General features: G+C 43.4%; 1 long non-coding RNA gene across 1 annotated transcript; it reads right to left on the bottom strand.

Moving 5' to 3' along the window:
• Positions 1-19,686: 19,686 nt before the first annotated feature.
• On the bottom strand, positions 19,687-33,587 carry LOC138931142 (uncharacterized). Its single transcript, XR_011446416.1, has 2 exons — positions 33,366-33,587; positions 19,687-21,072 (listed from the first exon to the last, which is right to left on the bottom strand). It is a non-coding gene; the product is annotated as an uncharacterized lncRNA (long non-coding RNA).
• Between the last annotated feature and the right edge of the window lie 38,502 nt (positions 33,588-72,089).

Genomic DNA, 72,089 nt, shown 5'->3' with positions numbered 1-72,089 from the left:
TTGCACAATGGGATTTCTAGCATGCTGTCTTGGATGTTGTGAGAATCAAGTGTGATAACCTTTAGTAAGTACTTAGGGTACAGTTGGTGCTCAAGGAATATTGTCCCCCACTTTGTGAATCCACCTATTGGAGCAGAAAGGGATGATATTTGGTTCAACTCCTTTTCTTGCCACTGTTTCCTTTTCCTGCCCCAGCTCTTTACACTTTGGCATCATTTCATTTACACACTTGTTTCTTTTCTCCAGTCCATCGAGTTACCTCAGGAGTTACTGAAGCATCTTATTGGAAACCACAAGTCTTTAGTCCTGCTGTGAAGCAAGAGGCAGCCCTGGACTCTGGGCTTTTCCTTACTGGGAGTGACTTTCTGCGCTAGTCAACTTAGACACCTCACGTGGCGGCTGACATGGCTTCGCACCTGCACCTGTGAAGAGTTTCCAGGGTGTGAACCCTCTGCTGGCCAGAGGGTGACTGTTACCTGGCAGTGACAGAAAGGTCTCTACTTTTCCTCTTTGTATTTTAAGTTATTTCTTTTCTCTGTGTTGATTAATTTATCAACGTTCAGGTGAGTTCATTTGCTCAACTGAAGTGGGAGGAGAAAATGTTCAGTAGAAATGCACTCAAAGAGCCTTCTGACCTTCAGTCTCAACAGACAGCTCTGGTTCCTCTGGTTTATTAGTGGTACAAGTTTGAGTCAGAAGCTGGCATCACAGGTCCTGAATTTCACCCACTGATGTTCCAATTACACATTTCCTTTTTGATGGGAAACTAGAGTGTGTGGCTTTTTCCCAGCACATTGACACTCATCTTCTTTTGTTTTACACTTCTAATGGGTTAAATTACTTTAAATCTTTGGATGATGGGTGTCATTGTGGATTCCTCATGAGGTGACAGAATGAAATGTATAATACTGAGAGAAAGGTTTTTCCTAACCTGTGTTCAGTCACCATGAGACATAATGGTGACCAAGCCTGGCTCATCTGCTAGACAAAAGAGTTGTGAAACTTAACACTAACCATGGCCCCTTCTCTCCTTTCCATACAGGCTTGTACTGGCTGTCCATTGCATCCCAGTCATCCCGAATCTCTTCTTTGGAGAGGGCTGTGGGCAGGGCTTCAGTGAATTTTTTCATGCGTACTTCTGCTGACTATTGTCTTCTTAGGAAGCAATCACAAGGCAGAGCATTCGCAAAGAGTGTTTTGCCCATTGGCAGCAGTCTCGAGAACTGACAGTCTTGAGCAAGAGAAGTGGACAGTACTCAGTAGAGGTCAGATGTGACCTGGCTCCTCTGTGCTGTCCCTGGTGCTGTTCCAGGTGCTGTTCCCTAGCCCTGCGTAGTCACTTAGCCTCCTAAGGCATATATTTGATGAATGTTTTCTCTCAGGTGGGAATGGTAATGTCTTCAATCTAAGTTATATTTATCAAGCTCAATCGATGAATGTATCAAGTTATCTGTGTCAAGTTATCTGTATCAACCTGAATGAATCTATCAAGTTACCTGTATCAGGTTCAAATAATGAATGCTTTCTCTCGGGTGGGAATGGTAATGTCTTCAATCTAAGGTCTTCAATCTAAGGTATCCGTGTCAAGCTCATGCTTGCCCCTGATTTCTGTGGGTGACAGAGAAATGGGAAATATTTGGCACTTGAAGGTGATTATTTTGCAATGGGGTATCTTTTTTTTTATATACTGCTTTCCTGTTATGTGCAGAAACTAGGTTCATCAGGATACCAGCAGTCATTTGGAGTGGCATGTTAGCCTACTGGAAATGATGATGATGTTGGTGGCCATGATAGTGCTTTTGCTGGTGCTGATGCTAATAAGAAATCTACCACAACCACCACTGATACGAAGGCTAATAGAAGCAAGAACTATCCTCAGTTCCTTTCATTGGTTTATTTCTTAATCTTCTCAGATCCTGTGATTTGAGTACTCTTTGTGATAGATAAAGCTCTATTTTGCAGGGGACATTCGTTGTACAGAATGGATCATTACATTGCCATGGTAACAGAGCTCCTGGCCCCCCACATATGGTGTAGATGGGTGTTAGAGCTGGGTTTAGCTGGCCCCATATCTTGTGATGTTATTTATGAAGCTGTGAGAAGCCTTCTTAAGTAACATTTTCTTGCTTCAAAAGTCAGTGGTTACCCACACCTCCATCTCCACTTCATTACCAGTCAATATGGTTATCTGGGGGGGTGACACAGTGTGTTTTTACAGTAGTAGAAATAACTGGTAAGGTAAATGCTCCCCAAATTGGGGAGAATACATGTTGAAATAAATGGATTTCATGGCTGATTGGCCAGCCAGTTTGATTGTCTCTTCTTTTACAGAGAGGCTTATAGAGGTTACAGGGTCACACGAGGGCAGGAGTCTCTCTGATCAGGAAAGATGGAATGGCATACAGACCATGGTCCCTCCTTCTGAGGCCTGCGGGTGGCAGGTGGGCAGAGGGTAGGGAAGAGCAGCACTATATGCAGCTGCTCATAATGATTAAGGACAAAGGACTGTGGTGGGAAAAATACGAGAAGCTTCCTTATTCAAAAAGTGTTTTCTTCCCCTTCCACATCTTCGCCCCTGCCTGGGATCAGCAAAGCATGAGGACTGATGATAGAAATGCACATCTTTGAGTGAGACATGAGAATGGATTGACTTCAGGCACAGGTGAGACTTTTATAACGGGGGCTTTACCCTACTTTACAGCATTCCTCAGACTATTGGATGTCACTGTTAGAGAAGTTCTTGTGTTCCTGCTTCAGTCTGGGCACTGCCTTAGGCTGTTAAAAACAGCTCAGGAAACGTGGCCCCTGCCCCTCCTATACTGTGGCCTAGAAGAGTAATCTGAGGGTCTCCTGGGAGGTGACCATTGAGGTTGACTGTACTTGGTTGAGCTCAGCTCTCCTGTTGAGATGTCCCTGTTTGCCATAAAGAGACAGCTGAAAGTCAGCAGCTATTCTTGGTATGTTCTACTGAGATACCTGCCAGACTCTACTTCCTTCAAAGCTCGCACAACCCAAGTGCCTTGTGAAAGTCCTAAAGAAGGCCCAGGGTGGCATTAGTAGCTTGTGGACATGGTGATTGTTGGCTCCAGAGGAGAAATTGGCTGTGGCTTGTTGTCAGAATTCTGTGTACTATGGTGCTGGGAGGTGTGGGTGATAAGATGGTTCTGGCCTACATCAGACTTCTGTGTCACAGGAAGGTCATGGTAAATATTGGGTCTGGGGAAAAAGTTTGCTCTAGCCCGAGTCAGACATTTGTGTCACACAGGGCCATGGGAAATGTTGGATCCTGAATGTCAAATGGCTCTAATTTGAGTCAGACTTCCCTTTTCCCACCGGAATGGGAAATGTTGGGTCTGGGTGGTAAGTTTGCCCTGGCATGTGTCAGACTTCTGTATCACGAACTGCATAGGAAATGTGGGGTTCCAGGCCTAAGGTAGCTCTGGCCTGAGTCAGACTTCTCTAAAGCAAGGGTCATGGGAAATGTTGGGTCTGGGTAGTAAGGATTCTCCGGCCTGATTCAAACATCTGTGCCACATAGCAGATCACAAATGTTAGGTTGGGGTAGTAAGTCAGCTCTGGCCTGAGTCATACTTCACTAAAGCAAGAATCATGGGAAATGTTGGGTCCAGGTGTTAAATAGGCTCTTTCCCAAGTCAGACTTCTCTGCAAGGAGCATGCAAAATGTTGGGTCAGGAGCATAAGTTACTTCTGTCCTGAATCAAAATTCTGTGCTACAAGGACCATGGAAAATGTTGAGTCTGGGTGTTAAATTAGCTCTGGCCTGAGTCATACTTTCTGTCTCAAATGACATAGGAAATGTGTGTTTCAGGGAATAAATTGATTCTGGCCCAAGTCAGAGTTTTCTAAAGCATGGTTCATGGGATATATTGGGTCCAGGTCATAAGGTAGCACTTGCCTGTGTCAGACCTGTGTACCGCAAGGAGAAATGTTGTTGTTGAGCATGGAAAGAATCAGGGATTCTTGGCCTCCAGTGGAGAGGAATTCAATTCTGCGCCAGTGATGAGGCCTGATCACTCAGAGCGTTTGTGTAATACAGTTTTATAACAGTATGAAGTAGATAGTGTAAGCTTCCGATGTAGACATCAGAAAGGGGCAGAAAGAGTGTCCCCATGCTAGTCTTTATCAGGCAGTTATATTGCTACCAGCATGCTGTTAACTAGAGAAAGGAAATGTCTCAAAACTTAGAGACTGGCACCAGGCTCCACACTCACACCATGCATTCTGAGAGAGCACTGGCACAAGGTGAGTTGTCCTCAGTCACAAATCCACTGACATGAATCTTGAAGAAAGGCAGGTTTCCAAGAAAGACAGCATCTCCTTGGAACATAGCTTAACAGAACATGTGCATGAGTAAAACATCCTGGCTTTCACGGTCCTTCTGAGTCTTGGGCAGAACCAAGATGAAGGAAGAGAGTCTAGGGTGAACACATAGTTCATTAAAATAGCTTAAGAAAATTATTCCATAAGAAAAACACATTGCTTAGCTCAGGGTTTGAGAAATGTTAAGTTCAGGTGGAACCAGCTGTTGTCAGGGCAAAACAAAATTTTAAAAGAAACCCCCTTTTGAATTTGTTTAGAAATGGGAAAAATATCTGAGGCTTGTAGTTTGTTCCCTCCTACCACTTAAGTGAGAGAGAGTACAATGTCTAATGCTTGCAGCCTATCTCCTCCATTTGGAGACTCCTTGCCTTTCTCCTTGTTACCCTTTCAAAGGGACATAACAGGGTGGGTTCAGGGTGTAAGTTGGCATTGGCCTGAATCAGAATTCTCTCAAACAAGGATCAAGAGAAGTGGTTGGTCGGGGTGTAAGTTACATCTGGCCTGAGTCAAACTTCTGTGCCACAAGGAAATTGGAAAATGTTGGGTCTGGATGGTAAATTAGCTCTGGCCTGATTCATAATTTGTGTCGCAAATAGCATAGGAAATGTGGGGTTCAGGGCATCTACTGATTCTGCCCCAAATCAGAGTTTTCTAAAGCATGGGTCATGGGAACTATTGGGTCGAAGCAGTCAGTTAGCACTGGCCTGTGTCAGAGTTGTGAGCCCCAAGGTGAAAGGTTGTTGACCGTGAAAGATGGCAGGGTTCTTGGCCTCCGGAGGAGAGGAATTCAATTTGTGGCCAGTGATGAGGCCTGGTCACTCAGAGCGTTTATGTAATAAGGTGTTATTAACGTATGAGAGAGATAGTGCAGGCTTGGGATGTAGACAAAAAAGGGCGCAGAAAGAGTGTCCCCATGCTAGTCTTTAGCAGGAAGTTATATCGCTACCAGCATGCTGCTAACTAGAGAAAGGAAATGTCTCAAACTCAGAGACTGGCACCAGGCTCCTCACTCACACCATGCATTCTGAGAGAGCACTGGCACAAGGTGAGTTGTCCTCTGTCATAAATCCACTGACATGAATCTTGAAGAAAGGCAGGTTTCCAAGAAAGACAGCATCTCCTTGGAACATAGCTTAACAGAACATGTGCATGAGTAAAACATCCTGGCTTTCACGGTCCTTCTGAGTCTTGGGCAGACCCAAGATGAAGGAAGAGAGTCTAGGGTAAACACATAATTCATTAAAATAGCTTAAGAAAACCTTGCCATTAAAAAAAAAAAAAACATTGCTTAGCTCAGGGTTTGACAAAAGTTAAGTTTAGGTGGAACCAGCTCTTGTCAGGGCAACAGAGAATTTTAAAAGAAACACCCTTTTGATATTGTTTAGAAATGAGAAAGATATCTGAGACTTTGTAGTTTGTTTCCTCCTACCGATTAAGGGAGAGAGAGAAAAAAATGTCTGACGCTTGCAGCCTATCTCTTCCATTTGGAGACCCCTGCCTTCCTGCTTGTTACCCTCTAAAAGGGACATAGGAAATATGGGGTTCAGGTTGTAAGCTGGCACTGGCCTGAGTCAGAATTCTCTCAAGCAAGCATCGTGGGTAATGTTGGCTCCAGGTGTTAAGCATCCTTTGGCCTGTGTCCGATTTTTGTGATACAGAATACGTAGGAAAAGTGAGGCTCAGGTCATCAGTTGGCTGTGGCCTGAGTCTGACTTCTCTAAAGTAAGGGTGATGGGAAATGTATCCACGGTAAGGTGAGTCAGACTTAAATGATGCAAAGGGGGTTCAAAAGGAGGGGTTTCAGGTGTAAGTTGTCTCTGGCGTGAGTCAGACTGCTCTAAAGCAAGGATTATGAGAAACATTGGGTCTGGATGGTAAAGTACCTCTGGCCTTAATCAGGCATCTGTGCCGCATGGGCCATGGTTGTAGGCTCTGGGGCAGAAGTTGTGAGTCATCTTTTGTCAGAATTTCGTGCCATTGTGCAGAGCAAGGGGATATTGTCAACCGTGAGGTGTCTCATCTCCATGTTTAGGTATATTTTTAGAACTTTCCACATTTCCTTTCAGCACTCTTCTGTTGAGCACACTCAGCACTTCAGTTGGAAAAATGAGGTCAGGTGGGTATTGTCAATGAGCCGTACTTAATACAGGCCTTTCTTATACATGCGCCAATGAGCCTAGATGTCCACAAAACTACCGAGTGAGGTGTAAGGACTGGAGGATGAAAATCTTGTTTTCCTCTTTATGGAGAGTGCTACGACTCCAGGCTGTATCTGTTTCTCCCTTTGTGTGTCTGCTAGATAGCCTTTTCTGCTAGGTGGCTGCTTCACTTCCATATGGGTCTTCCTGTTGGTGGGGTTATCATTGCCTCAAGGGGATCTTCTCTGCACCCTCAAGGAAGAAAGTGTTGTTAGTCCCACAGTGGAGGGGCAGTTCTGCATTGTTTGTAGTATTGCGCTACAGGAGTGGGTGAGATGAAAGGGGAGCTCGTTTTGGGTAGGTAAAGGGTCCAGTGGTTTCCCCATTTAAGGTTTTGCTTCCTCTTGATGAGGGTAATTTGGGCCCAGCAGGGGTATGAGGAAGAGGCTCTGAGATTATAAGGAAAGACAGACATTGGAGGGGACAAGGATCTTTGGTGTGAAACATATGGGAGACATTTTGGTTCAGGGCTCTTTCTCCTGTTTCCTGGCCCTGTTCCCTCACACTACCATTGGGTGACCATATCTCTGATATAGAAGATAGTAAAGTACATGGATAGGTGTGAAGTGAGTTAATTTGGACCTCTATTGAAGGTTAGCCATCAATACTGGGATCAGGTCTTCACTTTTCATTTTCCTAGTGAATTGTGGGCCTCTCTGCCGGGAGATGATTTTCCTACCGCTGTTCTTTTCTGTGCACTGTTTAATGTGGTTTACAATGTTTTCTCCTCTTGCATGATAACATAACCTAAGGAAGTTCTGAGAAGGAACACCTCTTGCTTCTGAGGATGCTGTAATCCTCCTGAGATGCTACCTTCCCTCACCTTTTCATGATCTTCTCCTGCAGCTTTACTGACTCTTGTGAACTGCTTTGAGGGCCATTTCTTTCTCTGAGTGTCCAGAAGCTCTAGCAGTTTCTGATTTCAACTGCTTAAGTTGTTCTCTCCTTACCTAGCACCCTGCTTTGCAAGGATTTTCCTGCCAGGTCCTTAAAGGACCATTCCTGGATTGTGAAATTGGCAACAGGCTTATTGAGCTTTTAAATGATTTTCACACATATGAAGTGGCAGAGGAAGAACTGACATGCTTTCCAAAGTTAACCCTCTAAAGCAAAGGGAGGAGTGAAGGCCTGCTGTCAGTTTTTAATGGGAAAAATTAAACTTTTGTTTCTTATGTAACTTTGTATTTGCCCTGCAATACCCTAACATGAGAAACCAGGTCCCCACAGTGTGTGTCCCCTACGAATTCTGATTGCCGCACCTTGGGCCAAACTCAGGCCACAGGGAACATCCTTCACTGGAACTTGTGCCAATGGTACTTCAAGCGAGGGGAATATGTAAGAACCATTGTTCACCCTCCACTTTGCTGATATTTTACCAAAACCTGTGTCCTTAAGGCGAGTTTTTTGTGGTCCTTTGCAGTAGGGAATATAATCACAGGCCTTGTTTAGAGATGGTTCTATTTGCTATGCTGATCTCACCAGTCTTGGCAAATGGAAGATGTACTGTACCAGTCATGTCAGAGAGGAACAGATGACTGTATGAAATATTTTCAAATTGTAAAATGTTGTTTTTCAATAAAATATATATGATGGAAAAGCTCCCCTTGTAGAAGTTATTCTTTGTGATGAATCCAGGCACCATCAATGAAGAGGTGACTTTGCATGTGCATCACACCAGGTACCGAGTGGGACTCTGGGCTCAGTATTCTGGGCATTGATGAGAGGTGGTGGGTGGCAGAGGGGAGGGGTCTCCAGGCCAGAACTGAAGTTCTGCCCTTTTTAAGGTAAGAAGGATGGTAGGTAATCTTACATCATCCTAGGAGAAGTGATCCTTCTCACCTATTCATGAGGATGATAGAAACATACCTGGATATTGTGTTTGTGGGGGAGGTTTATCACCTATTCCTGCTAAGGGTGAGGATAGGGGTGGTCCAGCATGGTTCTGGAGAACATCTTCTGATGTTTTGTTCTGATGGGAACAAAAACCTGGAAGCACACAATAAACTGCTGGTCCAATTTGAATTAGAATCCAGTCCTTTGAATATTAGGAAATTATTCACTACATGTCACTCATTATCAGAATATGAATGAACAGAATTGAAAAGGTAGCTGACTGGCTGAAGTTTTTGCCTCTGACTAGTCATTAAAGACAGAGAAGGCAATGGCAACCCACTCCAGTGTTCTTGCCTGGAGAATCCCAGGGACAGGGGAGCCTGGTGGGCTGCCATCTATGGGGTCGCACAGAGTCGGACATGACTGAAGCGACTTAGCAGCAGCAGCAGTAGCAGCAGTCATTAAAGAAAACTCAAACTCTACACTCATTACCTAAAACATCTAATAGTAAATTTATAAACCCTTTGTAGAGCTGAGAATGCTGACAACTTTTTCTGAAACAGTCATTCAAGTGGCAACGTGGTGCAGGAATAATAATTCTAGGGAATTTTAAGATAACTCTCTAATCTGCCTACTAAACGTAGGCAGAGTGTGGAGTATTCAGGAGTTGGGCAGGCAGGCAAGTTAGGTGGGTCACAGGTGCACACCTGGTCCCAGATGGGAATGCCAGGTGGTGGGATTATTCCAGGCAGGTGAAGGGAAGTACCAGAAAGAGGGCTTAGGCAGGCAGATCCCCCAGGACATCTGCAGTCCAGCCCCAAGTCAGGTCGTGAGGGCTCAGGCTAGAGCCTGACTCAGGGACACAGTGTTGAGGCCTGGCTCCAGGACCTTGGATGGCTCTACTATGGACTTCCAATTGCTTCGGGCTTCCCTGAGCAGGTAATGGAACTCAAGGTGTGTCTACTAGTTTGATTCAAACACTCTGGGAGGCGGCCAGGGAGGTGTTCATTTCTCTCCCCTGGGTGGTCCAGACAGGTGTTGACCTTATCCAACATGGGATGAGTGGCTGCCATACTGCTCCTCAGGCGAAGCAATGGTCCTTGCCTTCTGTGTGCACATCCACAGGCACTCCTTCTTCCACACAGCAGCCAGACATGACAGGCTCATGCTTGCACAGGTTCATGTGGCTTTGGAGTGAGGGGGCGCAACTTGGGTGCATGGATGGCCTAAGGCAGGGAGGGCTAGGGAAGTCATTAAAACCTTGTGCTCACTGAAATCATCCTCCTGGGGAAAAGAAAGCAAGACTTTCACAGTCTGTCCTGATTGAAGATGTGCCCACTGGGTGGGTGGGCTCGGGTCTCTCTCCGATTATTCAAAAAGTTCTTAAGACTGCGGGTGTCAGCAACTCATATCTTGCCATCACAGTCTAGGGTCCCCAAAGCTGCAATGTGTGACCTCCTGCCCGAGGGGTTCCTCAGTACGTGGAGGTCGAACAAGGTCGTCTATACAGTCATTACAGCTGAAATTACTTTCTTTATCTCAGTATTATGACCTACTGGTGTTAAAGAATGACTTATGCATTAAGATATGAGCTACCGGACTTAGCTATGCAAGTCCGAGTCAGCAGGCAGGAGAGAAACATGCTGAGATTTGGATGATGGATAGGATGGGACTACTTCTCATCTGTACTCCAAATACAGGATCTGAGGGTATCAATTACATAATTAATCAATGGATGTGTTTCCTGTTTTTATAGGAGACTAAGGCATTTTGAACCTGGAGAAGACTTGAGAGGAGTGTGTATAATTTTTCCCATTTATTGAGGGCTTTCTATGGGCCAGGCGTATGTGTCTCCGTCATAAATATTGATATGCGGAAAAACGTGATGATGCAAGGGCATCTATGTGAAACACAGGATATCCTGGCACTCAGAAGGAGGGTCTTAGTGCACAGGCACATTCATGAAGCAATACATATAACTCCTGGATGTGGTGTGCACTTATAGAACTCTGTTATTCTGGTGGAGGTCAAGGATCTCGTAAATTGCTAAGGCTCACCTGCCCATTCCACACACACACACATTCAGAAAGCAGGGGATCCCTGCCTCCTACTCTTCTTTTTCCTTGAATGTGGTATCACCTTGGAGATAAATGAACGGGTGACAGGAAGCTTATAGGCAAAGAGGATCAGTAGGGACCTGACCATTCTGGGTTCCTTTTCTGCTTTTTGTTCTGATTCATTTCCCCATCCCAGGAATGCCAAGAAGTGAAAGGCTTGAAGCACCTTTCTGCCAAGATTTTGGGACTGACTGGTGGACTGACTGATGATATTTGGGATGGATCTCCAGGCATGGAGGTATTCTGGTAAGGCTTGTAGGAAGGGTGTAGTCAGACTGGAAAGGCTGTGAGTATCTTGGAAGACCCTAGGGCACAAGTCTTCTCCAGACAGAGGCAAATGCAGGCTAGTCTGTACCTTGCTTCCAGCACTGGTGTCTTCTCAGCCTTCCTCCCACTTCCACATTGTTGTTTCTGTCTCTATATTCCTCTAGTGATCTTTGCATCTCACTGTATCCCAGAGACACAGGCTACAATTTCCTCCTGGTCTCCAGCCACAGTGGCACAGACATGAAGGTCCAGTTCCTGCTATGTGTGGTCTGAGTTTCTCTGCTGATTGTGACAAGTGATGTGGGTCTATTGAGGCAGCCATTACTCTTCCAGATGTAGATCTACTCTGGGTGACTGAACCAAGTCCCAGAAGACGATGGACGAAAATTTGTATACCCTGGTCCAGCCCTATGTTGTGGCAGCATGGAGCCCATCTCATGAGGGGAAAGGCGAGGGTGGCAACTCTGACACTAAGGATTCCCAGTTCCACTGAACTTCACTGGTTAATGTCACTGTCCTAAGCCAGAATGCCATCACTACAGAAACCAGACACAAGTCTGGGTTTACCAGGGACACCCTCACACTGACCAACTGATCGATGGGCCAAGTTCTCGATCAGGCAATTCACAGAGAATAGTTCCAGAAGTCCAGTGAATATCTGGTATACTTTTCATTCGAATGCTTTTTGTCTGCCCCCAAGTATTATTTAAACACATGCAAACTAAAGAACTTAAGACTCGCCTTTTCCCTATAAGATGTACAATGTTGGTTGGAAAATCTAACATTACGAAAGCAGGGAAACAGGTACTTTCACTCCATTCATGAGTGGATTGAATTTGGGAGACATCTTTTGTAGGAGGTTTGCACATATAATATAAAGTTGATAATGTGAATGACCTTTTGTCAGTGTGTGTGTGCGTTTACCTACACGTGTGGAAACCCTGGTGAACACTACTTCAGTGTGGACACGCAATGCTTTGACAGAAGGAGGGGCATCAAAGATTTGGACAGGCAGGCAAGTAGTGTCAGTAACAGGCCCACACCTGATCCCAGGAAGGGATGCCAGGAGATGTGGTCATGCCAGGCCCCCAAAGGGAGGTACCAGAAGCATGGCTTAGGCAGGCAGATCCTCTAGGACATCTGGAGGCCAGCTTTCAGCCAGGTGGTGAGGGCTAAGTCTAGAGTGTGCCTCAGGGAGGCAGGGTAGAGATCTGGCTCACGGGCTCTTGGAGGGATCCACTAAGGGCTGCCAATCCTTGGGGTCTCCATGCATGGCTGCTGAAACTCAAAATGCATCTGACACTCGCATTCAAGCACTACTGCAGGCGGCCACGGAGGTGGTCCTTCCTCTTCTCAAGATGGTCCTGACAGGCTTGACCTGGTTTACCATGTGGTTAATGGTTGCCTTTATGGCTTCTCTGGTGATACCATGGTCCTTGCCTTCCACGCTTGCGTCCACAGCCACGCCCCATTCCACGGGGCAGCAGACATGTGCTCGTGCATGTGAAAGGCTCAAGTGATGTTGGAGTAAGGTGACCATGGGTGCTCAATCTCCCTCTTCTTCTGAAACTCTCTTTTGATCTGTTCTGTGCACTGACACCCAAATGGTAGATCTGAAAAGAAATTGGACCTCAATGGAGTTTACCACATCCAATTCATGTTTCTTTGTCTTGGGCCACTTATCTTTTTTCCCTACATCATTTGCAGGTTATATCATTAACTCTCTTCTTCCATGAGGCCAGAAGATGTGTTCTTCCCTGAGAAGGCCATGTTCTTTCACATTCATGCTCCTCTGCACTCAGTTCAGTTCAGTCACTCAGTTGTGTCCGACTCTGTGATCCCATGAATCGCAGCACGCCAGGCCTCCCTGTCCATCACCAACTCCCGGAGTTTACCCAAACTCATGTCCATCGAGTCGGTGATGCCATCCAGCCATCTCATCCTCTGTCGTCCCCTTCTCCTCCTGCCCACAATCCCTCCCAGCATCAGTGTCTTTTCCAATGAGTCAACTCTTCACATCAGGTGGCCAAAGTATTGGAGTTTCAGCTTCAGCATCAGTCCTTCCAATGAACACCCAGGACTGATTTCCTTTAGGATGGACTGGTTGGATCTCCTTGCAGTCCAAGGGACTCTCAAGAGTCTTCTCCAACACCACAGTTCAAAAGCATCAATTCTTTGGCGCTCAGCTTTCTTCACAGTCCAACTCTCACATCCATACATGACTACTGCAAAACCCATAGCCTTGACTAGACGGACCTTTTTTGGTAAAGTAATGTCTCTGATTTTTAATATACTATCTAGGTTGGTCATAACTTTCCTTCTAAGGAGTAAGCGTCTTTTAATTTCATGGCTGCAATCACCATCTGCAGTGATTTTGGAGCCCCCCAAAATAAAGTCTGACACTGTTTCCCCTGTTTCCCCATCTATTTCCCATGAAGTGATGGGACCAGATGCCATGATCTTCGTTTTCTGAATGTTGAGCTTTAAGCCAACTTTTTCACTCTCCTCTTTCACTTTCATCAAGAGACTCTTTAGTTCTTCTTCACTTTCTGCCATAAGGGTGGTGTCATCTGCATATCTGAGGTTATTGATATTTCTTCCATCAATCTTGATTCCAGCTTGTGCTTCTTCCAGCCCAGCATTTCTCATGATGTACTCTGCATAGAAGTTAAATAAGCAGGGTGACAATATACAGCCTTGACATACTCCTTTTCCTATTTGGAACCAGTCTGTTGTTCCATGTCCAGTTCTAACTCTTGCTTCCTGACCTGCATATAGGTTTCTCAGGAGGCAGATCAGGTGGTCTGGTATTACCATCTCTTTCAGAATGTTCCACAGTTTATTGTGATCCACACAGTCAAAGGCTTTGGCATAGTCAATAAAGCAGAAATAGATGTTTTTCTGGAACTCTCTTGCTTTTTCAATGATCCAGCAGATGTTGGCAATTTGATCTCTGGTTCCTCTGCCTTTTCTAAAACCAGCTTGAACATCTGGAAGTTCACAGTTCACATATTGCTGAAGCCTGGCTTGGAGAATTTTGAGCATTACTTTACTAGTGTGTGAGATGAGTGCAATTGTGCAGTAGTTTGCGCATTCTTTTGCATTGCCTTTCTTTGGGATTGGAATGAAAACTGACCTTTTCCAGTCCTATGGCCACTGCTGAGTTTTCCAAATTTGCTGGCATATTGAGTGCAGCACTTTCACAGCATCATCTTTCAGGATTTGAAATAGCTCAACTGGAATTCCATCAGTTGTAGTAGTGATGCTTTCTAAGGCCCACTTGACTTTACATTCCAGGATGTCTGGCTCTAGGTGAGTGATCACATCATCGTGATTATCTGGGTTGTAAAGATCTTTTTTGTATAGTTCTTCTGTGTATTCTTGCCACCTCTTCTTAATATCTTCTGCTTCTGTTAGGTCCATACCATTTCTGTCCTTTATTGAGCCTATCTTTGCATGAAATGTTCCCTTGGTATCTCTAATTTTCTTGACGAGATCTCTAGTCTTTTCCATTCTGTTGTTTCCTCTATTTCTTTGCATTGATTGCTGAGGAAGACTTTCTTATTTCTCCCTGCTCTTCTTTGGAACTCTGCATTCAGATGCTTATATATTTCCTTTTCTCCTTTGCTTCTCACTTCTCTTCTTTGCACTTAAATCCTTTAAACCAACTCCTCTCTCTCCCACATTCTCCATCAACTCTCATGCAACACACATTTCAGCCTGTTGCATCTTTTCTTGACAGACGAGCCTGATATGGTCAACCAAATCTTCAGTACATTTTTGCCAATTCTTCTATCAGATACCACCCACATTGTGCTTTCGGGCAAAGCAGTGAGTAGACAATAGGGTTTATGACATTCTCAGTGTGGAATTTCACTGGGGATCTCTTAAGGAAAAGTATGAGTTCAGCATCTCCTTATGTGCTATTGAATCTTCATATGTATTGTGCTCTATATAGCTATATTACATCAGGAAAAATGAGCTACTAAGCTGATGAATTGGAAACTCGTGGTAAAATTTTAAAGAACAAAACATATACATGAAGACATCTGCAAGAGTTAATAAGTCAACGGAGACATTCACATAGGTGAAAATAATACTTGGGTAACAATACAGCTGGCAAACTGGCCAATATGTTTCTAAGATGTTGATTATGTTACACAAATTGTAAATAGGGAAAGAATCAGAGAAAGTAGACTCTTGTTGGTGGAGCTAGCATGATAAAGTCTCCAGAAAGGAGGGTTTATTTGACAAGAGACATGCATGGTGATAAAGACACAGTCCTAGTTAACTTTACATGAAAGCTTAGTGTGTGTTAATTCAGTTTGATTCAGTGGCTCAGTCGTGTCCTACTCTTCGCAACCCCAGGGACTGCAGCAAGCCAGACTTGTCCATCACCAACTCCAGAAGCTTACCCAAACTCATGTCCTTCGAGTCAGTGATGCCATCCAACTATCTCATCCTCTGTCAGCCCCTTCTCCTCCCACCTTCAATCTTTCCCAGCATCAAGATCTTTTCTAGTGAGTCAGTTCTTCACATCAGGTGGTCAAATTATTGGTGTTACAGCTTCAGCATCAGTCCTTTCAATGAATATTCAGGACTGTTAGGCACTACTGTAAATGTTTTGCATGAACTCAGTAAGGGTCATGGCAGCTTGATGACATAGTGCTTATTAGTATCCTCACTCTACTTATGAGGAAACTGAGGCACAAAAACAATGAAGGATATTCAGCTCATAGGATTAGTAATTGTGGTTTGAATCCAATCTGCATACCTCAAGCCCTTGTGCTGTACACAGTAGATGAGAAGACATTATTTTCTGCAGACAGATCATGAATGTGGAAAGAAATATAAATGAGAGAAGAATGAACGGCAGGACTTTTCTGGTGGTCCAGTGGCTAAAACTCAGTGCTTTTATTGCTGTGGGCCCAGGTTTGATCCCTGGTTGGGGAACTTAGAGCCCACAAGCTGCACAGTTAAACCAGACGGAATGAATTTTGAAGAGCTCACTGTAGTCTTTCTCTGGGCTTTCCAAGGAGCATCAAATCTCTGCTGCTGCTGCTAAGTCACTTCAGTCATGTCCGACTCTGTGGGACCCCATAGACGGCAGCCCATAAGGCTCTGCTGTCCCTGGGATTCTCCAGGCAAGAACATTGGAGTCGGTTGCTATTTCCTTCTCCAATGCATGAAAGTGAAAAGTGAAAGTGAAGTTGCTCAGTCGTGTCTGACTCTTTGTGACCCCATGGACTGCAGCCTACCAGGTTCCTCCATCCATGGGATTTTCCAGGCGAGAGTACTGGAGTGGGGTGCCATTGCCTTCTCCATCAAATCTCTAGTGGAAAAGAAATCCCTCTGGGCCAATATCTGGCTGTCTGTTTCTGGTATCTTAGTATCCTAACAGATAGCTTGGAATTAATTTTCATGTATTTAATTTTGCTGTTTCTTCCAAGTTCTATTTGAGGACTATGAAGCCAAGTCTAACACAGAATCTGTCTGTGATTTTCCAGGTTTATCAGTCAGAGTTATTCAAAGAAACAGAACCAATCAGAGAAATTTTATATCTACATTTATGTGTGTGTGTGTGTGTGTGTGTGTGTATGTATGTAGGTAGGTATTTCTACATACATATATATTTATGTATATATTTATAGGTATTTCTACATATATACACATATATGAAGAAATTTTATCTTGAAGAATTTAGTTCCTTGTTCTTAGAGTCTTAGACATTCCACAGTCTCCTGTAAAGACAGGAAAGGCAATAATATAATTTAGGCCCAGTCTGTAAGCCTGTGAACAAGGGGGCCTGGTGGTGTGAATCTTAGTTGAAGAGAAGGAGAAAGTGAGGAGAAATGTTCTATCTCAAGCAATGATATAGGAAAAAGGGAAAGAATTCTGCCATTCTCTGCCTTTTCTTCCATTTGGGCCCTCAACAGGATTGGACAAAATGGCACCCTACTCCAGTACTCTTGCCTGGAAAATCTCATGGGCGGGGAGCCTGGAAGGCTGCAGTCCATGGGGTCGCTGAGGGTTGGACACTACTAAGTGACTTCACTTTCACTTTTCACTTTCATGCATTGGAGAAGGAAATGGCAACCCATTCCAGTGTTCTTGCCTGGAGAATCCCAGGGACGGGGGAGCCTGGTGGGCTGCCGTCTATGGGGTCGCACAAAGTCGGACACGACTGAAGTGATTTAGCAGCAGCAGCAGCAGCAGGATTGGACAATGCCCACACACATTGGGGAAGGTCTTCTATTTTACCAGGTTACCGGTTCAAATGCTCATCTCATCCAGAAACACCCTCACAGATACAACCAGAAATAATGTTTAATTTGGACATTCCATGATCAGCCAAGTTTTCACATAAAATTAGCCATCATAGTGGGTAGGGCAACATCATGGACTGCTGCATAATACTCCTCACTCCATGAGATCTCAAACACCCTCCTAAATGATCTTTCCCATGGGAAGGAAAGTGCTACCATTAGATCATCTTTCCTAGTGGCACTGCAACTTATGACAATGCAGTCCAGCTAAGGGACCCAGGGTTTATGTGGTCCACACACCCTGTAGACGTTAGATGAGTTAAACACTTAAGGTAGTTAAGCCTAGGGGAGCTGCACCTTCTTGTCTGTACAACTCACAAGTGGAGAGCAGGTTCTGAAATCTCTTAGGAGGCCTCCAGGGAAAGCAGTGGGCTTCCAGTCTCACTCTGAATATCTGTGAAGTTCCACAAGGTTTGCAGCAGAGATATGAAGTCCTCTATATTTCTCCCTATAGCAACAGGAGAAACAACGTTTCTTGTGGTTGGGGTGGGAACATGAATTCAGGAAAATTGGTAGAGAAGTGATTTATGCCTGGGCCTTGCAGGGAGGAATAGATTTTCACAGATAGAAAAGCAGGAAAGTATATGAAAATCTTGAGAAGTATGCTACCAATCCTAGCAGGCTTCTATGTGCTAGCTGTTGTCAGTGTTCCCTGGTCTTCCCAAAATGTCTGCAATCTGAACTACTTGCCAAATTTCCAAGTGCAAACCTTGGTTCCTTCACACTGTGCCCAGTCCCCTACTATCTGATCCCAGAGCTCATAAACAATTCCCCTGCATCTCTGGTATATCTCCAAGTCCATATCTAATATGAAGAACTCACATTATGCCTGGAAGGAGTAAAGCTTGGATGGCTTCCTTGAGGGAAAGGTAATTGCCCTAGGCATGGGTAAACTGAATGTGCACGGTTTCCAAAGTCTAAGATGACAAAAAACAAAGTGAAAGATCTGGGTAAAGCTCCAAGAAGTAGAGCTAGGCATTGAGGGAGAAACATATAGAAACACATAGAAGCAGGAGCAGAGATTTCATGACTTCAGCTGGGCCTTGGGAAATGGACAGTTTCCCATCAGTAGACCTACGTGCTTGGAATGGCCAATCACCCTGTCAATCATTGCAGGCCCACCAGTAACAACATTGGGAGGCGGGACAGTGGAAATGTGGAAGAAGCCCTAGGGTGTGAGTAAGCACCAGACTAAGCTTCCAACTGTCTGGATTGTCCTCTGGGGTTTCCGTCCACCGTTCTCCTTGGTTAAGATTTGACATGGTGGCTCCCTTTCCCGAGATCTCAAAAGCGTATGTTTTACTTTCTTCCTATGTGGTTTGCGGTGTCATTTGGAGAGTCGGGTAGATGGTGTGTCCTAATGGACACTTTTTCAGACGTGTCCGTCGGCTTCTGGGTGGATAGCAGAGAAGGTCTCTCAGGCACTTGCGGGTTTGGTGTTAGGCGTTAGGCAGTATTGTAACAGCCTGATGAAACCTGGAGAAAATTTTCTTTGTTTAATTGTGGGCTGCCGTCTATGGGGTCGCACAGAGTCGGACACGACTGAAGCGACTTAGCAGCTTCAGTCTAAGCTGCTAGAAAGTTGGAGACCTCTTTCCCATTCATGGTGTTAGTGTTTTGTGGTGTTTGTAGCTTACTGACTGGAAAGGGTGGTTGTGGTTGGCTGAGTGGTGTGGGGATGCCAGACAGTCAAGTGACCTTTGGTCGCCATGGAGCTGATTGAGCCCCTTATTGTTACACATTTGGGGTGGATATATCGCTGCCGGGTTGATTCAAATGTTGATGTTGGCCATTTTTGTGACCTTTCTTAACCATTGAGGGTGTTTTTGTTATTTTCCACGTGAAACGAGAAAGTAAGTCTCTGAGCGAGGGTGTGCCATGTTACGTTAGCTGACAGCCCTTGGCTGCCTTGGTGTTTTGTGTTTTATTTTACAAAATGGTTTTACGTTTAATATCATTTGTTTGTTTGTTAACTTTTGAAATGGTCTTCTTCACGTGTTTCCTTAGAACACAAAACTAGAGAATTTTAACATGAAAATTGAGTAAACAGATGGCTTGATTGGCTCGGGGGTCATTCATGGACACTGGACATGGTCTTCAGTCACCTTGGAAGACTGTTTTGCATTTTGTGTGTGTTTAAGATTGTTGTATTCAAGCACAAATGGCCCTTAAAAATTTTGTTATGTTTGCAGGTTACAAATCGGAAAAAAAACATCTCCTGGGCTGTTGCTTTCTTTCAAACCCAGAAGGGATTCAAGCACCCAGTGTTTTCCTTTTCCTTTTATTATAGATTATAATGGTGTGGGCCTTTTCAGGGCATTGCAATCATTTGACTTTGCTTAATTGTGATCTTGGTCGTGTTTCACAACTATTCTTCAAATAAACTTATTTTCAATGGGCATATTCTGAATTGAATGGTCTGCCTGGGTGCTTGAGTTTGCACAGTCATAGTGCATGTGAATGAATTTCTCTTGGCAGCCACTAATGGACCCTCTTATCATTTTAATTTTACATGTTCCACCGACTCTATTCAATTAAATTTGTTACTGGGGCTCCCCAGAACTTTTTTTAAAGGCTTTTGTGTAAATATCAATTTACAGGAAATGAACTTCACTTCTCATTATGCTTTATTTTGCATTATAATTTCTTGTTTGATAGAGTTATTTTGTTTATATTCTGGTATTGTTCCCTCTTCATAAACCTTCTTGAGAATATACATTGGGGGATAGTCTTGATTTTAAAATGCAGAATGTAATCACGTGACTTTGTTTTTGTCTTCGATGTGTTATCAGATTGATTGCATTTCATCTGACTATGACTGGCATTGACAGAGTTTGGGATATTCTTTTGCTAAAAAAATTACACATTTTGGTATCATTTAACCCAGTTGTATGTGGGTCCAGGGCTGTTTCGTAAGATTTCTGTAAACGTTTTTCAGTATCTTCTTTGCATAAATAAGGAAAAAAAATTGTTCCAATAGCCTTTTTAACCCTTGGATAACAACAGTGACTAGCATCAAGCTGTCCACTGGCCCAAGCTCTGAAAAGAGAAAGAAAAAAAGGTGTTCTCTGAGACTGTCCTTCTTGAAGTAAGGGTCATAGCATTTCACTGTAAAGTTCCATAATTACTGTGTGTTGTTTGGTTTAAGCAGTATGAAGTGGTTCATTTGGAAGGGGCAGCAATATCTCTGAAGATCAGTCTCTCTCTTATGTTACCTTTCATAACATTTGGCCTAGTCTAATGGGCAGAGATAGCATGATTGGGTTTCTGAGTTCAATGTTTTGGGAAACTTCTCTACAGAGGGGGAAGGGCATGTTTGCCCCAGACACCAACCTATATGCATTTCCAAGTTACTTAATTGTCCTGCAGTTGTGATAGTCAGTGTACCCACAGGCAATCTACTTGCTGATCTTCTTCAGGACCTATGATGGAAAAGTCCAGTACTGGTCAGCCTAGAGGACTGTCAAGTAAAGAGTGGATCTGATGCCAATTGTCCTGATCCACTCGACAGTTAAGAGCCAACTTATGTTATGTGGGGCCACAGGTGCTGGGCAGAGGGTAGGACTCCTTCCCTGTCACCTGTAGCATAATTGAAGATGCCAACAAAATACCTTTCCTGGGTCTCTAAGAAAACAATGTCAAGGTCTCTCCCTGGACATGGCTTGCTAATTCTGTGGTAGAGACTGTTAATGGAATCAGTTCGTTAAACAAAACAGTGGTATCTTTTTCCAGTCCTTAATCATGTTCCTCTGTTCGTTGTGGGTGCCTGTTTGGCAGACACGTTGATATTAAGAATGTCACTTTTCAAAATCAACTGATTTTGACTTCTCTACAGAAGGGGAAGGGTGTGTTTGCCCCAGAAAAGGTTTGATGTCTCATCAAAACCTTGATGTCCCATCAAGGGTTTATGTCTCTTTTTATTCTCATTGGACATGCTTGCAGTAGCTGGCAGAAGCAAGATGGATTGGATTTGGCCTGTTGAAAATCAACCTCAAAAAAAAAAAAAAAAAGAAAAAAAGAAAATCAACCTCATGAATGTGGAATATGTGCTGCTTGAGTGCTTCTTTTCCTCAGTATGACAACATGGATCTGAAAGTAATTGAAAACATTTCTGTCTATGAAAAAGGATAAAATGGGACCTGTGGACCAAGTGAGTGGTAGTTAATGGTGGTTTCACAGACACCTTCCACACACGGTAAGGATCCTGGGAATATAGTAGAAGTAACTGTCAAGTTAGGAGTCAGTGCTCCTTCAAATTTTCACCCTTCCAGTAATTCTTGGCCATGTGTTTGCTTGTAGACATTGCTGGGACCATACCTCGTGTTTCATCCACAAACCGCCTCCAGTATCTGAGTCTGAAAGTCTCTTGGCTCTCTCTTACTATCGTCTTTGAGCTTCACTTCCTCCCCCTTTGCACAATGGGATTTCTAGCATGCTGTCTTAGATGCTGTGAGAATCAAGTGTGATACCCTTCGTTAAGGACTTATGACACACGTGGTGCTCAAGGAATGTAGTCCCCTATTTCATGAATCCACCTTTTGAAGCAGAATGGGATGTTATTTGGTTCAACTCCTTTTCTTGCCACTGTTTCCTTTTGCAACCTCAGCTCTTTAGACTTTGGCATCTTTTCATTTACACCCTTGTTTCCTTTCTCAGGGCAAGCGAGTTACCTCAGTAGTTACTCAAGCATCTCATTGCAAACCACATGTCTTTAGTCCTGCTTGAAGCAAGTGGCAGCCCGGAACTCCAGGCTTTTCCTTGCTGGGAGTGATGTTCTGCTCTGGTCAACTTGGACCTCTCCCGTGGAGGCTGACATGGCTTCCCATCTGTACCTGTGAGGAATTTCCATGGTGTGGACCCTGTGCAGGCCAGAGGGTGCCTGTTACCTGGGAACGTCAGTTTCTACTCTTTATCTTTCTACATTATGTTACTACTTTTCTGTGTGGTGATTAATTTGTCACCATTCAGTTCAGTTCAGTTCAGTTCAGTCACTCAGTCGTGTCCAACTCTTGCTACCCCATGAACTGCAGCACACCAGGCCTCCCTGTCCATCACCAACTCCTGGAGTCAACCCAAACCCATGTCCATTGAGTCGGTGATGCCATCCAACCATCTCATCCTCTGTCGTCCCCTTCTCCAGCCCTCAATTTTCCCAGCATCAGGGTCTTTTCAAATGAGTCAGTTCTTCACATCAGGTGGCCAAAGTATTGGAGCTTCAACATCAGTCCTTCCAATGAACACCCAGGACTGATCTCCTTTAGGATGGACTGGTTGGATCTCGTTGCAGTCCAAGGGACTCTCAAGAGTCTTCTCCAACACCACAGTTCGAAAGCATCAATTCTTTGCTGCTCAGCTTTCTTTATAATCCAACTCTCACATCCATACATGACCACTGGAAATCAGGTGAGAGCTATTGCTCATCTGAAGGGGGCGGAGAAAATGTTCAATAGAAATGTGTGCTATTTAAAATGTATTCAAAAGGCCTTCTAAACTTTAGTCACAATAGATAACTCTGGTTCCCCTGCTTCATTAGTGGTACAAGTTTGAGTCAGAAGCTGGCATCACAGAACCTGAATTTCACCCACCCACGTTCAAACTGCACATTTCCTTGTTAATGGGAAACCAGAGTGTGTGGGTGGCCTTTTCCCAGCACATTGACATTCGTACTGTTTTGGTTTATATATGTAATGAGTTTAATTTAAATCCTTGGACTATTGGTGTCTTTGTGGATTTCTGCCTGCAATGCAGGAGACCTGGGTTCGATCCCTGGGTTGGGAAGATCCCCTGGAGAAGGAAATGGCAACCCACTCCAGTACTCTTGCCCAGAGAATCCCATGGACGGAGGAGCCTGGTGGGCTACAGTCCACGGGGTTGCAAAGAGTCGGACACGACTGAGTGACTTCACTTTCACTTTCACGTGGTGACAAGCTGAAACGTATAATACAGAAAGAAAGGTTTCTCCTAACCTTTATTCCTTCACCAAAAGACATGATGGTGTGCAAGCCTGGCTTATCTGCTAATGAAAACAATTGTGAAACTTAACAATAATGGTGGCCCCTTCTCTCCTTTCCCCACAGGCTTGTGCCTGCTGCTTGTTGCATCACAGTCGTCCTCTCTACATTGGAGGGGGCTGTGGGGAAGGCCTCACTGAATTGTTTCATGGGTACTTCTGCTGACTATTGACATTTTAGGAAGCAGTCACAAGGCAAAACAGTCAAAAATGGTGTTTTGCCGATTGGTGGCAGTCTCAAGAACAGGCACTCTTGAGCAAGACAAGGCGACACTACTCAATACAGGTCAGATGTGACCTGGCTCTTCAGTGCTGTTCCAAGTGTTGATCCTTTGGCCTGCCCTGTCACTTAGCCTCCTAAGCCATGTATTTGATGAATGTTTTCTCTCGGGTGGGAATGGTAATATACTACAAAGTCTTCAAACTAAGTTATTTGTATCAAGCACACGCTTTTCCTTGATTTATGTTGGTGACAGAGAAATGGGTACTATTGGGCATTTGAAGGCAAGGCCTTTTAAATGGTGTATCTTTCTTTTTTATACTGTTTTCCTGTTCTGTGCAGACACTAGTTTCATCAGGATAGCAGCTGTCATTTTGAGAGGCGTGTTTGCCTCCTGGAAATGATGATGGTGCTGGCCATGATAGTGGTCTTGTTGGTGATGATGCTAATGAGAAAACCACCACAACCACCACTAGGAAGATTAATAGAAGCAAGAACTATCCTCAGTTCTTTTCATTGGTTGATTTCCTAATCTTCTCAAATCCTGTTATTTGTTTACTACTGCTAAGAAATATTGAAGGATAGGTCTGTGTTCCCTCCCTGTTATTTGACCTGAGGCCAAATATGGTGGAGGTAATAAAGATAGTGGCAACCTCCTTCAAAAGGTCCCATGCAGGGAGGGAACACAGCCCTGCCCTTCAACAGAAAATTGGTAAAGATTTACTGAGCAGGGCTGGGTCCTTCTGAACAAGACAAAGATTCCCTCTCAGGCAGTCTCTCCCATCAGGAAGCTTCCATAAGCTTCTTATGCTTCTCCATCAGAGGGCAGACAGCCTGAAAACCATAAACACAAGCTGGTGCACTGGGATGACCCAGAGGGATGATATGGGGAGGGTGGTGGGAGGGGGGTTCAGGGTTAGGAACTCATGTACACCTGTGGTGGATTCATGTCAATGTATGGCAAAACCAATACAGTATTGTAAAGTAAAAAAATAAAATTTAAATTAAAAAAAAATAAAAGCAAAAAAAAAAAAGGCCAAATAGACCTTAAAACATTAAGAATCTATCCATATATCTATGAATAAATGTACAACAATGAAAAAAAAAAAAACAACCTATCTGTTCACATGGAAAAGTGCCTTGTCTAACTCAGTGAAACTATGAGCTATCCCTTGTAGGGCCACCAAAGATGGATGCGTCATGGTGAAGAATTCTGACAAAATGTAGTCCGCTGTAAAGGGAATGGCAAACCACTTCAGTATTCTTGCCTTGAGATTCCCATGAACACTATGAAAAGGCAAAAACATAGGATACTGAAAGATGAACTCCCCAGATCGGTAGGTTCCCAATATGCTACTGGAGATCAGTGGAGAACTCACTCCAGAAAGGTTGAAGAGAGAGAGAAAAAGCAAAAACAATACCCAGTCGTATACATGACTGGTGATGGAAGTAAAATCTGATGCTGTGAAGAGAAGTATTGCATACAAACCTGTAAGTTCAGGTCCATGAATCAAGGCAAATTGGAAGTGATCAAACAGGAGCTGGCTTGTATGAACATCACCATTTTAGGAATCAGCTAACTAAAATGATCTGGTATGGGTTAGTGGACTGGAATTTTACCAATACCTGTGTTCTTGTGGTGAATTCTCTGCGGTCATTTGCAGTAGGGAGTATATCCAGAGGCCTTGTTTACGGATGGTTTCAGTTTCTATGCTGATCTCACTAGTCTTGGCAAGTGAAAGATGTAGTATTCCACTCATGTCAGATAGGAGCAGTTGACTGTGTAAAATGTTTTAAATTTGTAAAATTTTGATTTTTCAATAAGATACATATGATGGAAAAGGCCCCTTTGTACATGTTATTCTTTGTGATGACTCCCAGCACAATTGAATATGATGTGGCTCCCTGTGTGCATTATACCAGATACCGAGTGGGACTCTGGGCTCAGTAATCTGGGCATTGATGAGCGGTGCTGGGAGGCAGGGGGAGGGGTCTCCAGGCCAGAACTGACATTCTCCTCTCATTAAGGTAAGAAGGATGATCAGTAACCTGATAGCTTCCTAGGAGAAGTGAAACTTCTGGCCACATCATGAGGAAGACATGCATACCTGGATATCACGTGTGTGTGTGTGGGTGTGTGTGTGTGTGGGTGGGTGGCTGGGGGTGTATCTGCTATTCCTGCTAAGAGTGAGGATACGTGCAGTGGCCCCGCATGGTTCTGGAGAAGATCCGAGTCATGGGAACAAAAACCTGGAAGCACACAATAAGCTTCTGGTCCAATTTGTATTAGAATCCAGTCCTTTTATTTTTAGAAATTATTCACCACATATTACTCATTGCCAGAGTATGAATGAGCACAATCGAACAGGTAACAGAATGGCTGACGTTCTTGCCTTTTACTGGTGCTTAAAAAAAAAATCAAAACAAAGGGAACCCTCTTAAGTGCATGAATGGGAGAATCGACGGAGAAAAACTGGCCTAAGAGGCCTTCTGAAGCCAGCTAAAAGAGGTGCGATAAAAGACTCTGATAATGCCATAACTCCTGCCACGGAGGCAGTCGTGTCCCTGAAAACTTGGCATTGCCAGGGTCCTTGCAAGCCAAGCAGCTGCACCACTTTCACGCTCTACTCTCACTGGGGCAGAGCTGCCACATTCAAAAGAAAACAAAATCTTGTGTTTATGTACGCAGGGTCACTTCGGTTCTGTCCGACTGTTTGTGACCCTGTAGACTCTGGTCTGCCAGGATTCTCTGTCAGAGAGGGAGTTCTCCAGGCAAGAATACTGGAGTGCATTGGCCAGTACTGGTTGCCATACCTTTCTAGAGCACTATATTTCCTGCTGCCCTGGCTGCCAACCCACCTGAGTACCTGGTGCTGCCAGAACCTTTGCGATCCATGCAGCTCTACCACTTCCACACCTGATCCTAACAGGGGCAAACCCAAATCCTTCAGGGAAGCCTCAGGTGCTAAACCCCAGTGGACGACCCACATGTAGATGTGGAAATAAAACCACAATTGAAACCCAGGGGCAGTGTGGCTAAGGAAGAAGAACCAAAACCTCCCTACCAGTTGTACAATCTGCAGATTAAATCTACACAGTCAACTAAGCTGACTCTGTGTCTATGGAATATATCAAAGGATATTGAGAGCTCCCACAAAAGAAAACGCACTAGCTCTGATAGCTGTGGACCTTGGAGGCAAGAACCCATAGGAGTAGGACCAGATTAGAATCTGAGCTGCCCCCATAGTAGGTCCAGAGATCAGTACAGTGTTGGAGGCATCCTAGGGAGGTAAGGTGAACTGTGATTCCCAGCGCGGGAAAGGACTCTGATAGCAGTGACTCAAGAAAAACATTTATCATTCATATTTTTTAAATTGTTCTATAGATTCTTCTGGATTTTTTATGTTTTATTTTCTTTTTCTCCCCTTCTCTTGTAGTTGTCAATTTTATTGATACTAAGTAATCCAGTTAAGCTTTTGAGGTTCTTTTTTTTTCCTTCAGTCACATTTTTTATTGTTGTCATAAACCTCTGCCTTTATGTTGGGCTTTAACTGTTCTGTGGAGTTTTCTTTTTTTCCATTTTTAAAATTTTAATGTTTACACCTATTATAATTTTTCAACATTTATTTCTCTTTGTTTCCTTTCCTAATGTTCTTTTTGCCTTGCAGTTAGTTAATCTTTAATGTATATATATCTACTTCATCTACCTCTATTTAACTTTGCATATCTATTCTTTCTTATCTTTCCTCTCAACATATTTGTTGGTTTTGTTTTCATTGCTTTATTCCACACTTGGCACCTTGCTTTTGTTTTGTTTTCCAGTCTCTGCTTAAGTTAGTTTTGTTCTTAACAGATAAATATAATTTTTGATTTCCTTGGTTCACTGGATCAATCTACTGTACTTCATTTTTGTTGGACTGTTTTCACTTTGCTCGTGGGTGTATATGCATATGTGTATATTCCATTATCTTAATTATTGTCTGCCTGATTTTGTAACTGCCATTTATCAAAAGATCATCTTTGGTTTCTCTTTTTTTGGATATTTGTTTTACTCTCCCTTAATGCCAAATTAAAGCATTTGTGCAATCTTCATTCCTAACAAGAGTTAACAGCCCTGAGCCTTTGGAGTGGGAGCACTTACTCCAAGACCTTAAGCTACGAGAGAACTAACCCTAGGGTATATCAAATAGTGAGAACTCACACAAAGGAAACCACTTGAATACAAGACCTGGCATCACCCAACCACCAATAGCACCCTGTGGAGGATGCCTCATCTAAACAACAAAGAAAAGAAAAATATAAACCCAATCATTATCAGACAGGAGTACCACCTCACTCAGCCTTGCCCATCAGAGGAAAAGCAAACAAAAACCAAAAAACTCAGCTCAAATCTCACCTTATACGAAGCTCACACAAACGACTGGACCAACCTTTGGAGGGCAGAAACCAAAAGGTAGAAAGAATTCAACCTTCTTTAAAGAAAGGATTTGACTTTCCTTGAAGCCTGCAAAAAGGAGACTTCAAACATAATAACTTAAAAAAAATGTGAAAAGGCAGAGAAATACTGCACAAGTGAAGGAACAAACTAGAAACACAGAAGTCCAAATAATTAAAGAGGAAACAGGAAAATTACCTGAAAAAGAATTCAGAATAATGATAGTAAGATGATCAAAAATCTTGAAAACAAAATGGAGTAAATTCAAGAATCAAATAACAAAGACCTGAAGAATTAAAGAATAAGCATACAGAGACAACACAATTACTGAAATTAAAAATACTCTAGAAGAGTCAATAGCAGACTATCTGAAGCAGAAGAACAGATCAGTGATCTGGAAGATCAAATTGTGGAAATAACTTCTGAAGAGAAGAATAAAGTAAAAAGAATAAAAAGAGCTGAGGACAGCTCTTTCAGACCTCTGGGACCATATCAAATGCACCAATATTTGAATTATAGGGGTCCCAGAAGAAGAGGAAAACAAAGGGTATGAGAATATTTTTGAAAAGAATATAGTCAAAAATGTCCCCAACATGGAAAGGGAAACAGTCAGTCAAGTCCAAGAGGCACAAAGAGTCCCATAGAGGATAAACCCAAGGAGAAACACGCCAAGACACATACTAATCCAACTAACACAGACTAAACACAAAGAAAGAATATTGAAAGCAGCAAGGGAGAAGCAACAAGTAACATACAAGGGAAGCCCCTATGTTCATAGCTGATCTTTCAGCAGAAACTCTGTAGGCCAGAAGGGAATGAGAGGATATATTTAAAGTACTGAAAGGGAAAAATCTACAACCAAGATTGTGGTACCCAGCAAGCATCTCACTCAAAATTGATGGCGAAAGAAAAAGTTTTTCAGACAAACAAAAGTTAAGAGAATTCAGTACCACCAAACCAGCTTTACAACAAATGTTTAAGGGACTTATATAGTCAAGAAATACAACAGAAGGAAAAAGATCTAGAAAATCAACCCCAAATAATTAAAATAATGGCAATAGGTACATATATAACAACAGTTACTTTAAATGTAAAAGGAATAAAAGCTCCAACCAAAAGACACAGACTGGCTGAATGGATACAAAGAGAAGACCCATCTATATGCTGTCTACAAGCAACCCACTTCAGATCTAAAGACATATATAGACTGAAAGTGAGAGGATGGAAAAATATAGTCCATGCAAATGGGAAGCAAAAGAAAGCTGAAGTAGCAGTCATCATATCAGACAAAATAGTTCTTAAATTAAATTACAAGAGATAAAGAAGGACAGTACATAATGATCAAGGGATCAATCCAGAGGAAGACAGGGCAGTTGTAAATATCTATGTACCCAACATAGGAGCACCTCAATACATGAGACAAACAATAGCAGACATAAAATGAGAAACTGAAAGTAACCCAATAATAGTAGGAGCCTTTAACACCCCACTCACACCAATGGGCAGATCATCAAAACAGAAAATTAATAAGGAAACACAAGTCATATGATACATTAGATGAGATGGATCTCATTGATATCCTCAGCACATTCCATCCAAATTCAGAAGAATACACCTTCTTCTCGAGTGCACATGGAACATTTTCCACAATAGACCACACCCTGGGTCACAAATCAAACCTCAGTAAATTTAAGAAAATTGAAATTGTATCAGGCATCTTCTCTGACCACAACACTGTGAGACCAGATATCATTTACAAGAAAAAAACTGCAAGAAACACAAACACATGGAGATTAAACAACACATTTCTAAATAACCAACAGGTGACTAAAGAAATCAAAAGGAAAATTTAAAAATTTTCTAGATACAAATCACAATGAAAACACAACAACTCAAACCCTAAGGGATTCAGCAAAAACTGTACTAAGAGGGAAGTTTTTAGAAATACAATCCTACCTCCAGAAACAATAAAAGTATCTGATATAGATAACCTAATTTTACACCTAAGCAACTGGAAAAGAAGAAGGAAAAAACCCAAAATTAATAGAAGGAAAGAAATCATAAAGCTTCAAGAAGAAATAAATGAAAAAGAAATGAAAGAAACAATAGTAAAGATTACTAAAACTAAAAGCTTGTTCTTTGAGAAGATAAACCAAATTGACAAAACCTTAGCCAGTCTCATCAAGAAAAAAACAGAAAAACCTAAGCTACAAAATTTGAAATGAAAAAAGAGAGGTTACAACAGACAATCCAAAAATACAAAGATTATAAGAGACTATTATGAACAACTATATGGCAATAAAATATATATCCTGGAAGAGATGGACAGATTCTTTGAAAACTTCAATCTGCCAAGATTGAACCAGGAAGAAATAGAAATTTTGAACAACCCAATTGCAAGCACTGAAGTTGAAGCTGTGATCAAAAATCTCCCAAAAGACAAAAGGCCAGGAGCAGTTGGGTTCAGAGGAGAGATATGTCAGACATTTAGAGAAGAGCTGATGTTATCCTTCTAAAACTCTTTCAGAAAGTTGCAGAGGAAAGAACACTTCCAAATTCATTCTACAAGGCCACCATCACCCTGACACTGAAACCAGACAAAGACAACACACAAGAAAAGGACAATTACAGGCCAATATCACTGATGAACATAGATGCAAAAATCCTCAACAAACTTTTAGCAAACAGAATTCAGCAACACATCAAAAAGATCATATACCATGATGACCATGATCATACACATGATCACCAGGTTGGGTTTCTTTAGGGATGCAAGGATTCTTCAATATATGGAAATCAATCAATGTGATACACCATTTAACTAATTGAAAACTAAAAACAATATGATCATCCCAATAGACACAGAAAAAGCCTTTCACAAAATTCAGCCCCTAATTATGATTAAAACTCTTCACAAAATGGGCATAGAAGGAATCTACCTCAACATAGGAAAGGCCATATATGATAAGCTTTCAGCAAACATTATTCTCAATGGTGAAAAATGGAAAGCATTCCCCCTAAGATAAGGAAGAAGACAAGGGTGTCCACTTTTACCACTATTATTCAACATAGTCTGGAAGTCTTAGCTACAGCAATCAGAGAAGAAAAAGAAACAAAAGAAATCCATATCACAAAAGAAGAAGTAAATCTCTCACTGTTGGCAGATGATAAGATACTGTACATAGAAAACCCTAAAGATAGTATGAGAAAATTACTAGAGCTAATCAGTGACTTTAGCAAAGTTGCAGGATACAAAATCAATACACAGAAATTACTTGCATTTCTTTATACTAACAATGAAAAATCAGAAAGAGCAATTAAGGAATCAGTTCCAATCACCATTGCAACAACAAAAAATTAAATATCTAGCAATAAACTTACCTAACTAGTGAAAAGAACTGTACACAGAAAATGATAAGACACTAATAAAAGAAATCAAAGATGACATAAACAGATGGAGAGATATTCCATGTTCCTGGGTAGGAAGAATCAATATTGGGAAAATGTCTATACAACCAACCAAATGAAATCTACAAATTTAATGAAATCCCTATCAAACCACCAATGGCATTTTTCACAAAACTAAAACAAAAATTTCCCAATTCATATGGAAACACAAACGATCCTGAATAGCCAAAGCAGTCCGGAGAAAGGAGAATGGAGCTGGAGGAATCAAGCTTCCTGACTTCAGGCTATACTACAAAGCTGCAGTCATCAAGACAGTATGGTACTGGCACAAAAACAGAAATATAGACCAATGGAACAAGATAGAAAATCCAGAAATAAACCCATACACCTATGGATACCTCATTTTTGAGACAGGAGGCAAGAATATACAACAGGGCAAAGACAGCCTCTTCAATAAATGGTGCTCAGAAAACTGGACAGCTATATGTGAAAAAATGAAATTAGCAGACTTCCTAACACCATACACAAAGATAAACTCAAAATGGATTAAAGACCTAAATGTAAGGCCAGAAGCAATAAAACTCATAGAGGAAAACTTAGGCAGAACACTCAGTGACATAAATCAAAGCAAGATCCTCTATGACCCACCTCTTAGACTCATGGAAATAAAAACAAAAGTAAAAAGTGGAACCTGATTAAACTGAAAAGCTTTTGAACAGCAAAGGAAACTATAAGCAAGGTGAAAAGACAACCCTCAGAATGGGAAAAAATAATCGCAAATGAAACAACTGACAAAGGATTAATTTCCAAAATATAAAAGCAGCTCATACAACTCAATATGAGAAAACCAATCAACCCAGTCAAAAAGTGGGAAAGAGAGCTAAACAGACATATCTCCTAAGAAGACATAGAGATGGGTACCAAACACATGAAAAGATGCTCAACGTCCCTCATTATTAAAGAAATGCAAATCAACACTACAATGAGATATTACCCGACACCAGTCAGAAGGGCACTCATTAAAATGTAAACAAACAAGAAAAGCTCCATAGGGTGTGGAGAAAAGGTTCTTGCACTGTTGGTGGGAATCTAAATTCATATAGCCACAACGGAAGACAATATGGAGATTCCTTTAAAAACTAGGAATAAAACCACCATATGACCCAGTAATCCGACACTTAGGCATATACCCTGAGGAAACCAAAATTGAAAGAGAGGCAAGTATCCCATTGTTATTTGTAGCACTATACAGTAGCTAGAACATAGAAGCAACCTAGGTGTTCACCCACAGATGAATGGATAAAGAAGTTGTGGTATATATATACAGAATGGAATATTACTCAGAAATAAAAAGAAACGCATTTGAGTCAGTTCTAATGAGGTGGATGAAGCTAGAACCTATTATACAGAGTGAAGTGAGTCAGAAAGAGAACGACAAATATCATATTCTAACACATATGTGGAATCTAGAAAAATGGTACTGAAGATATTTACAGGGCAATAATGGAGACACAGACATAGAGAATAGAGTAATGGACATGGGCAGAGGGGAGGAGAGGGTGAGATGTATGGAAAGAGTAACATGGAAACTTACATTACCATACTTAAAATAGATAGCCAAGGGGGAATTTGCTGTATGGCTTAGGAAAATCAAACAGGGGCTCTGTATCAGCCTAGAGGGGTGGGGTGGGGAGGGAGATGGGGGGTAGTTTCAAAAGGGAGGGCGTATATGTATACCTATGGCTGATTCATGTTGAGGTTTGACAGAAAAGAGAAAATACTGTAAAGCAATTTTCCTTCAATAAAAAGTCATTAAAAATCAAAACTTTAAACACATGGCATAAAATTTCTAATAGTATAAGCCCTTTGTAGAGCTGAGCATGCCGACAAAATTTTGTGAAATAGCCATTCATGTGGCAACACGGTGCAGGGATAGTAATTCAGAGAATTTTAAGATAACTCTACTCTGACTAATGAATGTAGGACTTTTGCAGGCAGGCAAGTTGAGTGGACCCACAGCTGACATGAGCTGCAGATGCCAGGAGGTGGGGGTATGACAGGCAGGCGAAGGGAAATACCAGAATGAGGGCCTAAGCAGGTAGAAACCCCAGCACATCTGCAGTCCCCAAGTCAGGTGGTGAGGGTTCAGGCTCGGGTCTCTCTACGATTTTTCATAAAGATCGAATAGGCTGCATGTGTCAGCAACTCACATCTTGTGATCAGCCTCTAGGGATCCCCAAAGCTGCAACGTGTGACCTCCTGCCCAGGGGGTTCCTGAGTGTGTGCGGTCGGTTCCGAGAGCGGCGCGGTGGCCCCGCCCCGCCCGGCTCGCGAGCCTCTCCTCCACCCGTTCGGCGCGGGATGGGGAGGGAGACGCGTCCGGAGGGCGCCCCGCCCGGGGCGGTCGGGTCCGGTGGCCTCCCCGGTGTTCTGGGGGACGAGGGGCTACGCGAGAAGGCTGGGGGGCGGCGTTGCAAGAGTTTGGGGATCCGGTGGGAAGAGGCGGGCTCTCCTCCGCCTTCCCGCCCGCCCCGCCCCGCCGCCGTCCCCCTCCGCGCCTCCGTCCCCGGCCGGGGGGAGGCGAGCGCCCCGCGCCCGATGGCGTCGCTTCTGGTGTGTGTCCCTCTTCCCGCCAGGCCCTCCCCGCCACGTCCCTCGAGGTTGGCCCGAGGGTTCGGGGTGGGCGGGGGTGAAGGGTTTGCTCCGCGCGCGCCCCCCCCCGCCTCACCACGCGCCTTTCGCCCGTGGCGCCGACCACGACTGCCTTTCCCCCCCGGCCGCGGACCGCGCGGCGCCGATCCTCCGGTCGCGTCTCGCGGGCTGTGCGGCGTGACGGGCGGCGGCTTCCCCGTCGCGGGGCCGTTTGCCTTTCCCCGTCGCCTCTCGCCGCCGGCCCTGGACCGGTCTGCCTCGGCCGGTCGTCGGCCGTCCGCTGCTCTGGGCCTGCCGCGCGGTCAGCAGGCGCCTCCCCACGCCCTCCGAGCCTCGGGGCTTTCTCCCGCCCCCGCCGCCCCCCGCCCCCCACGCCTCTCGCGGCTTGTGTCTGTCCGGTTTCTCCCGTCCTCTCGACCCCCTGCCCGCTTGGCGCCAAGTTTCCCGTCGGAGCCCCTTCCCTCTGCCCTCGGTGGTGGTGGTGGTGGACGGGTGCCCGGGAACGCGGGCGCGGGTAGGGGCCCCCCCGGTGGTTGGGGGAGAGGACGGGGGCCGGCGGGGCCGGGCCCGTACGGGCGTGTGAGGGCGGGGCGGTGTGGAGGGCTCTGCCCCGTTTCGGGGGGACGGGTAGGGCTGATCGTCTGGTGCCGGCGGGGCCTTCCGGGCGGCGGTCGACTGAGGCCCGCGCGCGGCCGCGGGCGGGGACGCGGTGGTTGGTGGTCGGCGTCGGGGCGGTGGCCCGTGGGGCGCGCCGTGCCCCTCGCTTGCCTCCCCCTTTCTAGGTACCTAGCATGTCCCGTTGCGGAGGTTTAAAGACCCCGGGGGGAGGGGGTCGCCCGTCCGCCTTATGTTTTGTTCTTTTTTGGGCTTCCCTGGTGGCGCAGAGGTTAAAGCGTCTGCCTGCAATGTGGGAGACCTGGGTTCGATCCCTGGGTCAGGAAGATCCCCTGGAGAAGGAAATGGCGACGGAGGAGCTTGGTGGGCTACAGTCCACGGGTCGCAAAGAGTCGGACACGACTGAGCGAGTTCACTTTCACTTTCTTTCATACAGTTTTTACAGCTGGAATTTCATTCTTTGTCCCAGTGTTATGATGTACTCCTGTTGAAGAATAACATCCATTAAGATGTGAGCTACCCAACTTAAGTATGCAAGTCCGAGTCAACTGGCAGGAGAGAAACATGCTGAGATTTGGATTTTTGAGGAGATGGAACTACTTCTCACTTGTGCTGCAAATACAAGATCAGAGGGTATTGATTAAATAATTAATCATTGGCCCCTTTTTGTTTTATAGGAGTCCAAGGGATTTTGGACTTGGTGCAGAATTGAGAGGAGTGAGCATAATTTTTTCCATTTAGTGAGGGCTTTTTATGGGCCAGGCTGTATGTATCTCCCTCATAACTGTTGATGTATGAATAAACATGATACTGCAAGGGCACCTTTGCAAAACCCTGGATATCCTGGCACTGAGAAGTAGGGTCTCAGTGCACAGGCACATTCAGGAAGCAGTACACATAACTCCTGGAGCAGGTGTGCACCTTTAGAACTCTGTCATTTTGTTGGAGGCAAGGGATCGCTTAAATGGCTATGGCTCACCTGCCCCTTACACACAAACGCAAGCATACAGAGAGCAGTGGGTCCCTGCCTTCTTTTACTCTCCTCTTTCCTTGAATGTGGTCTCACTTTGGAGAGAAATGAATGGGTGACAGGAAGCTTATAGTAAAAAAGGATGAGTAAGGATTTGCCCATTCTGGCTTCCATTTCTGCTTTTTGTTCTGATTCTTTTCCCCACCCCAGGGATACCAAGACTTGAAAAGCTTGGAGAAACTTTCTCCAAAGACTTTGGGACCGACTGGTGGTCATCTCATGACATTCTGGAAGGATCTCAAGGCATGAAGGGATTCTGGTGAGGCTTGGAGGAAGGATGTAGTCAGACTGGAAAGGCTGTGAGTATCTTGGAAGCCCCTAGGGCACAATTCTCCTCCAGACAGAGGCAAATGCAGGCTAGTCTGTGTCTTGCTTCCAGTGCTGGTGTCCTCTCAACCTTCCTCCTGCCTCCCTGTTCTTCTTTCTGTCTCTGTATCCCTCCAGTGATCTATCTTTCCATCTCTGTATATCCCAGGGACACAGGTTAGGGACACAGGCTACAATTTCTTCCTGATCTCCACCCACAGTGGCACAGACATGTAGGTCTGGTTCCTGCTATGGGTGGTCTCAGTTCCTCTTCTGATTTTCACAAGTGATATGGGTCAACATAGGGCAGCCATTATTGTTCCAGGTGTAGATTGACCCTCGGTGACTGAACCAACTCCCAGAAGATGACCCATGACTATTTGCATACCCTGGTCGAGCCCTATGTTGTGGTAGCATGGAGCCCATCTCATGAAGGGAAGGACGAGGACGGCAACTCTGACAATAAGGATCCACAGTTATGCTGACCTTCACAGGTTATGGTCATAGTCCTAAGCCAGAATGCCATCACTACATAAACCAGACACATCTCTGGGCTTACCATGGACACCTTCACACTGACCAACTGATAGATGGGCCACGTTCTTGATCAGGCAATCCACAGAGGATAGTTACCGAAATGCAGTGAATATCTGGTATAATTTTCATTCAAATGTTATTCAGTCTGCCCCCAGATATTATTCACACACATTCAAGCCAAAGAAATTAAGACTTGCCTTTTCCCTATAAGATGTACAATGATGGTTAGAAAGTCTAACATTCAGAATTCAGGGAAACAGGAACTTTCTTTCCATTCATGAATGGATTGAGCTTCAGAGACATCGTCATAGGAGGTTTGCACATATTATATAACGTTGAGAATGTGAATGACATTTTGTTAGTGTGTGTGTGTGCGTGTGCGTGTGTGTGTCTGTGTGTGTGGAAGCCCTGATGCTTACTACTTCAGTGTGGACACTCAGTGCCTTGGCAGAAGGACGAGCATCCAAGATTTGGGCAGGAAGGCTAGTTGTTTTGGTCACAGGCCCACACTTGACCCCAGGAAGGGATACCAGGTGGTGTAGGTATGTCACGCCCTCTAAAGGGAAGTACTAGAAGCATGCCCTAGGCAGGCAAATCCCCAAGGACATCTGGAGGCCAGCCCTCAGGTGATGAGGGCTAAGGCTAGAGCCTGGCTCAGGGAGGCAGAGTAGAGGCCTGGCTTGTGGGTTCTTGGAGGGCTCTACTAGGGGCTGCCAGTCACTTGGGGCACCTCTGTGCCCAGCTGCTGAAACTCAAGATGCATCTGACAATTGGATTCAAGCACTGCAGCAGGAGGTAATTGAGGTGGTCATTCCTCTCCTCAAGGTGGTCCCGACAGGCTTGACAGGTTTAACATGGGTTTGACAGTTGCCTATCCTACTTCTCTGGCAATTCCGAGATCCTTGCCTTACATGCCTGCACCCACAGACACGCCCTGTTCCACGGGGCAGCAGACATCGTGTGCTCGTGCATGCACGAGACTCATGTGAATTTGGACCAAGGTGGCCATGTGTGCTCAGTCTTCTTATTCTTCTGACCCTCTCTTTGGATCTGTTCTGCACACTGACACCCAAATCATAGATTTGAAAAGAAATTGGATCTCAGTGGAGTTTACCACATCCAACCCATGGTTCTTTGCCTGGGCCACTTATCTCCTTTCCCTTCATGTTTTGCAGGTTATATTGTTAACTGTCTTCTCCCATGAGGCCAAAATATGTGTTCTTCCCTGAGAAGGCCATGTTCTTTCACATTCCTGCTCCTCTGCACTAGTTCATCCTAAATCCTTTAAACCAACTCCTCTCTCTCCCACATTCTCCATCAACTCTTATGCAACACACATTACAGCTTGGTGCATCTTTTCTTGACAGACCGGCCTGATATGGTCAACCAAACCTTCGGTACATTTTTGCCAGTTCTTCTATCAGATCCACCCACATTGTGCATTCTGGCAAAGCAATGAGTAGACAGTGGGGTTTATGACATTCTCATTGGGGAATATCACTGGGGATCTCTTAATAAAGAAAGCTGAGCACTGAAGAATTGATGCTTTTGAACTGTGGTGTTGGAGAAGACTCTTGAGAGTCCCTTGGACTGCAAGGAGATCCAACCAGTCCATCCTAAAGGAGGTCAGTCCTGGGTGTTCATTGGGAGGACTGATGTTGAAGCTGAAACCCCAGTACTTTGGCCACCTGATGTGAAGAACTGACTCATTTGAAAAGACCATGATACTGGGAAAGATTGAGGACAGGAGGAGAAGCGGACAACAGAGGATGAGATGGTTGGATGGCATCACCAACTCAATGGACATCAGTTTTGGTAAACCCTGGGAGTTGGTGATAGACAGGGAGCCCTGGCATGCTGTGGTTCATGGGGTCTCAAAGAGTCGGACACAACTGAGTGACTGAACTGAACTGAACTGAATGATTTCAGTGTCTCTTTATGTGCTATTGAGTGTCTATGTGCTATGTATTGTGCTCTATATAGCTATATTATATCAGGAAAAAATGATCAACTTAGTTGATGATTTGGAAAATCGTGGGTAAAAATTTAAAGAACAAGACATATACATAAAGACATGTACAAGAGTTAATAAGTCAACAGAAACATTAACATAGATGAAAGTAATAATTACGGAACAAAACAATAGGCGAACTGGCCAATATGTTACTAAGATGTGGATTATGTTTCATGAATGACAAGTAGGAAAAGAGTCAGAGAAATTAGACTCTTGTTTGTGGAAGCAGCACGATAAAGTCTCCAGGAAGGAGGGTTTATTTGACCAGAGACATTCATGGTGATAAAGTAACAGTCCAAGATAACTACATGAATGCTTCTTGTATGTTAGTTCAGTTCAATTCAGTGTCTCAGTCATGTCCGACTCTTTGTGACCCCAGGGGATGAAGCATGCCAGGCTTCCCTGTCCATCACCAACATCTGAAGTTTACTGAAACTCATGTCCATCGAGTCAGTGATGCCATCCAACCATCTCATCCTCTGTAGGTCCCTTCTCCCACCTTCAATCTTTCCCAGCATCAGGTCTTGTCTAGTGAGTCTGCTTTTCACATCAGGTGGCCAAAGTATTGGAGTTTCAGCTTCAGCCCTTCCAATGAATATTCTGAACTATTAGGCACTACTGTAAATGCTTTGCATGAACTCCTTAAGGGTCATGGCAGCCTGATGACATAGTTCTTATTAGGATCCTCACTCTACTGATGAGGAACTGAGGCACAAAACAATGAAGGGTATTCAGCTGGTAGGACTAGTAATTGTGGTTTGAATCCAAACAGCGTACCTCAAGCCCATGTACTGTACACAGTAGAAAAGACATTATTTTCTGCAGACAGACCATGAACATGGAATGAAGTATAAATGAGATAAGACTGAAAGACAGGACTTTCCTAGTGGTCCAGTGGCTAAAACTCAGTGCTTTTATTGCTATGGGTCCAGGTTCGATCCCTGGTTGGGGAACTAATAGCCAACAAGCTGCACAGTGACACACACCAAAAAAAAAAAAAAAAAGAATGGTGACCATCAGTCGAGGAGACATTGGTGATCTGAAAGGACCTGTGTGGTAGTGGTCATTGCACGCCAGGGCTTGAGAGAGTCCAACACATATGCATCTGCTGATGCCAGTCAGAGGGACAAGCCTAGTAACACATGGGGAAGACTTGGCAGATCCTTAGACATGATTCACAGCCACGGCCCTAGTCTTCATTATTGTCCTCTCCATGTGAACCAGTCGTTTCTTATGGATGACTGGAGAAGGCCTGCAACTACTCTCCTGCCCTCTGGATATTTGTCAAAGGCTCACCCAACAACCCCAGGTATGGAAGAACTCACCTGTAATCTTTCTCTGGGCTTTCCAAGGAACATCAAATCTCTAGTGGAAAAGAAACCCCTCTGGGCCAATATCTGGCTGTCTGTTTCTGGTATCTTAGTTTCTTCACCCATAGTTTGGAACTAATTTTCATGTATTTAATTTTGCTGTTTCTTCCAAGTTCTATTTGAGGACTATGAAGCCAAGTCTAACAACAGAAGCTGTCTGCGATGTTTCAGGTTTATTAGTCAGTTATTCAAAGAAACAATAAGAGACATTTTCTATCTATATTTATGTGTGTGAAGAAAGTTTATCTTGAGGAATTTAATTGCCTATTTATGCAGGGTTAGAAATTCCACAATGTCCTGTCTACAAGGTGTAAAGCCAGGAAAGCCAGTGATATAATTTAGTCCCAGTTTTGTAGGCCTGTGAACCAGGGGCTGTGGTGGTGTGAATCTTATTTGAAGAGAAGGAGAAAATGAGGAGAAATATTCTATCAAAAGCACCGAGTTAAGAAAAATGGGAAGAATTCTTCCTTTCTCTGCTTTTTGTTCCACGTGGGCCTTCAACAGGATTGGATGATTCCCACCCACATTGGGAAAGGTCTTCTATTTTACTAAGTCAACAATTACAATGCTCATCTCATCCAGAAACACCCTCACACATACAACCAGAAATAATGTTTAATATGGACGTTCCATACCCAGTCAACTTGGCACATAAAATTAGCTGTCTCACTGGGTAGGGCAACATCGTGGACTGCTGCATAACACTGTTCACACCATGAAGTCTCAATCACCCTCCCAAATGATCTTTCCCATGGGAAGGGCAGTGCTACCATTAGATCATCTTTCCTAGCAGCACTGTGCAACTTATGACCATGCAGTCCAGCTAAGGGACCCAGGGACTATGTGGTCCACACACCCTTTAGAGTGTAGATGAGTTAAACACTCAAGGTAGTCAAGCCTAGGGGAGCTGCACTTTCTCATTTGTACAACTCACAAATGGAGGGCAGGTGTCGAAATCTCTCAGGAGGCCTCCAGGGAAAGCAGTGGACTTCCAGTCTCACTCTGAATATCTGTGAAGTTTCATAACCATTGTAGCAGAAATATGAAGTCCTCATGTTTCTTCCTATAGCAAGAGGAGAAATAACTTTTCTTGTGGCTGGGGTGGGAACATGAATTCTAGAAAAGAGGAAAGGAAATGATTTATGCCTGGACCTTGTAGGGAGTAAAAGATTTTCACAGATAGAAAAGCATAAAGGATATTAAAATCCTGAGAAGGGTGGTACCAATCCTAGGAGGCTTCTATGAGTTAGCTTGTTGCCAGTGTTCCCTGGTTGTCCCAAAATGTCTGCAAACTGAATTGATTTGCCAAATTTCCAAGTGAAAACCTTGGTTCCTTCACACTGTGCCCAGCCCCCTACTATCTGATCCCAGAACTCATAAACAGTTCCCCTGCATCTCTGCTCTCATATATCTCCATGTTCATATCTAATACAAAGAACTCGTATTATGCCTGGGAAGGATAAAGCTTGGATGGCTTCCTGGAATGAGAGGTAATTGCCCTAGGCCTGGGTAAACTGAATGTGAATGCTTTACAAAGTCCAAGATGACAAGAAACAAAAGATCTGGGTAAAGACCCAAGAATTAGAGCTAGGCATTAAGGGATAGACACACACATAGAGAGACATAGAAATAGGAGCAGCGATTTCATTACAGCTGGGCCATGGGAAAAGGACAGATTCCCACCAGTAGACCTACCTGAGTGGAATGGCCAATCTCCCTGTCAATTATTGCAGGCCCACCAATGAGAGGTGGGAGGCATGGCCATGGAAATGTCATGAAAGAAGCCCTAGCGTCTGAGTAAGTGCCAGACTAAGCTCCCTACTGGAGAAGGAAATGGCAAGCCACTCCACTGTTCTTGCCTGGAGAATCCCAGGGACAGAGGAGCCTGGTGGGCTGCCATCTATGGGGTCGCACAGAGTCCTGTGGGGCTTCCATCCACGATTCTCCTGGGTTAGGATTTGACGTGGCGACTCTGGTTTGTCCTGTGGGGCTTCCATCCACAATTCTCCTGGGTTAGGATTTGACGTGGCGACTCTTTTTCCCAAGATCTCAAAAGCTAAGTTTTACTTACTTTATGTTTTGCTATCTGCAGTGTGATTTGGGGAGGCGGGTAGATGGTGTGTCCTAAAGGTACTTTGACAGACGTGTCTGTCAGCTCCAGGTTGGAAGGCAGAGAAGGTCTCTCAGGAACTTCCTGGTTTGCTGTTGGGCGTTATTGTAACAGCCTGATGAAAATGGAGATTTTCTTTGTTTAATTGTGGATCTTGGAGACGTCCTTCCCATTCATGGTCTTAATGTTTTGTAGTGTTTGTGTCCTACTGTGAGGACAGGGTGGGTGCGGTTGGCTGGGTGGTGTGGGAGTCTTGGAAAGTTGGGTGACCTTTGGTTGCCATGGAGCTGATTCTGCCTTGTATTTTGCCTTGCACGTTTGGGGTGGATATATCGTTGCCGGATTGGTTCACATGTTGATCTTGGCCATTTTTGTGACCTTTCTTAACCATTGAGGATGTTTTTGTTGTTTTCCACGTGAAACAAGAAAGTAAGTCTCTGAGCGAGTGTGTGCAGCATTATATCAGCTGACAGCCCTTGGCTTCCTTGGTGTTTTGTGTTTTATTTAACTGCATGGCTTTAAGTTTAATATAATTTTTTCCGTTAACTTTTGGAATGGTCTTTTTCACGTGTTTCCTTAAAATGGAACACAAGTCCTGAGAGTAAACAGATGGCTTATTTGGCTCGGGGATCGGGGATCGTACACGAACCCTAGACATGACCTTCTGTAACCTTAGAAGGCTGTTTTGCACTTTGTGTCTGTTTAAGATCGTTGTATTCAAGCACAAATGTCACTTAATACATTTGGTGATGTGTGCAGGTTACAAATAAGAAAAAAGCTGTCTCCTGGGCTGTTGCTTTCTTTCAAACCCAGAAGGGATTCAAGCAACCAATGTTTTCCTTTTCCTTTTATTATACATTATAATGGTTGGGCCTTTTCAAGGCATTGCAATTGTCTGACTTTGCTTAATTGTGTTTTTGGTCGTGTTTCACCAGTATTCTTCAAATAAACGTATTTTCAATGGGCATATTCTGAATTGAATGGTTTAGCTGGGTGCTTGAGTTTGCACAGTCACGGTGGATGTGAATGGGCTTCTCTTGTCAGCCAGAATGGACTCTCTTACCATTTTAAATTTTACATGTTCTACCCACTGTATTCAATTAAGTTTGTTCCTGGGGCTCCCCAGAACTTTCTTTAAATGGTTTTGTGTAAATATCAATTACAGGAAATGATCTTCACCTCTGATTATGCTTTATTTTGCATTATAATTTCTTGTTTGATAGAATTATTTTGTTCATATTCTGGTATTGTTCCCTCTTCAAAAACCTCCTTGAGAATAAACACTGGGCGATAGTCTTGATTTTTAAATGCAGACGTTATCATGTGACTTTGTCTTTGATGTGTTATCACAGTGAATGCATTTCATCTGACTATGTCTGCCATTAACAGAGTTTGGGATCTTCTTCTGCCGAGCAGTTACGCATTTGGTGTCATTTTACCCAGTTAAATGTGGGTCCTGGGCTGTATCATAATATTTCTGTAAAAGTTTTTCATTATCTTCTTTGCCTAAATATAAAAAACATTGTTCTAATTGGCTTTTTAACCCTTGTTTAACTACAGTGACTGGCGGCAAGCTGTCCACTGGCCCAAGCTCTGAGTAAAGGAAAAATAAAAGGTGTTCTCTGAGACTGTCCTTCTTCAAATAAGTGTTATAGCCTTTCACTGTAATGTTCCATAATTACTGTGTGATGTTTGTTTAAAGCAGGATCAACTACTTGTTCATTTTGAAGGGACAGCCGTATCTCTGGAGATCAGTCTCTGTCTTATGATACCTGACATAACATTTGACCTAGTCTATAATGGGCAGAGGTAGCATGATTGGGTTCCTGTGCTCAACTGGGTTCCTGGGCTTCCTTTGTTTTCAGAAGCTTTTCTACATAAGGGAAATGGGGTGTTTGCCGCAGGCACCCACCTATAGAGTTTCCAAGTTACTTAAATTTCCTACAGTTGCGCTAGTCTGTGAACCCACAGGCAATCTTCTTTCAGGTCTCCTTCAGGACCTGTGATGGAAAAGTCCAGTACTGGTCAGCCCCTAGGACTGTCAAGTGAAGAATGGATCTGGAAGCAACTGGCCTGACCAACTAGACAAGTAAGATGTAATAAACTTATATAATATAAGAAACTTATATTAAGTTCATTATAATATAATAAACTTATAATAAACTTATATTATGTGGGGTCACCAGTGCTGGGAGAGGGTAGCACATTCAGTACATTGGTTGAAAAATGAGGTCAGGTGGGTCTTGTCAATGAGCAGTCCTGGAATTGGCTGTTTGTTTCCTTCCGGTCATGTGCTGATGAGCCTGGATGACCAGGAAACTCGAGAGTCAGGTGTGACCACTGGAGGATGAAGACCTTGTTTTCTTCTTGTTGGAGAGGGTTACACCCCCAGGCTTTAGCTGTCTGTCCCCGTGTGTATCTGCTGGAAAGCCTTTGTGCTTGGTGGTGGCTTCTCTTCCATTTGGGTCTTCCTGTTGTGGGGGTGACATTGCCTCAAGGGGACCTCTGAAATCTCAAGGAAGAAGATGTTGTTAGTACCACAGTGGTGGGGCAGTTATGCATTGTTTGTTGTATTGCGATATAGGAGTGGGTGAGAGCAAAAGGGAGCTCAGTATGGGGAGGAAAATGGTCCAATGGTTCCCCTATTTCAGGCTTCTGCTTCCTCTTGATTAGGGAAATTTGGGCCCAGCAAGGGTATGAGGAGGATGCTCTGAGAGTATAAGGAAAGACTGACAGTGGAAGGGCAAGGATCTTTGGTGTGAAATATGTGGCAGACATTGTGGGTTCAGGGCCCTGTCTCCTGTCTCCTAGCCCAGTTCCCTCTCACTACTATTGGGTGGCCATAACTGTGACATAGAAGATAGTAAAGCACATGGATAACTGTGAAGTGAGTGAATGTGGACCTGTACTGAAGGTGAGGCATTAATATTGGGATCAGGTCTTCACATTTCATTTTCCTAGTGGATTGTGGGCCTCTCTGCCAGGAGATGATTTTGCTACCGCTGCTCGTTCTGTGCACTGTTTAATGTTATTAATAATGTTTTATACTGTTGCATAATAACATAACCTGAGGGAGTTCTGAGAAGAAACACCTCTTGTTTCTGCACATGCTGTAATCCTACTGAGATGCTGCCTTTCATCACTTTTTCATGGTTTTCTCCTGGAGCTTTATTTACTTTTATTTAGCTTTATTTACTCTTGGTCATTGCTTTGATGGTCATTTCTTACCCTGAGTGTCCAGAAGTCTCTGTTTCAACTGCTTAAGTTGTTCTCTCCTACCTCAGTTCAGTTCAGTTCAGTCTCTCAATCGTGTCTGACTCTCTCCTACCTAGCACCCCTCTTTGCATGGATTTTCCTGTTGGGTCCTTAAAGGAGCATTCCTCAGTTGTCAAGATGGCAAGAGGCTTACTGAGCTTTTTAAAAGATTTCCACACATATAAAGAGGCAGAGAAAGAACTGACATGTTTTCCAAAGTTAACCCTCTAAAATGAAAGGAGGGGTGAAGGACTACTGTCAGTTTTCAGTGGGAAAATTAAACCATTTTTCTTATGTAACTTTATATTTGCCCTGCCATACCCTAATGTGAGATACCAGGTCCCTGCAGGTGTCTGTCACCCACAAATTGTGATTGCTGCACTCAGGGCCAAACTCAGGCCACAGGGAACTACCTTCAGTAGAACTTGTCCCAAGGTACCTCAAGGAAAAGGATTATGTAGGAGTCATTGTTCACCCTCCAGTTCAATTATATTTTACCAAAACCTGTGTTCTTGTGGTGAGTTCTCTGTGGGCCTTTGCAGTAGGGAATACAACCACAGGTGTTGTTTATAGACAGTTTCAGTTGCTATGCTGATCTCACCAGTCTTGGCAAATGGAAGATGTACTTTACCACTCATGTCAGAGAGCAACAGACGATTGTGTAAAATATTTTTAATTTGTACAGTGTTGTGTTTCAATAAAATTTGTATGATGGAAATGCTCTCGCTGTAGATGTTATTGTTTGTGATGACTCCAGGCAGCATTGATGAAGATGTGGCTCTGCCTGTGCGTCACAACAGGTACTGAGTGGGACTCCGGGCTCAGTAATCTGGGCATTGATGAGAGGTGGTGGGTGGCAGGTGGAGGGTTCTTGAGACCAGAACTGAAGATCTCCCCGTGCATACCTGGATATTGTGTGTATGTGGAGGGTGTATGTCCTATTCCTTCTAAGGTTGAGGATACGAGGAATGGCCCAGCATGGTTCTGGAGAACATCAGAAGTCATGGGAACAAAAACCTGGAAGCACACAATAAGCTCCTGGTCCAATTTGTATTAGAATCCAGTCCTTTGAGTATAAGGAATTGTTCACTACATGTCACTCATTACCAGAGTATGGATGAACAGATTTGGAAAGGTAACTGAGTGGCTAAAGCTTTTGTCTTTACTAGTGCTTTAAAAAAATTAAAACTCTACACACATTGCATAAAATTTCTAATAGTAAATTTAAAAACTCTTTGTGGAGCTGAGCATGCCGACATTTTATGAAATAGCCATTCAAATGGCAACATGGTGCGGGAATAGTAATTCCAGACAATTTTAAAATAACGCTTCAATCTGCCTAAAGAACGTAGGCAGAGGGGGGAGCATCGAGGAGTTGGGCAGGCAAGCAAGTTGGGTGAATCACATGTACACACCTGGCCGAAGATGGGAATGCCATGAGGTGGGGTATGCCAGGCAGGTGAAGGGAAGTACCAGAAAGAGGGCCTAGGCAGGTAGATCCCCCAGGACATCTGCAGTCCAGCCCCAAGTCAGGTCGTGGGGGCTCAGGCTAGAGCCTGGCTCAGGGAAGCAAGGTTGAGGCCTGGCTCTAGGACCTTGGAGGGGTCTAGTATGGACTGCTAATTCCTTTGGGCCTCCCTGAGCAGCTCCTGGAACTCAAGGTGAGTCTACTAGTTAGATTCAAGCACTCTGAGAGGTGGCCAGTGAGGTACTCATTTCTCTCCTCCAGGTGGTCCAGACAGGTGTTGGCCTTATCCGAATGGGGTGGGTGGTTGCCATACTGCTCCTCGGGTGAGGCCATTGTCCTTGCCTTCCATGCGCACATCTACAGGTACACCCTGTTCCATATGGCGTCCGACATGGCATATTTGTGCACGCACAAGGCTCACGCGGCCTTGGAGTGAGGCGGTGCAACTTGGGTGCGGGAACGGCCAGAGACATTGAGGGCTAGGGAGGTCATTAAAACCTTGTGCTCATTGAAATCGGGCTCCTGGGGGAAAGAAAGCAAGACTGTCCCAGGCTGTCCTGATTGAAGATCTGCTCGCTGGGTGGTGGGCTCGGGTCTCTCCCCAATTTCTCATATAGATCTTATAGGCTGCAGGTGTCAGCTACTCACATCTTGTGATCAGTGTCTAGGGGACCCCAAAGCTGCAATGTGTGACCTCCTGTCCTAGGGGTTCCGCAGTATGTGGAGATCGAAGAAGATCTTCTATACAGTCATTTCAGCTGAAATTTCTTTCTTTGTCTCAGTATTATGATCTACTCGTGTTAAAGAATGACTTATCCATTAAGATGTGAGCTACCTGACTTAACTATGCAAGTCCAAGTCAGCAGGTAAGAGTGAAACATGCTGAGATTTGGATGTTGGAGGGGGTGGGTCTACTTCTCCCCTGTACTCTGAATACAGGATAAGCAGGTATGAATTACAGAATTAATCAGTGGACATGTTTTCTGTTTTATAGGAGACCAAAGAAATTTGAACTTGGGGAAGACTTGAGTGTGCATAATTTTTTCCATTTATTGAGGGCTTTTTCTGGGCCAAGCTGTATGTGTCTCCCTCATAAATACTGATATGAGGAAATATGTGATGATGCCATGGAATCTTAAGGGAAACACTGGATATCCTGACACTCAGAAGTATGGTCTCAATGCACAGGCACATTCATGTAGCAGTACACATAGCTTGTGGAACAGATGTGCACCTTTAGAACTCTGTTATTTTGCTGGATGTCAGGGATCTCATAAATCGCTAAGGCTCACTTGCCTCTTACACACACACACACACACACACACACACACACACACATTCAGAGAGCAGGGGTCACTGCCTCCTTCTACTCTCCTTTTTCCTTAAATGTAGTCTCACCTTGGAGAGAAATGAGTGGCTGACAGGAAGATTATAGGAATAAAGGATGAGTAGGGAGCTGCCCATTCTGGGTTCCTTTTTTGCTTTTTGTTCTTTCACCACCGCAGGAATGCCAAGACTAGAAAGGCTTGGAGCACCTTAGTGCCAGTACTGTTGGACTGACTGGTGGTCATCTCATGACATTCAGGATGGATCCCCTGGCACAGTGTGATTCTGCTCGGGCTTGGAGGAAGGGTGGACTCAGAGTGCAAAGGTTGTAACTACCTTGGAAGCCCCTAGGGCACAATTCTCCTCCAGACAGAGGCAAATGCAGGCTAGTCTGTGTTTTGCTTCTAGCGCTGGTGTCCTCTCAGCCTTCTTCCTGCCTCCCCATTCTGCTTCCTGTCTCTATATCCCTCCAGCGATCTATCTTTCCATCTCTCTGTATCCCAGGGACACAGGCTAGGGATACAGGCTTCGCTTTCCTCTTAGTCTCCAGCTGCAGTGGCACCGACATGAAGGTCTGTTTCCTGCTATGTGTGGTCTGAGTTTCTCTTCTGATTGGGACCAGTGATATGGATCAATTTGGGGAAGCTATTACTCTTCCAGCTATAGATGTATTCTCAGTGACTGAACCACATGCCAGAAGACAACCCACAGCAATTTGTGTACCCTGGTCCAGCCCTATGTTGTGGCAGCATGGAGCCCATCTCATGAGGGGAAGGGCGAGGGAGGCAACGCTAACACTCACAATCCACAGTTACACTAAACTTCACAGGTTAAGGTTACACTGCTAAGCCGGAATGCCATCACTACAGAAACCAGACACAAGTCTGGGTTTACCAACGACACCCTTACCCTGACCAACTGATAGATGGGCCACGTTCTTGATCAGGCAATCCACAGAGAATCGTTCCATAAATGCAGTGAATATCCGGTATAATTTTCATTCAAATGCTTTTCAGTCTGCCCCCAGGTATTGTTCAAAACAGTCAAACCAAAGAATTTAAGACGCGCCTTTTCCCTATAAGATGTACAATGATGGTTAGAAAATAACATTCAGAATGCAGTGAAACAGGCGCTTTCATTTTGTTCATGGGTAGATTGAGTTTGGGAGACATCTTTGCAGGAGGTTTCAACACATAAAGTTGATAATGTGAGTGATGTTTTGTCAGTGTGTGTGTGCATTTGTGTGTGTGTGTCTGTGCATGCAGAAGCCCTGATGCAGACTACTTCAGTGTGGACACTCACCACCTTGGTAGAAGGAGGAGCACCCAAAATTTGGGCACAGGCCCACACCTGGCCCTAGGAAGAGATGCCAGGAGGTGGGGCTGTGCCAGGCCCACAAAAGGAAGTACGAGATGCATGGTCTAGGCAGGCAGATCCCCTAGGATATCTGGAGGCCAGCCCTCAGCCAGGTGGTGAACGCTTAGGCTAGAGCCTGGCTTAGAGAAGTAGGGCAGAAGCCTGGCTCAGGGGCTCTTGGAGGGCTCCATGAGGGGTTTCCAATAGCTTGGGGGCCCCGTGCATGGCTGCTGGAACTCAAAATGCATCTGACACTTGGATTCAAGCATTGCTGCAGGCGGCCAGGGAGGTGGTCATTTGGCTCTTCAAGATGGTCCCGACAGGCTTGACCTGTTTATCATGTGGTTCATGGTTGCTTATACTGCTTCTCCAGTGATACCATGGACCTTGCCTTCCACGCTCGCTTCCACAGCCAGGCCCTGTTCCACACGGCAGCAGACATGGTGTGCTCGTCCACGTGTAAGTCTGACGGGATGTTGGAGGGAGGCGGCCATGGATACTCAATCTCCCTTTTCTGCTGACCTTCTCTTTTGATCTGTTCTGCACATTGATACGCAAATGGTAGATTTGAAAAGCAAATTGGATCTCCATGGAGTTTACCACATCCAACACATGGTTCTTTGCCTTGGACCACTTATCTTTTTGCCCTTCATCTTTTGCAGGTTATATCATTGACTGTCTTCTCCCATGAGGACCAAATATGTGTTCTTCCCTGAGAAGACCATGTTCTTTCACATTCCTGTTCCTGTGCACTTGCTCCAACTTAATCCTTTAAACCACTTCCTCTCTCTCCCATATTCTATGTCCACTCTCATTAAACACACATTTCAGCTTGTTGCATCTTTTCATTTTTTTCATTAAAAAATTATTTATTTTAATTTGAGGCTAATTACTTCACAATATTGTTGTGGGTTTTTCCATACATTGACATGAATCAGCCATGGGTATACATGTGTTCCCCATCCTGAACCCCCCTCCCACCTGCCTCCCCATCCCGTCCCACAGGGTCATCCCAGTGCACCAGCCCTGAGCAACTTGTCTCATGCATTGAACCTGGACTGATGATCTGTTTCACATATGATAATATACATGTTTCAACAGAGAGGCCTTATATGGTCAACTAAATGTTCTGTACATTTTTGCCAATTCCTCAGTCAGATACCACCCACACTGTGCCTTCTGCCAAAGCAATTAGTAGACAATGGGTTTATGACATTCTCAGTGGGGAATATCACTGGGGATCTCCTAACGAAAGGTACTATTTCAGTGTCTCCTTATGTGCTATTTAATCTTCATATGTATTATGCTGATATAGGGCTATATTTTATCAGGGAACAAAATGAGCTATTTAGCTGATGAATTGGAAACTGGTGGTAAAAATGGTAAGAACAAGACATATACATGAAGACATGTACAAGAGTTAATAAGTCAACAAAGACATTAACATAGATGAAAGTAATAATTGTGGAACAAAACAACTGTCAAACTGGCCAATGTTGCTAAGATGTGGGTTATGTTACATGAATGGTAAGTAGAAAAATAATCAGAGAAATTAGACTCTTGTTGGTGAAGCTAGCATAATAAAGTCTCCAGAAAGGAGGGTGTATTTGACCAGAGACATGCATGGTGTTAAAGTAACAGTACTAGTTAACTTTACACGAAAGCTTAGTGTGTGTTAGTTCAGTTCAGTTCAGTCGTTCAGTTGTGTCTGACTCTTTGTGACCCCATGGACTGCAGCATGCCAGGCTTCCCTGTCCATCACCAACTCCCGGAGTTCACTCAGACTCATATCCGTTGAGTCAGTGATGCCATCCAGCCATCTCATCCTCTGTTGGCCTCTTCTCTTCCCACCTTCAATCTTTCCCAGCATCAGGGTCTTTTCTAGTGAGTTCATTCTTTACATCTGGTGGCCAAAGAATTGCAGTTTCAGCTTCACCATCAGTCCTTCCAGTGAATATTCAGGACTGTAAGGCACTGGTCTGAATGCTTTGCATGAACTCACTAAGGGTTATGGTAGCCTGGTGATATAGTTGTTATTAGTGTCCTCACTCTACTGATTAGGAAACTGAGGCAAAAAAACAATGAAGGATATTCACCTGGTAGGATTAGTAATTGTGGTATGAATCCAAACAGCATACCTAAAACCCGTGTACTGTACACAATAGATGAGAGGTCATTATTTCTGCAGACAGACTATAAATGTGGAATGAAGTATAAATGAGACAACAATGAATGGCAAGACTTTCCTGGCGATCTAGTGGCTAAAACTCAGTGCTTTTACTGCTGTGGGCCCAGGTTTGATCCCTGGTTGGGGAAATAAGAGCCCACAAGCTGCATGGTGCACACACACATACACACACACAAAAAGGAATGAATAGTGACCACAGATTGAGGAGACAATGGTGATCTGACAGATAGGACCTGTGTGGTAGTGGTCAACAGATGCCAGGGATTGAGAGGGTCCAGCATATATATGCATCTGATGATGACAGTCAGAGAGACAAGCCTAGTAGCACATCAGAAAGACTTGGCAGATCCTAAGACAGGATTCACATCAAAGGCCCCAATCTTCCTTGTTGTGCCTCCCCATGTGGATTAATCATTCTTTCGGATTACTGGACATGGCCTGCAACAACTCTCCTGCCCTCAGGATCGTATCAAAGTCTCACCCAACAACCCAAGATTTGGAAGAGCTCACCTGTAAGCTTTCTCTGGGCTTGTTAAGAAGCATCTAATCTCTAGTGGAAGAGAAACTCCTCTGGGGCAATATCTGGCTGTTTCTGGTATCTTAATATCCTCATGCATAGTTTGGAATGAACTTTCATGTATTTGATTTTGCTGTTTCTTCCAAGTTCTATTTGAGGTCTATGCAGCCGAATCTAACAAGAGCAGCTGTCTGCGATATTCAGGTTTATCAGTCAGAGTTATTCAAAGAAACAGAACCAATGAGACATTTTATTTCTATATTTATATGTATGTATGTGTATGTATGTATATATACATATATAGGTATTCCTACATGTGTATATATATGAAGAAGGTTTATTTGGAGGAATGTATTCCTATTTAGAGGAATGAGAAATTATACAATCTCCTTTCTGCAAGTTGTAAAGCCAGGAAAGCCAGTGATATAATTCTGTCCCAGTCTGAAGGCCTGTGAATCAGGGGTTCTGGTGGTGTGCATCCTGTTTTAAAAGAAGTGAAAAATGAATAGAAATGTTCTATCTCAAGCAATGAGATAGGAAAAAGGGGAAATATTCTTCTTTTTTCTGCTTTTTGTTCCATTTGGGCCTTCAACGGATAGGATGATGCCCACCCACACTGGGGAAAGCCTTCTGTTCTACTAAGTCACTGATTCAAATGCTCATCTCATCCAGAAACACCCTAACAGTTACAACCAGAAATAATGATCAATTTGGATGTTATATTACCAGTTGAGTTGTCACCTAAAATTAGCCATCACAGTGGTTAACGCAACATCATGGAGTGCTGCATAACACTGTTCACACCATGAAGCCTCAAAGACCCTTCTAGATGACCTTTTCCATGGGAAGGACAGTGATAGCATTAGATCATCTTTTCTAGGAGCACTGTGCAAATTGCGACCATGCAGTCCAGCTAAGGAAGCCAGGGTCTATGTGGTCTGCACAATCTGTAGAGTGCAGATGAGTTAAACACTCAAGGTAGTCAAGCCTAGGGGAGCTGCACCTTCTTGTTGGTACAATGGCAGAGGTCTCTCAATGTCACCCCACTCTAGTACTCTTGCCTGGAAAATCAAATGGGCAGAGGAGCCTGGTGGGCTGCAGTCCATGGGGTCACTGAGTTGGACATGACTGAGCGACTTCACTTTCACTTTTCACTTTCATGGATTGGAGAAGGAAATGGCAATCCACTCCAGTGTTCTTGCCTGGAGAATCCCAGGGACGGGGAGCCTGGTAGGCTGCTATCTATGGGGTCACACAGAGTCGGATACGACTGAAGCGATTTAGTAGCAGTAGCAGCAGCAGCAGAGGTCTCTTAGCAGGAGGAAAGAAGTGGGCTTCCAGTCTCACTCTAAATAACTGTGAGGTTTAGCGACCTTTGGAGCAGAGATATTGACGTCCTCATATGTTTCCTCCTATAGCAACAGGAGAAATAACTTCTTGTCATTGAGGTGGGAACATGAATTCAGGAAAAGAGGTAGAGAAGTGATTTATGACTGGGCCTTATAGGGAGGACAAGATTTTCACAGATAGAAAAGCAGGAAAGGATATGAAAATCCTGAGAAGGGTGGTACCAAGATGGTGACTGCAGCCATGAAATTAAAAGACGCTTACTCCTTGGAAGGAAAGTTATGACCAACCTAGGTAGCATATTCAAAAGCAGAGACATTACTTTGCCGACTAAGGTCCGTCTAGTCAAGGCTATGGTTTTTCCAGTGGTCATGTATGGATGTGAGAGTTGGACTATGAAGAAGGCTGAGCACCGAAGAATTGACACTTTTAAACTGTGGTGTTGGAGAAGACTCTTGAGAGTCCTTTGGACTGCAAGGAGATCCAACCAGTCCATTCTGAAGGAGATCAGCCCTGGGATTTCTTTGGAAGGGATGATGCTAAAGCTGAAACTCCAGTACTTTGGCCACCTCATGCGAAGAGTTGACTCATTGGAAAAGACTCTGATGCTGGGAGGGATTGGGGGCAGGAGGGGAAGGGGGTGACAGAGGATGAGATGGCTGGATGGCATCACCGACTCGATGGACGTGAGTCTGAGTGGACTCCGGGAGTTGGTGATGGACAGGGAGGCCTGGTGTGCTTCAATTCATGGGTTCACAAAGAGTCGGACATGACTGAGTGACTGAACTGAACTGAACTGAATCCTAGGAAGCTTCTATGAATTAGCTTGTTGTCAGTGTTCCCTGGTCTTCCCAAAATGTCTGCAACCTGAACTGACTTGCCAAATTTCCAAGTGCAAACACTGGCTCCTTCACACAGTGCCCAGCCCAGTACTGTCTGATCCCAGAGCTCATAAACAATTCCCCTGCATCTCTGCTCTGGTATATCTCCAAGTCCATATCTAATATGAACAAGTCACATTATGCCTGAAAGGAGTAAAGTTTGGATGGCTTCCTGCAGGGGGATGTAGTTGACCTGGTTAAACTGAACATGCAAATTTCCAAAATCTAAGATGACAAGAAACAAAGCAAAAGATCTGGGCAAAGACCTAACAGTAGAGCTAGGCATTGAGGGATGGACACAGATACAGGAAGAGATAGGAATACGAGCAGAGATTTTATTACTACATCTGGGCCTTGGACAACGGACAGTTTCCCACTAGTAGACCTACCTGAGAGGAATGCCCAGTCTCTCCGTCAATCATTGCAGGCCCACCAATGACGACGTTGGGAGGTGGGGCCATGGAATCATTGCAGAAGAAGCCCTAGCATGTGAGTAAGGGCGAGACTAAGCTCCCTACTGTCTGGATTGTCCTGTGGGGTTTCCATCGACCGTTCTCTTTGGTTAGGATTTAACACGGTGGCTTCCTTTCCTGAGATCTCAAAAGCATACATTTTCGTTACTTTATTCGAATTTTGCTGTGATAGGATTTGAAGAGTCGGGTAGATGGAGTGTCCTAAAGGACCCCTTGACAGACATGTCTGGAGGCTCTTGGGTGGATGGCACAGAAGGTCTCTCAGGCACTTCCGGGTTTGGTGTTGGGCCGTATTATAACAGCCTGATGAACCTTGAAGATTTTCTTGGTTTAATCGTGTGTCTTGAAGATACCTTTCCCATTAATGGTGTTACTGTTTTGTAGTGTTTGTGGCTGAAGCGAGGGAAGTGAGGCTGAGTGGTGAGAGGGTGGTGGACAATCAGATGACCATTGGTCACAATTGGACTGATTCTGCCTTGTGTTGTAGGGAGTTTGGGCTGGATATATCGTTGCCGGGTATTGGTTCAAATGTTGATCTGGGCTATTTTTGTGACCTTTTTTAACCATTAAGCGTGTTTCTGTTATTTTCCACATGAAACAACAAAGTCTCTGAGGGAGTGCATGCCGTGTTATGACAGCTGACGACCCTTGGCTGCCTTGGTGTTTTGTGTTTTATTTAACAACATGGCTCTAAGTTTAATATCATTTCTTTGTTAACTTTTGGAATGGTCTTCTTCACGTGTTGCCTTAAAACAGAACACAGATTCTGAGAATTTTAACGTGAAAACTGAGTAAACAGATGGCTTGATTGTCTCAGGGCTCGTTCAGGGACCCTGGATATGGTCTTCAGTCACCTTTGAAGGCTGTTTTGCATTTTGTGTTTAAGATCGTTCTATCAAGCACAAAATGCCCTTAAAAAATTTGGTGATGTTTGCTGGTTGCAAATAAGAAAATAGCAGTCTCTTTGCCTGTTGTTTTCTCTCAAACCCAGGAGGGAATCAAGCACCCAGTGTTGTCCTTTTCCTTTTATTATACATTATAATGGTGTGGGCCTTTTCAGGGCATTGCAATCGTTTGACTTTGCTTACGTGTGATCTTGGTCGTGTTTCACAACTACTCTTCAAATAAATATATTTTCAGTGGGTATATTCTGAATTGAATGGACTGGCTGGGTGCTTGAGTTTACACAGTCATGGTGGATGTGCATGAGCTCCTCTTGTCAGTCAACATTCCACGCTATTGCTGCTGCGGCTGCTGCTGCTGCTAAGTCGCTTCAATCGTGTCCGACTCTGTGCGACCCCAGAGACGGCAGCCCACCAGGCTCCCCTGTCCCTGGGGTTTTCCTGGCAAGAACACTGGAGTGGGTTGCCATTTCCTTCTCCAATGCATGAAAGTGAAAAGTGAAAATGAAGTCACTCAGTCGTGTCTGACTCCCAGCGACCCCATGGACTGCAGCCCACCAGGCTCCTCCGTCCATGGGGTTTTCCAGGCAAGAGTACTGGAGTGGGGTGCCATTGCCTTTTCCACGCTCGTAACATCTTCATTTTACATGTTCATCCCACTGAATTCAATTATGTTTGCTCCTGGGGCTCCCCAGAATTTTCTTTAAATGGTTTTGTGCAAATTTCAATTTAGAGGAAATGAACTTCACTTCTGGTTATGTTTTATTTTGTATTATAATTTCTTGTTTGATAGAGTTATTTTGTTTATATTCTGGTATTATTCCCTCTTCATAAACCTCCTTAAGAATAAACACTGGGGAACAGTCTTGATTTATAAATGCAGAATGTAATCATGTGACAGTCTTTGATGTGTTATGACACTGGATTCATTTCATCTTACTATGTCTCCCATTTACAGAATTTAGGATTTTGTTTTGCTGAAAAATTGCAATTTTGTTATCATTTAACCTAGTTAAATATGGGTCCTAAACTGTTTCATAAGATTTCTGTAAATGTTTTCATTATCTTCTTTGCATATAAATGAAAAAATTGTTCCGATTGGATTTTTACCCCTTGTTTAACAATAGTGACTGGCATCAAACTGTCCACTGGCCCAAGCTCTGAGAAAAGAAAAAGAAAAAGGTGTTCTCTGAGACTGTACTTCTTCAAACAAGTGTTATAGCATTTCACTGTAATGTTCCATAATTACTGTGTGATGTTTGGTTTAAGCAGGATGAACCACTAGTTCATTTTGAAGGGGCAGCCATACTTCCGAAGATCAGTCTCTGTCTTATGTTACATTTCATAACATTTGGCCTAGTCTAATGGGCAGAGGTAACATGATTGGGTTCCTGAGTTCAATGGTTTTGGAAGCTTCTCTACATAAGGGAAATGGGGTGTTTGCCCCAGATACCCACCTAAATGCATTTCCGTGTTACTTAAATTTCCTGCAGCTGTGCTACTCAGTCTACCCACAGGCAATCTACTTGCAGATCTCTTTCAGGACCTGTGATAGAAAAGTCCTGTACTAGTCAGCCTAGGGGACTGTCAAGTAAAGAGTGGATCTGGAACCAACCTACCTGGTCAACTAGACAAATAAGAGCAAGCTATGTTATGTGGGCCAAATTTGCTGGGCAGAGGGTAGGACTCCTTCCCTGTCACCTGTAGCATAATTGAAGATGGCATCAAAATGTATTTCCTGGGCCTCTAAGAGAACAATGTCAAGGTGTCTCCCTGGACATGGCTTGGTAATTATGTGGTAGAAACTGTTAATGGAATCAGTGCATTAAAGAAGACAGTGGTATCTTTTTTCAGTCCTTAATCATGTTCCTCTGTTCATTATTGGTGCCTCTGTTGCAGACACATTGACTTTTATAATGTCAGTTACCAAAATCAAATGATTTCGACAGTGTACCATCAGAGAGTTGATCTTTGTTTTTATTCTGGTTGGAAACTCTCACACTAGCTGGCAGCAGCAAGATGGACTGGACTGTCCTGTTGAAAATAAACCTCATGAATGCAGAATTTGTTCTGCTTGGGTACCTTTTTTCCTAGTATGACAATATGGATCTGAAGGTAATTGAAAACATTTCTGTCTATAAAAAAGGGTAAAATGGGACTTGTGGACCAAGCACATGGTGGTCAATGGTGGTTTCCCAGACCCCTTCCACATGTGATAAGGATCCTGGGAATATAGTGGAAGTAATTGTCAAGTCAGGAGTCAATACTCCTTCAAATTTTCACCCTTCCAGTAATTTTAGGCTGTTTGTTTGCTTGCAGATATTGCTGGGACCATACATAGTGTTTCATCCACAAACGGCGTCCAGTATCTGAGTCTGAAAGTCTCTAGGCTCTCTTACAATCATATTTCAGCTCCAATCTCTCCTCCTTTGCACAATGGGATATCTAGCATGCTGTTTTGGATGCTGTGAGAGTCAAGTGTCATAACCTTTGTTAAAGACCTAAGGTACAGATGGTGCTCAAGAAATGTAGTCCCCCATTTCATGAATCCACCTATTGGAGCAGAAAGGGATGATATTTCGGTCAACTCCTTTTTTGGCCACTGTTTCCTTTTCTTGCCCCAGCTCTTTAACTTTGCCATCATTTCCCATGCTTGTTTCCTTTCACAGGGCCACTGAGTTACCTCAGGAGTTACTGAAGCATCTTGTTGCAAACCACATATCTTTAGTCCTGCTGTGATGCAAGAGGCAGCCCGGGACACCAGGCTTATCCTTGCTGGGAGCGATGTTCTGCTCTGGTCAACTTGGACACCTCACGTGGAGGCTGACACGGCTTCGCATTTGCAACTGGGAGGACTTTCCACGGTGTGAACCCTATGCAGGCCAAAGGGTGCCGGGTGCCTGTTACCTGGCAGTGCCAGAAAGGTCTCTGCTCTTTCTTTTTCTATATAATGTCACTTCTTTTCTGAGTGTTGATTTATTTATCAACATTCAGGTGAGGTCATTAGCTCATCTGAAAGCAGAGGGGAAAATGTTCAATAGAAATGTGCATTATTTAAAATATCCTCAGAGAGCCTTCTAACATTTAGTCTCTATAGATAACTTTGGTTCCCCTGCTTTGTTAGTGCTACAAGTTTCAGTCAGAAGCTGGCATCATAGAACCTGAATTTCACCCACCCACATTCAAATTGCACATTTCCTTGTTGGGAATACAGAGTGTGTGGCCTTTGCCCAGCACACTGACATTCAAACTGTTTTGGTTTATACCTGTAACGGGTTAAAATACTTCTAATCCTTGGATGATGGGTGTCTTTGTGGATTCCTCATGCAGTAACAAACTAAAACGTATAATACGGAGAAAAAGCTTTCTCCTAACCAGTGTTCCTTCGCCAAGAGACATGATGGTCACCAAGCCTGGCTGATCTGCTAGTCAAAAGAGTTGTGAAACTTATCAATGACGGTGGCCCCTTCTCTCCTTTCCCCACAGGCTTGTGCCGACTGCCCATCACATCACAGTCGTCCTGAGTCTCTTCATTGGAGGGTCTGTGGGAAAGGTCTTAGTGAATTTTTTCATGGTTACTTCTGCTGACTATTTTCATCATAGGAAGCAGCCACAAGGCAGAGCATTCAAAAAGCGTATTGGCCGATTGACAGCAAGAACTTATCTCACTCAAGAACTGGAACACTCTTTAAAAAGACAAGGGGACACTACTCAGTACAGGTAAGATGTGACCTGGCTCCTCTGTGCTATTCCAGGTGTTGATCCCTAGGCCTGCCTTGTCACTTAGCATCCTGAGCCTTGTATTTGATGAATGTTTTCTTTTGAGTGGGAATTGTAATGTACTACTGCTGCTGCTAAGTCACTTCAGTTGTGTCTGACTCTGTGCGACCCCATAGACGGCAGCCCACCAGGCTCCCCCATCCCTGGGGTTCTCCAGGCAAAAACACTGGAGTGGGTTGCCATTTCCTTCTCCGATTCATGAAAGTGAAAAGTGAAAGTGAAGTCACTCAGTTGTGTCTGACTCTTAGCGACTCCATGGACTGCAGCCTACCAGGCTCTTCCATCCATGGGATTTTCCAGGCAAGAGTACTGGAGTGGGGTGCCATTGCCTTCTCCGTAATGTACTACAAGGTCTTCCAAATATGTTATTTTTCAACCTCATGCTTGCCTCTGATTTATGTGGATGACAGAGAAATGGGATATATTGGGCACTTGAATGCACAGCCTTTGAAACAGGGTATCTTTCTTTTTTATACTGGTTTCCTGTTCTATGCAGACACTAGTTTCAGCAGGATAGCAGCAGTCAGTTTGAGATGCATGTTAGCCTACTGGAAATGATGATGGCTTTGGTGGTGATGATACTAATAAGAAAACCACTACAACCGCCACTGATATGAAGAGTAATGGAAGTAAGAACTATCCTCTGTTCTTTTCATTAGTTTATTTCCTAATCTTCTCAAATCCTGTGATTTGAGTACTACTTGTAAAAAATGTTGAAGGCCAGGGCTATGTTCCCTTCCTGTTATTTGACCTGAGGCCAAACTATGGTGGAGGCAATGAAGATAATGTGACCTCCTCCAAAAGGTCCCATGCAGGGAGGGAACACAGCCCCACCCTTCAACAGAAAATTGGATTAAAGATTTACTGATTACGGCCTTACCCATCAGAAAAAGACCCAGTTTCCCCCTCAGTCAGTCCCATCGGGAAGCTTCTATAAGCCTCTTATTGTTCTCCATCAGAGGGCAGACAGACTGAAAAACACAGTCAAAGAAAACCAACCAATCTGATCACATGAACCACAGACATTTTTAACTCAATGAAACTATGAGCCATGCCGTGTTGGGCCACCCAAGATGGATGGGTCATGGTGGAGAGTTCTGGCAAAGTGTGGTGCACTGGAGAAGGGAATGGCAAACCACTTCAGTATTCTTGTCTTGAGATCGCCATGAACAGTATAAAAAGGCAAAAATATAGGACACTGAAAGATGAACTCTCCAGGTCAGTAGGTGCCCAATATGCTACTGGAGATCAGTGGAGAACTAACTCCAGAAAGAATGAAGAGACGGAGAAAAAGCAAAAACAACACCCAGTTGTGTACATAACTGGTGATGAAAGTAAAATCTGATGCTGTGAAGAGCAGTATTGCAAAGGAACCTGGAATGTTAGATCCTTGAATCTAGGCAAATTGGAAAGGGTCAAACAGGAGATGGTGTGTATGAACATCGACATTTTAGGAATCAGTGAACTAAAATGGTGTGGAATGGGTGAATGGATTGAAATTTAATCAGATGACCTTTATATCTACTACTGTGGGCAAGATTCCCTTAGATGAAGTGGAGTAGCCATCAGAGTCAACGGAAGAGTCTGAAAGGCATACTTGGATGCAGTCTCAAAAACAACAGAATGATCTCTGTTCATTTCCAAGGCAAACCGTTCAATATCACAGTAATCCAAGTCTATGCCCCAACCAATAATGCTGAAGAAGCTGAAGTTGAACGGTTCTATGAAGACCTACACCAACTTCTAGAACTAACACCCCTGAAAAATATTCTTTTCATTGTAGCAGACTGGAATGCAATAGTAGGAATTCAAGAAATACCTGGAGTGTTTTTACAGTAGTAGAAACTACTGGTAAGGAAAATGCTCCCCAAATTGGGGAGAATAAATGTTGAACTAAATGGATTTCATGGCTGATTGGTTAGCCAGTTTGATTGTTTCTTCTTTTACAGAGAAGCTTATAGAAGTTACAGCATCACACCAGGGCAGGAGCCTCTCTGATCAGGAAAGATGGAATGGCATATAGACCATGGTCCCTCCTTCAGATGGAGAAGGAAATGGCAACCCACTCCAGTACTCTTGCCTGGAAAAGCCCATGGACGGAGGAGCACGATAGGCTACAGTCCATGGGGTCGCAGAGTCAGACACGACTGAGTGACTTCACTTTTCCTCCTTCAGAGGCCTGCTGGTTACAGGTGGCCAGACAATGGAGAAGAGCAGCACTGGATGCAGCTGCTGATAATGATTAAGGACAAGGGACTGTGGTTTGAAAGATATGAGAAGCTTCTTGTATTAAAAGAAGTGTTTTCTTCCCTTTCTATATCCCTGTCCCTGCCTGGGATGGGAAGAGCATGGGGACCGATGATAGAAATGCACATTCTTGAGTGAGACATGAGAATAGATTACCTTCTGGTACAGGTGAGACTTTCATAATGGGGGCTTTACTCTACTTTACAGCATTCCTCAGACTTTTGGATATCAATGTTAGAAAAGTTCTTGTGTTCCTGCTTCACTATGATCACTGCCTTAGGCTGTGAATAGCAGCAGAGGAAAGGAGGACACTGCTGGTCCTATACTGTGGCCTGGAAGAGTAATCTGAGGGAGTCTCTGGGGAGGTGCCCATTGAAGTTGATTGTACTTGGCTGTGCTCAGTTCTCCTGTTGAGATGTCCCTGTGCATCCTAAAGAGACACCTGAAAATCAACAGCTATGCTTGGTATGTTTTACTGATATACCAGCCAGACACTACTTCCTTCAAAGCTCAGACATCACAGGTGGTTGCAAAAGTCCTAAAGAATGCCCAAAGTGGTAGTGGCAGCATGTGGGCATGGTGAATGTTGGCTCCAGGGCAAAAATTGGCTGTGGCCTTGTTGTCAGAATTCTGTGTACCATGGGCTTGTGGAAAGTTGGGTTGGGTGGTAAGTTAGCTCTGGTCTGAAACAGACTTCTGTGTTGCAAATGGCCTAGGAAATGGGGGTTCCAGGCCTATGGTAGCTCTGGCCTGAGTCAGACTTCTCTAAAGCAAGGGTCATGGGAAATGTTAGGTTCGGTTGTTAAGTCTTCTCCGACCTGGGTCAAACTTCTGTGCCATAAAGGGCATCAGAAATGTTTGGTCGGGGTAGTAAGTCAGCTCTGGCCTTAGTCAGACTTCACTAAAGTGAGGGTCATGGGAAATGTTCGGTCCAGGTGTTAAATAGGCTCTTGCCCGAGCCAGGCTTCCCTACTGCAAGAAGCATGAGAAATGTTGGGTCAGGGGTATAAGTTACTTCTGGCCTGAATCAAAGTTCTGTGCCACAAGCAACATTGGGAAAATGTTGAGTCTGGGTGGTAAATTAGCTAGGAAATGTGGGGTTTCTGATTCTGATTCTGGCCCAAGTCAGACTTTCCTAAAGCATGTGTCATAGGAAATATTGGGTCCAGGTGGTAAGGTAGCACTGGCTTGTGTCAGACTTGTGTGGCCCAAGGAGAAAAGTTGTTGTTGAGCTGGGATAGAATGGGAGGTTCTTGGCTTCCGGGGGAGAGGAATTCAATTCGTGGCCAGTGATGAGGCCTGACCACTGAGGCTTTTGTGTAATGAGATTTTATTAAAGTATGAAATAGTGTAAGCTTCTGACATACACATCAGATTGAAATAGGTTGAAGTGAGTGAATGTGGACCTATATTGGCTGTGAGGCATTAATACTGGGATCAGGTCATCACATTTCATTTTTCTAGTGAACTGTGGGCCTCTCTGCCAGGAGATGATTTTCCTACCGCTACTCTTTCTGTGCACTGTTTAATGTTGTTTATAATGTTTCATACTGTTGCATAATAACATAACCTGAGAGAGTTCTGAGAAGGAAACCTCTTGCTTCTGTGGACGCTGTAATCCTCCGGAGTTGCTGCCTTCCCTCACCTTATGTTACTTTGTATTTCTCCTGCAACACCCTTGCATGAGATACCAGTTCCCCGCAGGTGTCTGTCCCCCACAAATTGTGACTGCCACACCCTGGGCCAAACTCAGGCAACAGGGAACTTCCTTTAGTGGAACTTGTTCCATTGGTTCCTCAAGGAAAAGGAATAAGTAGGAGCCACTGTTCACCCTATAGCTCGGTCATATTTTACCAATACCTCTGTCCTTGTGGCGAGTTCTCTGTGGTCTTTTGCAGTAGGGAAAATAACCAGAGGCCTTTTTTACAGACAATTTCAGTTGCTATGTTGATCTTACCAGTCTTGGCAAGTGAAAGATGTACTCTTCCACTCATATCAGACAGGAACAGTCGATTATGTAAAATGTTTGAAATTTGTAAAACCTTGATTTTCAATAAAATGTGTATGATGGAAAAGGTCCTGTTATACATGTTTTTCATTGTGATGACTCCAGGCACGACTGATGATGATGTGGCTCGGTATGTGCATCACACCAAGTACCGAGTGGGACTCTGAGCTCAGTATTCTGGGCATTGATGAGAGGTTTTGTGTGGCAGGGGGAGGAGTCTCAGGCTGGAACTGAAGTTCTTGCTTCATTAAGATAAGAAAGATGATAGGTAATCTGACATCTTCCTGGGAGAAGTGACCCTTCTGGCCATGTCATGAAGATGACAGATTCTTATCTGGATATCATATGTGTGTGTGTGTGTGTGGGGGGGTGTATCTCCTATCCCGGCTGAGGGTGAGGAAATGAGCAGTTGCCCAGCATGGTTCTGGAAAACATCAGAAGTCATGGGAACAAAAACCTGGAAGCACACAATAAGCTCCTGGTGCAATTTGTGTTAGAATTCAGTCCTTTGAGTATTACGAATTATTCACTATGTATTACTCATTACCAGAGTATAAATGAACTCAATCGAACAGGTAACTGAATGGCTGAAGTTTTTGCCTTTGACTGGCACTTAAAAAAAAAAAAAAACACAACAGCAACAACTCAAAATGAAGAGACCTCTCTAAGTAGCTGAACGGGCGAATCTCCAGAGAAAGACTGGCCAAAGAGGCATTCTGATCACCACCTACAAGAGGCTCGAAAAAAGACTCTGATAGGGCCATAATTCCTGCCGTGGAGGCAGTCATTTCCCTGAACACTTGGTGGTACCGGAGCCCCTGAAAGCCAAGCAGCTGCACCACCTTCACCCTCAACTCTCACCAAGGGAGAGCTGCCACAGACAAAAAACAAAAACAAAAAAATCTTGTGTTTATGTATGCACAATCATGTCTGTTCTGTCCTACTCTTTGCCACCGTGTAGAATGTGGCCTGCCAGGCTTCTCTGTCAGAGAGGGAGTTCCCCAGGCAAGAATGCTGGAGTGTATCGGCCAGTACTGGTTTCCATACCTTTCTAGAGAAATATATTTCCTGCTGCCCTAGCTGCCAACCCCCTGAGTGTCTGGTGCTGCCAGAACCCCTGTGACCCAAGCAGCTGCATCACTTCCACACCTGATCTTAACAGGGGCAAATCTAAGCCCTCCAGGGCAGCCTCAGGGGCTAAACCCTAGTGGATGACCCACATGTAGAGGTGGAAATAAAACAATTGAAAGCCAGGGGCAGTGTGGCTAAGGAAGAAGAACCAACACCTTCCCACCAGCTGTAAAAGTTTCCGATTATATTCAGATGATCGACTAAGCTGACTCTGTCTATGGAATATATAAAAGGACATTGAGAGCTCCCTCAAAAGAAAATGCACTAGCCCTCATAGCTGTGGACATTAGAGGCAAGAACACACAGGCATAGGACCAGATTAGAACCTGAGAAGCCCCCACAGCAGGTCCAGAGATCAGTACAGTGTTGGAGGGCATCTTAGGAAGGTAAGGTGGACTGTGATTCTAGCTCAGGAAAGGACTCTGACAACAGTGACTCAAGAAAAACATTTATTCTCTTTTGTTGTTGTTGTTCTATATATTCTTTTGGATTTTTTCCCCTTCTGTTTTAGTTGTCAAATTTATTGGCACTAAGAAATCCAATTAAATTTTAACCTTTTTTTTCCTGTTTACCCAGTCACATTTTTTATTGTTGTCATAAATCTCTACCTCTATGTTGGGCATTTGCTGTTCTGTAGAATTTTCCTCTTTTTTTTTTCTTTTCTCTATTTTTTATTTTAATTTTTAAGCCTATTATTTTCAACATTTATCCCTTTGGTTGCCTTTCCTACTGATCTTTTCCCCTTGCAGTTAAGTTTTAATGTATATAAATCTTCTTCATCTAACTTTATTTAAGTTTGCATATCTATTCTTTCTTTCTTTTCTTTCTTTCCTCTCCTGTCAACATACGTGTTGGTTTTGTTTTCATTGCTTTATTCCCCACTTGCAACCTTGCTTTTGTTTTGTTTTCCAGTGTGTGCTTAAGTAAGTTTTGTTCTTAACAGATAAATATAATTTTTGATAGCCTTTGTTCGCCAGATCAATCTACTGTACTTTATTTTTTGTTGAACTGTTTTCACTTTGCTCATGGGTTTATATGTATATATGTATATTCCATTATTTTAATTATTATTTGCTTGATTTTGTAACTGCAATTTCTCTGGGGTTCATCTTTGGTTTTTCGATTTGGATATTTGTTTTCCTCTCCCTTAATGCCATAACAGACCACTTGTGGAATCCTCGTTCTTGACCAGAGTTCAAACCCTGAACCTTTGGATTCGGAGCACTGACTCCAAGACCCTAGGCTATGAGAGAACTAACCCTAGAGGTATCAAATAGTGAGAACTCACACAAAGGAAACCACTTGAATACCAGACCCAGCATCACCCAACCACCAATAGCACCCTGTGCAGGATGCCTCATCTAAACAACAAAGAAAACAAAAATACTATCCCAATTGTCATCAGACAGGAGGACCACCTTGCTCAGCCTTTCCCATCAGAGGAAAAACAAGCAAACAAACAAAAATTCAGCACAAATGTCACCCTATACAAAGCTAACACAACCACTGGACCAACCTTAGGGGGGCAGAGACCAAAAGGAAGAAAAACCTTCTTCAAGGAACTTTCCTTGAAGCCTGTGAAAAGGAGACTGAAAACACAATAACTTAAAGAAAGTGAAAAGGCAGAAAAATATGGCACAAATGAAGGAACAAACTAGAAACAGAAGTCCAGATAATTGAAGAGGAAATAGGAAAATTACCTGAAAATTCAAAATAATGATAGTAAAGATCAAAAACTATGAAAACAAAATAGAGAAAATGCAAGAATCAATTAACAAAGACCTAGAAGAATTAAAGAATAAGCGCACAGAGACAAACAACACAATTACTGAGATTAAAAATACTCTAGATGGAATCAATAGCAGACTATCTGAGGCAGAAGAACAAATCAGTGAGGTGGAATATCAAATTGTGGAAATAACTTCTGAAGAGAAGAATAAAGTAAAAAGATCTGAGGACAGTTTCAGAGACCTCTGCGACCATATCAAAACACACCAACATTCGAATTATAGGTGTCCCAGAAGAAGAAGCATCTGAATGCAGAGTTCCAAAGAATAGCAAGAAGAGATAAGAAAGCCTTCTTCAGCGATCAATGCAAAGAAATAGAGGAAAACAACAGAATGGGAAAGACTAAAGATCTCTTCACGAAAATTAGAGATACCAAGGGAACATTTCATGCAAAGATGGGCTCGATAAAGGACAGAAATGGTATGGACCTAACAGAAGCAGAAGATATTAAGAAGAGGTGGCAAGAATACACAGAAGAACTGTACAAAAAAGATCTTCATGACCCAGATAATCATGCTGATGTGATCACTAATCTAGAGCCAGACATCTTGGAATGTGAAGTCAAGTGGGCCTTAGAAAGAAAGCATCACTACGAACAAAGCTAGTGGAGGTGATGGAATTCCAGTTGAGCTGTTTCAAATCCTGAAAGATGATGCTGTAAGTGCTGCACTCAATATGCCAGCAAATTTGGAAAACTCAGCAGTGGCCACAGGACTGGAAAAGCTCAGTTTTCATTCCAATCCCAAAGAAAGGCAATGCCAAAGAATGCTCAAACTAATGCACAATTGCACTCATCTCACATGCTAGTAAAGTAATGCTCAAAATTCTCCAAGCCAGGCTTCAGCAATACATGAGCCGTGAACTTCCTGATGTTCAAGCTGGTTTTAGAAAAGGCACAGGAACCAGAGATCAAATTGCCAACATCCGCTGGATCATGGAAAGAGCAAGAGAGTTCCAGAAAAACATCTCTTTCTGCTTTATTTACTATGCCAAAGCCTTTGACTGTGTGGATCACAAGAAACTGTGGAAAATTCTGAAAGAGATGGGAATACCAGACCACCTGACCTGCCTCTTGAGAAACCTATATGCAGGTCAGGAAGCAACAGTTAGAACTGGACATGGAACAACAGACTGGTTCCAAATAGGAAAAGGAGTACGTCAAGGCTGTATATTGTCACCCTGCTTATTTAACTTATATGTGGAGGACATCATGAGAAATGCTGGACTGGAAGAAACACAAGCTGGAATCAAGATTGCCAGGAGAAATATCAATAACCTCAGATATGCAGGTGACACCACCCTTATGGCAGAAAGTGAAGAGGAACTAAAAAGCCTCTTGATGAAAGTGAAAGAGGAGAGTGAAAGAGTTGGCTTAAAGCTCAACATTCAGAAAACGAAGATCATGGCATCTGGTCCCATCACTTCATGGGAAATAGGCGGGGAAACAGTGGAAACAGTGTCAGTCTTTATTATTTTGGGCTCCAGAATCACTGCAGATGGTGATTGCAACCATGAAATTAAAAGACTCTTACTCCTTGGAAGAAAAGTTATGACCAACCTAGATAGTATATTCAAAAGCAGAGACATTACTTTGCTGACTAAGGTCCGTCTAGTGAAGGCTATGGTTTTTCCAGTGGTCATGTATGGATGTGAGAGTTGGACTGTGAAGAAGGCTGAACGCCGAAGAATTGGTGCTTTTGAACTGTGGTTTTGGAGAAGACTCTTGAGAGTCCCTTGGACTGCAAAGAGATCCAACCAGTCCATTCTGAAGGAGATCAACCCCGGGATTTCTTTGGAAGGAATGATGCTAAAGCTGAAACTCCAGCACTTTGGCCACCTCATGAGAAGAGTTGACTCATTGGAAAAGACTCTGATGCTAGGAGGGATTGGGGGCAGGAAGAGAAGGGGATGACCCAGGATAAGATGGCTGGATGGCATCACAGACTCGATGGACGTGAGTCTGAGTGAACTCCGGAAGATGGTGATGGACAGGGAGGCCTGGCATGCTGCGATTCATGGGGTCGCAAAGAGTCGGACACGACTGAGTGACTGAACTGAACTGAACTGAGAAGAAGAAGAGGAAAAGAAAGGGTATAAGAAGATTTTTGAAGAGAATATAGTTTAAAATTTCCCCAACATGGGAAAGGAAATAGCCAATGAAGTCCAAGAGGCAGAGTCCCATACATGACCAACACAAGGAGAAACACAGCAAGACACACACTAATCCAGCTAACAAAGACTAAACACAAAGAAAGAAAACTGAAAGCAGCAAGGGAGAAGCAGCAAGTAACATACAAGGGAAACCCCATACGCTTCACAGCTGATCTTTCAGCAGAAACTCTGCAGGCCAGAAGGGAATGGCAGGATATATTTAAAGTACTGAAAGGGAAAAATCTACAACCAAGATTACTGTACTGAGCAAGGATCTCATTCAAAACTGATAGAGAAGTAAAAAGCTCTTCAGACAAGCAAAACTTAAGAGAATTCAGTACCACCAAACCAGCTTTATAACAAATGTTAAAGAAACTCAGAAACATGTATACTATCATGTAAGAAATGAATCGCCAGTCTAGGTTCGCTACAGGATACAGGATGCTTGGGGCTGGTGCATGGGGATGACCCAGAGAGATGATATGGAAAGGGTGGTGGGAGGGGGGTTCAGGATTGGGAACTTATGTACACCCGTGGCGGATTCATGTCAGTGTATGGCAAAACCAATACAATATTGTAAAGTTAAAAATAAATAAATTAATTAAAAAAAAAGAAATACAAAAGAAGAAAAATGATCTACACAATCAACCCCAAATACTTTAAAAAATGGCAATAGATACATATATATATCAATAATTACTTTAAATGAATTAAATGCTCCAGCCAAAAGACACAGACTGGCTGAATGGAAACAGAGAAAACCTGTCTATAAGAAGCTGTCTACAAGAAACCCCCTACAGATCTAAAAACACATATAGACTGAAAGTGAGAGAATGGAAATATATATTCCATGCAAGTGGGAAGCAAAAGAAAGCTGGAGTAGCAATCCTCACTCATATCAGACAATATAGACCTTAAATTAAAGATTACAAGAGGTAAGGAAGGACACTACATAATGATCAAGGGATCAATCTAGAGGAAGACATAACAATTGTAAATATCAATGCACCCAACCTCAATACGTGAGACAAACAATAACAGACTTAAAATGAGAAATTGACAGTAACACAATAATAGTAGGAGACTTTAATACTCACACCAATGGACAGATGATCAAAACAGAAAATAAGGAAACACAAGTCATAAATGCTACACTAGATGAGATGGATCTCACTGATATCCTCAGGACATTCCATCCACATTCAGAAGAGTACACCTTCTTCTCCAGTGCACGTGGAACATTTTCCATGATAGACCCCACCTTGAGCCACAAATTAAACCTCAGTAAATTTAGGAAAATTGAAATTGTATCAAGCATCTTCTCTGACCCAACGCTATGAGACCATATATCATTTACAAGAAAAAAACTGTAAGAAACACAAACACATGGAGATTAAATAGCACATTTCTAAATAACTAACAGGTTATTGATGTTACTGAAGAAATCAAAAGTAAAATAAAACAATTTCTGGAAACAAATGACAATGAAAACATGACAACTCAAACCCTATGTAATGCAGCAAAAACAGTACTAAGAGGGAAGTTTTTAGCAGTACAAGCCTACCTCAAGAGACTAGAAAAACATCAAACAGATAAGCTAACTTTACACCTAAAGCAACTGGAAAGTGAAAGAAAAAAAATTAGTAGAAGGAAAGTAATCATAAAGATCCAAGCAGAAATAAATGAAAAAGAAATGAAAGAAACAATAATAAAGAATAATAAAATTAAAAGCTTTTTTTGAGAAGATAAACAAAATTTAAAAATCCTTAGCCAGTCTCATCAAGAAAAAAAGAGAGAAGAATCGAAGCAACATAATTAGAAATGAAAAAGGGTGGTTACAACAGAATGCAGAAATATAAAGAATTATAAGGGACTATTATGTACAACTATAAGGCAATAAAATAGATAACCTGGGAGAAATGGACAGATTCTTAGAAAAGTTCAATCTGCCAAGACTGAAGCAGGAAGAAATAGAAATTATGAACTACCCAGTGACAAACACTAAAATTGAATCTGTGATCAAAAACCTCCCCAAAATCAAAAGCCCAGGACCAGATGGCTTCACAGGAGAATTCTATCAAACATTTAAAGAATAGCTAACGCCTATCCTTCTAAAAGTCTTTCAAACAATTGCAGAGGAAGGAACACTTCCAAATTCATTCTACGAGGCCACCACCACCCAAATACTGAAACCAGACAAAGGCAACACAAAAAAAGAAAACTACAGGCCAATAACAGTGATGAGCATAGATGCTAAAATCGTCAACAAAAATTTTAGCAAACAGAATTCAGCAACAGATCAGAAAGCTCATACACCATGATCAAGTTGTGTTTATTTCAGGGATGCAAGGATTCTTCAATATACAGAAATCAATCAATGTGATACACCATGTTAATAAATTGAAAGATCAAAACCATATGATCATCTCAACAGATGCAGAAAAAGCCTTTGACAAAATTCAGCACCTATTTATGATTAAAATTCTTCAAGGTAGGTGCCTAGAAGGAACCAAGCTCAACATAGGAAAGGCCATATATAATTAGCCTACAGCAAACATTATTCTCAATGGTGAAAAATGGAAAGCATTCCCCCTAAGATAAGGAAGAAGACAAGGGTGTCCACTTTCACCACTATTATTCAACATAGTTCTGGAAGTCCTAGCTATAGCAATCAAAGAAGAAAAGGAAATAAATGGAATCCAGATTGGAAAAGAAGAACTAAAGCTCTCACTGTTTGCAGAGGATGTGATACTGTACATAGAAAACCCTAAAGATGGTATAAGAAAATTACTAGAGCTAATCAGTGAATTTAGCAAAGTTGCAGGATACAAAATCAGTACACAGTAATCACTTGCATTTCTATACTAACAATGAAGTATCAGAAAGAGCAATTAAGGAATCAATCCCATTCACCATTGCAACAAAAAGAATTAAGTATCTAGGAATAAACTTACTTAAGGAAAGAATAGACACTAATAAAAGAAATCAAAGATGACATAAACAGATGGAGAGATATTCCATGCTCCTTGGTAGGAAGACTCAATATTATGAAAATGACTATACAACCAAATGCAATCTACAGATTTAATGCAATCCAGATCAAACTACCAATGGCATTTTTCACAGAACTAGAACAAAAAAATTCACAATTCATTTGGAAACACAAAAGACCCTGAATAGCCAAACCAGTCTGGAGAAAGAACAATGGAGCTGGAGGAATTAAGTTTTCTGACTTCAGGTTATACTACAAAGCCACAGTTATCAAGACAGTATGGTGCTGGCACAGAAACAGAAATATAGACCAATTGAACAAGGTAGAAAACCCAGGAATAAACCCATACACCCATGGATACCTTGGTTTTGAGAAAGGAGGCAAGAATATGCAATGGGGCAAAGACAGCCTCTTCAATAAATGGTGCTCAGACAACTGGACAGCTACATGTAAAAGAATGAAATTATAACACTTTCTAACTCCATACACA

This window comes from Ovis canadensis, chromosome X, assembly GCF_042477335.2.
Source record: "Ovis canadensis isolate MfBH-ARS-UI-01 breed Bighorn chromosome X, ARS-UI_OviCan_v2, whole genome shotgun sequence".
Classification (NCBI taxonomy): domain Eukaryota; kingdom Metazoa; phylum Chordata; class Mammalia; order Artiodactyla; family Bovidae; genus Ovis; species Ovis canadensis.
This window is presented reverse-complemented; position numbering and strand designations above follow the sequence as displayed.